The sequence below is a fragment of the Coregonus clupeaformis genome, unplaced genomic scaffold (assembly GCF_020615455.1).
Source record: "Coregonus clupeaformis isolate EN_2021a unplaced genomic scaffold, ASM2061545v1 scaf2581, whole genome shotgun sequence".
Classification (NCBI taxonomy): domain Eukaryota; kingdom Metazoa; phylum Chordata; class Actinopteri; order Salmoniformes; family Salmonidae; genus Coregonus; species Coregonus clupeaformis.
The window spans coordinates 1-71,213 of record NW_025536035.1 but is presented as its reverse complement, the minus strand read 5'-3'; the positions used below and the strand labels follow the sequence as shown (position 1 = coordinate 71,213).

Genomic DNA, 71,213 nt, shown 5'->3' with positions numbered 1-71,213 from the left:
GATAGATGGGAGGGGCCGAGGAAGCACAAGGGGACTAAAAACAAACAAAAAGATAACTAATGTAAATGTAGTGTCTGTGAAATGTATGTAGTATGTACATATAAGTTGGAAGTGGTGCTTTCATATTGTTGTCTAATAGTTTAGGAGGTGGTAGTTAGGGAATAATAAAGAGAAAATATATTTAAAATAATGTTTACAAAACATATATATGGGAAGACAAATGATGCAGACAAAATTAGCAGCGATTGAAGTCACAATATATCTGATACATTTCTTCACATGCTTCAATGTGATAATGATGCTGGGTGGTGGCCTCAGATCCAGAGAATTACAATAGAGAGATTGGAAATCATGATATTGAGAAAGACAAAGGTTATATTGATTTCAAGTATACTCTTAATGGGAGAGGTCTAGAGATAGTCATTGAACAGTGTTATAGTGTGGACACTATATAAACAATCTACCGAATAGAATAAATTAACTTGCATAGTATTATTACCTTACATTGAGCATTATATATAATACGAGGACTGTGACCTTTACCCTCCTGTGATGTCATCATCCCAGAGTTAGTAATGGGCATTAACGGGGACACTACCTCATGTTGAATTGAAGAAGCGGTAGATGAATCCTTGTAAAGTTACTACAATCAACATCAATGATCGTTGCACAGCCCACCCTCTTGCCAAATGTTTCTACATTTATTTGTTTAGAGGCAATTCTAGATATGGGAATTATGAATGTATTTTAAGGTTCTATTTTCATTTTGAGCATGTTTGAAAGGCCCAAGGCATCGGCCCTGGATACACTGCTGATAGGTACAGCAGAAAACCTCCAGCAGTTTGTTTGTCATGATGAGAATATCTTCTCCCAGTTAAGTGCAGTGGCTTTGACCAGCTGGTGTTTGAACCAAGGAAATTCACAGTGAGGCTGGAGGTAGAGCCTCAGGCAGAGGTCAGAGACACACCAGACAGGACATGAGGGCTTTCTGCTTTCTGTTAGTGCAGAAATCACACGCCACATCTCCAGGTCCAGCATAGCACAGAGCAGGAGGGGGAGCAGCCTGAGTCCTGTCTTCTTCAGTTTCTCCACCATCTCTTAGCAACATGTTATTTTCTCCCTCAGATTAGGCCTTGGAGTGAAGGTCCGTCTGCACTGAGGATGTCAGCACCCTACAACTAAAGGTCCAGTGGTCACAGTGACAGAAAGAGGTTAGCTTAAGTCCTGTCTTCTTCAGTTTCTCCACCACTTCAGGCGAGCACAGCACTCCTGTTCGAAATAGGTCTTGGGGGTGGTGTAGGCAATTGCACTGCACTTAGAATTCAGGCTTCTTCTATTTAGCACTAGCGCAGGAAACAGCAGTGTGAAAGAATATGTTAGTTATTTTGACCCAGACAGATTGGTTTATAACAACTCCAATATGTTGGGCTGTTAGTATTAATGGAACACGGTTAATTTAACCACTGAAGCTTGGTATTTTTTACTCTCATGCTTGGCTGACCTAGCAACTGGCCCGTTTTAATGTCATGCTTGGCGAATCAAGAACAAATTCGTCGAATGTCATGCTTGGCTGACTTAGTAACTGGGGTCTGTTCTAATGGTAATGCTTGGTTGACCTAGCAACTGGCTCGTTTAATGCGTTACACTTGGTTGACCTAGCAACGAATTTTGTTTCTAATGTCATGCCTAGTTGACTCCAGCACATCTGGCTCCGTTTTAATGTCAGCGCTTGGTTGACCTATAACCGGGTCTGAATGGTAATGTCATGCTTAAGCGACTTGTGCAACCGGGTCTGTTTTAGTCATGCTTAGTTGCCCAGCAACTGGGTCTGTTCTAATGTCAGCGCTTAAGCGACTTCCAGCAACTGTCTGTTTAATGTCATGCTTGGTTGACTCAGCAAATCAATTGTTTTACCATGTCATGCTTGGGCTGACTCAGCAAACTGGGTCTGTTTTAATGTCAAAGTGCTGGCTGACTAGCAACTGGGTCTGTTTTAATGTCATGCTTGGCTGACCTTAGCAACTGGGTCTGCTTTAATGTCAAGGCCGGTTGACCTAGCAAATTCGGGCCTTTTATCGTTATGTCAGGTTTACTCATAACCGGGTCTGTTTAATGTTTATACTTGCTGACCTAGCAACTGGGTCTGTTTAATGTCATGCTTATTGACTTAGCAACTGGGTCTGGTTTTAATGTCATGTCATTGACCTAGCAACTGGCCTGTTTTAATGTCATCCTTACTGTAATAGAAGTTTGAAGGAGGAGTGGATTTAGAAGCAGGAAGGGATTACATGACTTATTGGCCACCCATGAGAGTAAATGTCATTCCAGTTTATCATCAAATGTAAGACACTTGTAAACTCAATTTTTCCTTATTAAATTATTCTATAATATGTAGAGTATTTATTACATATTATAATAAGGTATATACCATCGTATTATATCGTAACAATGAGAGAGATACGTGACTTTAGGAACTCATAGCATAATTGAAGCTACAAAAATGTAAATGTTCAACTCCAATATGTGCTAACTACGCAGCAGACTAGAGATGAACAGGGAATTATATTTATTCGTGGGTGGCTAAAATAACTATCTGAAAGTCACACCTACTAAACTATATGCCTACAGTCTTCTGACCTGACCTGCTGGGTCATAAATCTCAATAACCAATCAACAATAACTCAGCACTGAAAGTATCTGATAACCCAGCAGTTAGAAAGATAAAGAACCCAACTATGACCCAACGCCTGTAACCCAAGAGATTTGGGTCAACCAAACAACCAGCATTTTATAGAGTGTGGGGACAGCTGTAGACACCTTTCAGATCATCCTGAATCCTGAGCTTTTAATACAGCTCATATGGTAGCTGTGTCCATGGCAGAAGTCACCTGATCCTTCAGGATCCAGACAGACGGAGCAATAGAACAGTCTGGATTGTCAATATTTTAGTGTTGCCTGAAGGTTGGCAACAGGGTAAAGTCAAAGATGACTCTCTGCTCATGGAACTCTACACCAGAGGACAGGGAGTGGCTTCCTCTGACTGTGTACTCATGTACAGGCTTGTGATGCAAATGCCTGGAGAAGATGAGAGTGTTGCATACAGCTGTCTACAGGGAATCGACCTCTGATCTTAGCAGATCCAGACAGATCAGACAGTGCATTGATCTTAGTGGCCTCTTGCCATGTCCATACAATAAATATACTGGTAATTTAGAGATAACTTTAATTTCTTTGAAAGCAATGAAAGGGAAGTGGGGAGGTTTTTAGATCTTGTTTGAGACTTAGTCCTGATGGACACTGAGGTATATAGGGATGAGGTTTACAGTGATGTGTAACCAAATATAGTTTGTGTAAATATTACAACATTTTAAAGGTTCCATTGAAGTTGTAAAGTGACCTATTCAGAAGCCACACAGTGGTGAATGATGAATATGCCGCAAATCAAAAGTTTTATTTCATTTTCAGTCATGTAAAATTATCATAAATTGTAAAGAAACATGTGGATGCAGGGTGCAAATACCTGTAGAATTAATTAAGCGAAATGGCAGGGAAACGCTTAATGCAAAATATTGATATAATAACCATCATATTATAGTGCAACTTGGAGTCACACGATGATATGTGGTGGTCCTCCTCATACGACTGGGAAACCATGCAATATTAAGCTACAGATGAAATAATAGTTAAAGCAGTCTCAGGGTGGTGGAAAGTTCATGTGCGATGAGCTTGATGCTCCTTTTCCAAATAAATATCGAGGGTCTTTTTTGTCCATAATAATAACATGTAGGTGAGTTTGTATCCTTGAGGTAATGTCATATAATGCCCCCAAAACATTTAGACAAAACCATCGGTAGAAATGAAAATGCATAGTCCATTTAACATAACTTTTAACCGGCATGGGAATTCAGAACTGCAAAAATATATTAGTATTTTCTAAATATATATTTGTATGCATTAATACGACAGCTATTTCATCTTCAACACGTCAATTTGATGGAAATATCTCGCTGGTAAATGTACATGTTTTTATGAAGATTTACAATATTCACATGAAAACGACGAGTCAAATAAACAGATTTTCTGCGCGAATATCAAAATCTGCATAAAAATAATATCTTCACCTACAATAATATCCCAGAATTGAATAGTAATTGATATTGAGCTGTCTGTGCAGAACATTATAAGAAGCTTGCTGACTCCAAAATGACACAATACATTATTTATTATTCAATTTCACATTGGGTACAACATCATCTGAAACACAATCAAACACACTGCAAATGCATCCAACAAGAGTCCAAGCTTGATGTAGTCATAGCTCACATAGGAATATAATTAAACATAGTCACTTGAGCAAATACACTACAAGTGAATTATCCAAATACTTGTTGACACTCACATAGAGGGCCCAGATAAATACAGTATATTTATTTCTAAACAGTAAAACAGACAATGAAAATAGCCTCAAATAAAAGGTGACATTCTGCATTGTCGTTACAAAAATATTTAATGTCAAATCTAAATGCCAAGGAGCATAGAGCTGAAAATCAGTAGTTGAATAAACAGAAACAAGGGTGGTCAAAATTATTCAAAGAATAAAACAAATTTGCCATGGAAGAAAGTTTCAGTAGATTAGGAACTATTCTCTATAAAGCTATGTGGAGTATAATAGTTGACACAAAGTCTGCTTATAAAGCTTTATGTGGTGTATAATGAAGGACATTATAAAGTCTGCTTCCCTATAAAGCTATGAGTAATGTAGCTGACATTGTAAAGTCTGGTCGGTAGCTATGTGGAGTATAATGGCTGGACATTGTAAAGTCTATCTTATGCTATGGGAGGGCAACAGCTGGACATTGTAAAGTCTATTTCCTATAAAGTTACATAGGGAATGTATCTGGCTGTCTTTGCTCTGTATAAAGCTATGGAGTATAATGTTGGACATTGTAAAGTCATACACACAATTATATTATTTTATTGAGAGATTATCCAAACCTGGAATGAAAATTTAAGAAATTAATATACAAACATGTCTAAAATAAATCCTGCAACAAAGGACCAGGTGTAGTGAATGTTCTGGGGGTCTAAGTCTACCCCTAACCAGTTTGAATACAATGTTTGATATCACCTCAGACTTAAACACACCCCATTCAAAACAGTTTCAACAGCCCCCACCCGATGCAACTCAATATTAAGAAAGAACAGGTGTGTAATGTTTCAATGCACTCACCCTCAGACTAAATAAGCTCTCGATGACAACACACAATGTGAATGAAATATATATTATATTTTCTATGTATTACAAATCACAAGAAAGGGTGTTATATTTTAGTTTTATGTATGTAAGTAACATTTTTGAGTTACGTCTCACAAAATAAGTATTGTTTAATATCTTGTTTGAATTACCCACCCTCTGAAGAAATACAAATAACCATGATTGGCAGAATGTTTCCAAATTCCACTTTGTATCTCTGGTGATTGTGGATTTCAACAAACCTGAAAAATAGGGAACCCAATGTTCCCAACACACCCACCTCACAGTTCCTACACAGACTCCGAGGGGCACCATGCAGGTCTGACACCAGAGAGCTGGTAGGGAGGAGCTATGGAGACCAGCTCATTGTAATTTCGAAATTGGAATCAATAAGGTGTCAAACGCAAACATCTAACGACTCCACATGTTTTGATTGAGTTCATTTCATTTCATTCCAGACATCATGACCTCTGTCCTCTAAGCTCCTCCCACTTGAGCTCCACTGCCTGACAAACCATTCCTATTGTCTTGAGGACTTTACAACCATTTGGTCTGATCCAAGTGCATGACTCCTTTCAAATAGATACATCTCAGCCTTAATGACTGAAACTAGAACTCAAAGACCTTACACACACACTCACAGTGACTGCGAGATCATGGTGACTCCCGTTGTAATAAACATTTATAACTCCTGAGAAGTCACCAGGTGTGGACTTTACCTTTTGACAGAATGAAACCTACATCAACTACTGAATTCTCTCTTAGGACAGAAGTGAGCATTTCACATCTTAGATTTAATACAAAGGATACTTCCCTTTATGTGTTGTATGAATCAATTGAAAAAGTGGCAAAGTTTTAAAAAAACAGCCTTTTGATGATCCTGTTTTGAGTTTTTATTAAGAGTTGTGAAATTCTACAACATACTTTGTGAAAATAGTGCAAAAAAGTGATTATAAAATCTATAATACATGGATACTTCCTTAAATGCTTAGCCACTGTGTTATGACTATTTATTGAAACAGAATAAGTCCAATGCCCAGAGAATAAATAATTCAAGTCCACCATTACCTCTACTCCCTCTTTCCACATCCCTCATCTTTTCACCCCATGGTGAATCTCCAATAATCTCTCTCCTTCCCTCCTCCACAAGTGCTTGTCATTCCTTCCTATCCTCTCAAATGTAAAAGAACAGATATTGGTGTTGGCATGGGGTGAGGTTAGCATATACCCAGTCATTTCTTTTAAATCCATGAAGGTGGACACAGTTTTCAAAACTGAAAGGAAGTGACCCCTAGTTCCACACCCAGTTGAAATACAATACTTTACGAATAAACCATGAGTTGTCCTTTTTTCTATAAGTTTGATGGGGGAGAGAGAGAGAGAGAGAGAGAGAGAGAGAGAGAGAGAGAGAGACGAGAGAGAGAGAGAGAGAGAGAGAGAGAGACATGAGGAGAGGAGAGTAGAGATCGAGAGATGAGAGAGAGAGAGAGAGAGATATGAGAGCGAGAGAGAGAGAGAGACACTCAAAGTTCGAGATTAGAATACAGTAAGAAGAAACCCAGTAACTGAGGGCCTAGCATCAATCAAAAGTGACCATGAAAGAATGTGACCCAGTTCAATACGGTCCTCACAGAACTGGGGATGTCAGCCCATGAAGTTGTCTAACTTCTAACTGGAATATAAATTGTTTGCTTTGATTCATTGTTACTGGATTTTCAATTAGCAAACACAGGGGGGAAAAGCCTATACAACAAACACACATAACACAGAACCAATAAAACAAAAGGGGGAGGAAACCACAAAGTCATTACCATGTTATATTTTCTGGCTGGCAGGGGAGAAAAAAACATGTAAAATCTAGAAGCATTACTTTAGATCCCAGTCAGGAAGAAGCCTCTAGTGCCTCGAAATACCCAGGGAACAGGGTATCAGGTTTGAAGCCGAGTCAGTAACTCCCCTGGTATGAATTATCTCTCTATCTTATCTGTCTTCTATCTATGTTCCCTTCCTCTCCTCTCCTCTCTTTACTCTCTCTATTCACTCTATTCTATCATCCACCACCACAGGCCAGCTTCAACACAATCCATTTGAATAAAAACACACCTTGGAATAAACCATCTAAAGAAAACTTTACTACTAGATGTATTTTTTTCCCTCACCAGCTAATCAGTTTATCGAACTGAACAGCACCTTAGAACACTACTTCACATCTGTTTCCTGACTCTGGGGGCGTAGTGGATTAAAAGACACCAACAATCTCCAATGATATTAAAGTACTTAATTCTCTTTTGCTGATATACTGATTTACTGTCAAGATAGCTGATCGTTTTTATTGTTTGGTTAATAATTCCCCCGACTGGACAGGTTTAATGTTGCTTACTGAGAAAGTGCTAATAAATCAGTATGCAAATTTTAGGGCCGTTTTTCTGAACTTCTCCGTCATGAACATCGTTTTTAGTCTAAGACTAGGCTCGTCTGTGTCCGGAACGCAAGCCAAATTAGCAAGTAAGTAAGATACTTACCCTGTTTTTATGATACGAGGAAAATTACATTTGAGGACAGAGAACCAATTGAGAAAAACATTTCAATTCAGTTTCTGAATGACAACCAACATACAGGTTTAACTTAATACATCGTGATTAATGTAAATGTATGAGATTAAAACATTACTTAGCAATAATATGAAATGCATTGAGATTGTAATTCGCAACATCTTCTAAAGACAAATCAAATCAATCATTGTACATAAAAACAGAGCAGAATGAATCATCACATCTGGACCATCACCACACGCATGACTAGTATCTATGTGGACCGCTACCGTTTGACATTAGCTCAGCTATAGACTTCTACCAGCATGACTAGTATCTAGCCCATGGACCCTACTACAGTTTATACTTAGCTCAGCTAGAGACTACACCAGCATGACTAGGTATCTACTTGGACCACTACTACAGTTTAACTCCTAGCTCAGCAGTACCAGAGAGATGAAACCCAGGATAGAGGGGCTGAGTGAATGTGGTCTGACTCTGGGGAGGAAGGTCATTGTGTCAGAGACATTGCAGAAGGACAGAGTACCGCCTTGTGATCCAGGTACACTCCTACTCTGGAGGACTGAGGGCCTGATACTTTAGTCTGAACATTATTGTGTGCAAACCAATAAATTACCACTATCTAGTAGTGTAAACTCCAGGACTTGTCAATTCTCTCCAAATCCACATCTTCTTGTTCCTGCTCTATTGATGTTTTATATAGAGACTGCTGCATAACACACCCCCTCCACTCCACCTCCCAGTAACAGCGTCAAGACAGGCCCTTTCACACAGAACCAACCCTGTGGTTGTAAATCTCTGGATGAACAGGATATGGTTGGACTTGAGTCTTATAGGTCACCTTTCTGTTCTTCAGACAGAGACACAGGTGTGTGTTTGCTGTGTTTGGGTCCCGAAAGTGGTGAGCTGACAGGAATCTGGGAGAAGAGCAGAGCGAGAGATCAATGAGGGGAGGTTAGAACAATAAGTGAAGTCAGATACTGTATCTACCCTGTCTTTGATTAGAGCACAGCAGAGATCAAATCGAGAAATATGAGGGAGTCGAATTAGATACCCAGTCTTTGCATTAGATCTACTATTGCTATATATTTCTAGAGGGATTGTTAGAGTGTCAGTAAAAAGGAGATTTCTTAGCTACTTCAGAATAAAGAGACTCACATTGTAAGAACTGTTCTCTGGTCTTGGGCTCTGGAGGCAGTTTTTAACCCCACTTTATATTCCACTACAGACACACAAACACATTTCACAGAGAGAGTGGGAATGTTATCACATCACTCACTTATTCCACTGTATATGACTAGTAGGAAACTTCAATGGTCTAAAGTTGATGTTCTTATTATCTTCAACTCACACCTGTAGTGGAGATCTTGGTCCATTCTCCTTTAAGGACGTCTTCAGTTTCTCTCTCAGTTCAGACACAGTCTTACTCACATCTCCAAAGTACTGAAGAGACGGACAACGATGCTGGTAAGTCTGGAAGATACACTGGTACTGGAGAGAGACGGATAACTCTGGAGAGAGAGGGAGAGAGAGAGAGAGAGGGAGAGAGGAGCAGAACAATAATGATTGAGAGTTTTAATTTCATATCACACCTTTATCAAGGCAGTTGAGTTACCTGGAGGAAATGGATGCAATCCTCTGTTGTGGGAGAGCTGCTCAGCTCAGTGCTTCTCTTCCTCAGCTCAGCTATCTCCTGCTCCAGTTGCTCCAGGAGTCCTTCAGCTTCGACTCACTTGAGCCTTCTCTTGGGCTCTGATCAGCTCCTTCACCTCAGAGCGCCTTTCTCTCAATGGAGCGGATCAGCTCGGTAAAGATCTTATCACTGTCCTCCACTGCTGCCTCCTGTGCAGAGCTCTGTTAAGAGAGAGAGAGAGAGAGACTTGTATTACTTCAATGAGCCATCCTCATTACACTAATAACACCCCAACCCCCTAAACACATTAACGACACCACAACCTCCACACAATCACATTATCCAGTACCCAACACCAGTACAATACACCCATCCAGCACCACATTCCAAACCGTCCATCCAACCCTCCTCTCCACCGCATACAGACCAGCCCCTCTGAGCCCACATACCTCCTGAAACATCCTCCACACTGTTGATCATTTTGTACAACTCAAACTCCAACCCTAAGGCGTCAACAGTAACGCAGCATTACCCTGGCAACACAGAAAAAACACATGATGAACAGTCTGTCATTGCAGAAAAACGGACACCCTTCCCCAACTCCCAGGTCAACCCGAGCCAACCAGCTATTGGTGTCCAGGGGCTCAAGCTTGTAATACCCTCCACTGGAGGACCCTGACCTTTCCAGCACTGGGAGCTTATAGAGCACCCTCCACCTATACCCTGCCATGCTCTCAGCCCCACAACCCCCTGCCACTGATGCCCCTTCACTCCCGCTAGCTCCTGAATGCAACCTTGACACTGAGGGTGTGTACAGCACCTGCCACCACACCTCCTCAAACTCCCCCAGGCTCAGAGTGTTAAAAAGTCAGTAAGTCCTCCCGGACTCTCCTGCCAGTCCCCAGTCTGCTGTCACTTGCAGTGGTAGGAAACGGTGGTGGCCCTCCTCAGGCTGCTCCAGCCCCCTCCCTCACTCGGTCAGGCAGAGCCTCCTGACCCCTCCCCCCATGACTCTCTCAGCAGCCTAAGGACGTTAGTCCCGTCTGCTGTGCTGACTCTTGGGGGTTTTCCACCCCCGGCGGCCGCAGGTCTGCCAGTCTCATGATGCCTGCTGCCATTAAAGGTCCCTGCAGGATGGCTGAATGAGTGGACAGCCTCAACACGGATCAGTGGGTCCAGCCGCATGGTCTCCTATCACTGTCACGAGACCAGACAAAATTAATTTCTCCCCTTTCCACTGATAACGAGTGTAGAATCACACCTCTGCATGTCTGGCAGACACATCAAGTGTGGATGTCGGATCCCCACCTCAAGCCCGAACCTCGGCAAAGACGTGAGCGACTCTTACCTCCCGAGGAAGGACTGCCTGCTCCATGATCTCGCCATCATGGTTGACAACTCCATTGTGTCCCCTCCTCCCAGAGTGCAAAGTACCTGGCGTGACCCTGGACAAGGCACCCTGTCATTCTCTACTAACATCAATGCGGTGACCGATCCTGCAGGTTCATGCTCTACAACATCGTGAGTACGACCCTACCTTACACAGAAAGCGGCACAGGTCCTAATCCAGGCACTTGTCATCTCCCGTCTGGATTACTGCAGCTCGCTGTTGGCTCGAAGCTCCCTGCCTGTGCCATTAAAACCCTCACAACTTATCCAGAACGCTGCAGCCCGTCTGGTGTTTCAACCTTCCCAAGTTCTCTCCTTGTCACCCCGCTCCTCCGCACACTCTAAGGCTTCCAGTTGAAGCTTGCATCTACTACAAGACCATGGTGCTTGCCAACGGAGCTGTGAGGATCGGCACCTTTCCTTACCTTCAGGCGTCTGATCAGACCCTACACCCAAACGAGGGCACTACGTTCATCCACCCTCTGGCCTGCCAGCCCCCTAGCTCTCACGGAAGCACAGTTCCCTCTCCAGCTCCAGTCAAAGTTATTTGGGTTGCTCTGGCACTCCCAATGGTGGACAAGCGTTTCCCCACGACGTCAGGACAGAGGAGTCACTGACCACCTTCCGGAGACACTTGAAACCCCACCTCTTTAAGGAATACTGCAATAGTATAAAGTTATCCTCTACCCCCCCTTACCCTTTACCACTGTCTTTTGTCTAAACTAACACCCGACTTATTTCACCTCCTAGCACTGACTTGTTTAAAGAAATGTACTTATTGTGTGATCGAGATGTGTTGTCCCACTGGCTATCCTAAGTTGAATGCACCAATTTGTAAGTCGCTCTGGATAAGAGCGTCTACTAAAACCAAATGTTAAATGTTAATGAAGAGCTGCTGATCCAGCCCCAAACCCACCAGCCCTCCTCAACAGAGCACATGCTGATTCCCTCCAGCCACCTCGTACGGTACAGTAGCCTCTGCAACCGGGCTTTGAGTCAGAACGATGGAACTGTCCCTGGTGAATGCCCCTCCCCAACCAGACTGGCCTACTGGAGCCCTCCCCACACCTTGACCAGACATGAAGCTCGCAGCATACAGCATTTGAACACAGGCCACAAAATTCTCCCCCGACAACCGAAACACAACACACATTGTAACAGATATTCATGGTCCACCCTATCAAAGGCTTTCTCCTGATTATGAACAGATTGTCTGTGATTAGGTGTCCTGATACACTTTTTTGGGCAGGAGAGTCAAAGCCTCCGTCTGCAGCTTGAAGCGACAGCTCCCCCACCCCGACGCACTCACACACAACACACGTCCTGTCAATAATTTGTCCCAGGCCTTTTTAAAAAAAAAAAATCAGAGGCAGACACCGTCTGGAGGACGGCAGCGAGAGTTTGTGAAAGGCCAAGGGAAATGTCGAACTCTCTGTGACAGAGAGAGTTTGAAAAGGTCTGTGAGCAGAACCTGAGAACAAGCCGAGTCACAAAGTTCTGCCTCTATAAATCAGAGTACAACTCCACAGCCGCGGCTCATCTCCCACAACAGAAGTTACCCACCCATCAGGCTTCCTCATCTCCCCCCATACAGAAGTTACCCACGCCATCAGGCTCCGCTCATTTCTCCCATAACAGAAGTCACCCACCCCATCAGGCTCCTCATCTCCCTACAACAGAAGTTACCCACCGATCAGGTTCCCTCATCCCCCCACAACAGAAAGTTACTCCCCGCTTCTGCTGTCCCCATCTCCCCAAAGCCTTGGAAGCTCGAGCAAAAGTGGCACCTTGGAAGAGCTTTACATTGAATTTCAATGGACACCTGCCTGGGCCCTGGGTGAAACAGAGAACTGGAGCACTGTACTAGGTGGCAGACACATTTTGGAAAGCAAAAAGACAAGGTCACTGATTTTGGCTCTAACCTACTTTAACAACCTACCCTTACACATCACTGTGTCTGCTCTTGCAAAAAAAATCACGTTGAAATGTTTTTTTGGTTTACATATATCCCCCAGTCTCTGTCGGAAATCACCACAATCAGAAACCAGTAGAGAAGCCCATATCTTAGCCATCATGCCAGAAAAAAACATCAATTTAAGCAGATTCTGAAGCTACATGCCCTTAAGAACCCATGACCCACATTTTCTCAACCCTATAACTTCCTGGGTGAGAGGACACTAAACCCCTCATTCTTCATCACGTGTTGTACTGACCTTGTAAACCTTCCAGGATCAATCAAATAAGACTCCAGCAGGAACCTTCTTTTTCCCCTTTAGTCTCCATCAGGAACCTAGAAAGTTCTCTCACCGTATATACTGGGCCCTCAGCCTGACCAGCTCAGCTCTGGATCCAAATGAGCCGCTAAACGAGACGCCTTGCTTTCCTCCGGCTCCCAGCAGACTCACCTCCCCTCTTCCCTCCTCCTCCATTATACAGTCCCCGTCCTACTCCTCCCCAGTCTCTGCCCCCTGCACTTCCCCCCGATCAGTGCCTCTTCCCCAATGACAGGCAATATTTCCCTGGGATGAGCCCACCAAGCCTTACGCCACCGGAGTCTCTGTTACTACAGAAACCTGCCTCAGCTCATGTAGCCCAGCTGCAACCCTCCCCACCACCCGCTTTCTCCACAGCCTGCGCACCACCACTTGGCCATGCGCACTACTACCGTGTAGCTTTCAGTTGGTAGAGCATGGCGCTCTGCTACGCCAGGGTTGTGCTTGGTTCTGATTTCCATGAGGGGACAGTATGAAAATGTATGCACTCACTAACTGTAAGTGGCTCTGGATAAGAGCATCTGCTAAATGACTAAAATGTAAAACTATGTACTCTCCTCCCTCCTGGTACCTGCCATTTATTTTGCATTTCTGAGTAATCACTATTTTAGTACGGATTAGTAAGGAAAACACTTTATTCAGTACTACTGCAGTTGCTTAATAATTCCAATAGATGGCAGCGACTTAAAGACCATGAATGACATTTCAGAAGATTAGTTTAGTTCTCTCCCTGGATACACCACTCACTCCACCTCGAGGAAAACTCCTGCTTGAGCTTTTTACTGTCCTTTCCACACTGCTAACATGGAAGAGGAAGGACTGAAAAACACATTACTGTGAAGTAATATAATGATGATTCATGTTTATTATTACCTGTTGTTTTATGGTCATGTTTTGAATATACTTCACATTACTGCTAATGATTATCAATACGCCTGAACATTAATTCAGTCACTCCCTGGTCAACAAAAAAATCGTACTTTTCCTAGTACATTAATTGTCAAAATTCATCAACCAGCATCGAACGACTCTTTGCCTTCTCCACGGAAGCCGAGGCATGTTGAGGTAAATATATACACCGCTTGTGGTTTTCATTATATAATTTATTGGTGGGCTAACAGAGGAAGATGCAGTGTTTTTTCTTTTCTATTCAGAGGTTATTTATTCTCCCAATATGAGATAATTTATATAGAAGGTTTTTATAATGCATGTTTACTAGGGTTGAGGTTATGTGCGCATCTAAGGAAGGGATTATTTGCGGTTCAATACCTGTCCCACCTATCAATCATATTGCTGCTTGTAGCCTATAACTGTATGATCCCCACACTAGAAACACCGAAGAAACTAGTCTGTGCTAGCAAACCCTGTGATTCCACCCCCTCCCCCTGTGTAACCTTGAAGTTTGTTAAGAAACAAACACTTGTCTACGAAAAGAGACATGTTTAACGGATTCCGCTTGCACTGGCCGAGAGACACGAAAACCACTTGCAACTTTACCAAAACTAACCAACTACTTTGCACGGTCCTGTTCAGAACAAAAACGGAGGCAGATTAGCCACACGACTCTTATCAAAGAGGCGAAATCTGCACCAACACACCCCTCACAAATCCACTTTCGCAACAAGATCAAACCTTTTTCATTAACACAACCACCTCCTTGTTCATTCTGGATGCAGAGTGCAGATGTTCTCCTCAACCTGTTCGCGACCATGAGCAAAACTTTCCACACCTTTCTCCGAACGCATCCAGAGGCGACCTGCGTTTCTTCTCCATTCGGTTGAGGGCCATCACGCCGCCCTAACAAACTACCCCCTCAACTCTAAACGAATAAACAGTGAAGCCATAAACAAACCCTCACCATCAGAAAATAAATTCAGAAAATACGCAAGAACCAAAAGAAAAAGAATAAAGTAGCCCTCCTCACGAACCACAAAAACTCTCACACAACCAAATTTCTTCTTCTATGATATAATGCGCGGTCCACAAACCAACGTTAAAGGTGCATGCCAGCCACCTACTGTGCTGGAGTGTGTGGTCAATCACGGTTCCCAACATTTCCAAATCCTCCTACCTAACTCAGTATTCAGAGAAATAAAGAAGAGCCCTACTAACTTCTAATAGACCCCCCCTCCCCCATCCCCAAAATCCTTTACCAACCCCCCAACCCCGTCCAACCTTTCAATGACCCTACACTTCAATCTTACCCTCTCTCTTTCAAACATACCACAGACAATATAACAACACATGCTCCACCGTTTCATCGACCGTACCCCCAGACACAAACCATTCACATTGCACCAACCAGATGCAATGATCGAGTTCAATGTACAATGTCCCTAAGCGCAATCTCACCCACTGGAGGGCAACTATTATCACCAACAGTTCAACTGAGTATACTGACAGTTCATCTGTTAGTCTTCTACATATCTGCACATCAAATTCAGGAACGAAATGCCTGCTCCTGTGAGCCCACTATCTGGGTCCTTGGATCCATCTGTGAAAAGCAGTAAAAAAGTATAAAAACTACCAATGCAATTGTCAACCAGTTTCACTATATCACACTGACTTCTGACCAATCTTTCCTTTACTCTACCAAGGTTAGATCCCAACAACAGGGTCTGGGAGTAACCATGGAGGAACATCCCCTATCACCACAGAAGGGCCAACCTCCAACTCCCTCAAACCACTTTCATCAGCAAGCTTTCCAACTGTCCAACCAAAACACTGCCTTGTCTACTAGTATAACTAATAGTCATCTAGAACAGTAGCAGTGGGATGCTCAACCTCACAGCCTTCAACCCAATAAGATAATGACATTTTTTACGCTGTATATCCAAAGGCATCTCTCCTGCCTCCACCAGTAAGCAAAGCACATACAGATGTTGATTTAAATGCACCAATACATATCCTTAAAAATATATACTGATTCTGTCCAGCTTCTGAAAGCCAAGTCTTTACCTCTGTTCCACAAACTGTACACCAGTAATCAATTGTCGTCCTGATCAGAGCTCTATAAATATCCATCAACGATTGTCTGTCAGCACCCCATTCATAACCAGAGACCCACACAACCAACTACCGCGAAAAGTTAATGAATGAGAGAGACAGAGACTATCGTTACAACACTTACATAGTCATAATAAAATGGTTCTTCTCCTTTGGGAGATTAACGGCGGTTGGCATCTAATATGTTGCATTACACTTCCCCCAAACTGAACTATAATATAAATCCATTATACTTTGTTATACAAAATGGGAAAAGGGGAAATTATAAATAATACAAAACAACCCTTCCAACCAACCCTACACTCATTAAATACCCACTACCCCATTCCACTACTTTGACCCTATCTGTTCCTGCACATACTTGGCAACGGCCCTGGGAGGACGGGGACACCCACCACTCAACAAACCCTGTAACTCTTTCTGAAGTCTAATCTTGTATGCACCCGGATCACTTCCTCTGCAGCTGCCACCATAACATCTATTTTCTGTGATTTACGTTCCCATTTCTGCGGTACAGTTGATAACCATTGCTATGAACAGCTAAGAAGCTAACATTACTGAAGCATATATCACCGTTGGCTATCCTTGCTGCTTTGGCACAGATCTACTACTCACAGGGATCCTCTCAGGATCTCTCACCCTTGACCCATCCTCCTCTACTTTCTTCACTGCCTCAGCATACGACACCGCATGCACTACTCTGACTCAGCCACCTCAACCTGCCTCTCTCGCACTGTGGGACACTTCCGATCCCCCAGCTTCAACATGGGCATCCCAACAGTTGACACACACAACTTTATCCACCGAAACTTCTACAAACCTCTATCCCATGCCCTCATGCACACTTCCCACATCTTGAATCTCCCTCCTACAAACTGCTGCAACATGACCATAAACGTTGCACCTGAATCAGCACAGTCGATTCGCCACAAAGGGCTCTAACAGGATAACTGATATATCCTAACATGACTTTATCGGGTAAGAGACTCAAAACTCAAAGGACTGACTCCTCCCCTGTTTTTCACCACGCTCAACACGGGTTCTGCGTCCCACCAAACGGCGGAATCACAAACACCAGGAATCTTCATCTTCAATTGCTCCACTTCTACACTTAATGCTATCCCAGAAATCACTCCTTTCAATGGTGCCCTGTTCCTAAGAGCAAAGCAAGAACAGATCAAGACCAAAGTTGCGTGACACGAAGTGCCTACTCTCTGGTCAGAAGAAACACAAACAAATATCACAAGTCCACTACAGGTTACCTTCACTGATTCAACTGCACCCAACTCCTTTCCCACCCACCCTGAAACCACAAATGGATCTGCCAAAAGGTATGGATCCACTTTCTCCAAAAATGTAACTCCTACTGCACCAGATTCTTCTTCTATCATGTCCATTGATGCCAGGCTCTGGTTCTGAGCTCTTCACCACACCTTCTACCTCACTTAACTCTCCCCCTCATTCATTTCCATTTCTACCTCCAGAACTCTGTCTGGCGCTACGGCTCACTCTGTTTGCACTTGAATTATAACATTTGAAATGTCTCTATTACTTTGAAACGTTTGTGAGTGTAACGTTTACTGTTAATTTCTGATCATTGATTTCACTTTCATTTTATTATTTATTTAACCTGCTTTGGTAATGTAACATGTTTCCCATGTCAATAAAGCCCATTTAATTTAATTGAGAGAGAGTGAGAGAGAGAGAAAGCTCTGTTAAGTATATAGCGGACATGAGTCACTCCTTGGTTACTCATGGTCATGTGATGAGGTAGCCCACTTGTGACTTTAAAATCAGTGTCGCCCAGTAGGAATCTCCTCTTGGTGTAACATAATAATATATAATATGCCATTTAGCAGACGCTTTTATCCAAAGCGACTTACAGTCATGTGTGCACACATTTTACGTATGGGTGGTCCCGGGGGATCGAACCCCCAAGATGTTGGTTTTCCCGCAGTAGACCCGGGTTCATATCCCGTCAGTTACATTAAGCCGTGTGTTCTCTGAAAGGGGTCCTGTTTCCAACAGTGGGGTCAGTGGGATTAGATAGAGGCCTGTCTCTCTCCCTCTCTCTGACTGGAGGAGAGAGTGAAATGGCGTGTCTCCTCTGGTCAACAATACTCACCTTGAGAGAGACTCCACAGCCTGTTGGAGCTCCTTCAGCTCCTTCTCTCTCTCTGAATCTCTGCTGGACCTTCTGCTGACTCATCCCCAGCTGCCTCTGTGGAGAATCACTCTTCAATGATCTATCAAGCTTTATTTGTCCACTAGATCAATAGTATAGTAAATGTGACATAGGGCCATAGAGAGGAAGGTATATAATCTTGAGGAAGTCACTTTCCAATATTATATTTGTTTATCTTGCTATGTGAAAGATTATAGTTTTTATGGTAGGCGTACACGTATCAAAGGGTTAAGGCTGAACTTTGGACTTATAAAAGGGCATTCAGAATGATAATAGTGTTTGACTTTAGAAAATGGTGATACATTTGGATCAAACTCAATATACTCAAGGTTTGTGTTCATATTTATTCTGCAGAGGATTGATTTCATTTGAATGATCTCATTTCAAACAGCCTTAGTTCCTACTGTATCTTTAATTCTTTGTTTATCAGACAGTCACCAACAAGTAGTTCTGGTCTTACCTGTTTCTCAGTCCTCTCTGCTGCAGCTGACACTGTATCATGGCCTTTATGTTCATCCATCACACACTGATAACAGATACACTGCTGATCGGTACGACAGTAAACCTCCAGCAGTTTGTCACAGTGAGAGCAGATCTTCTCCTGTAGTTGTGCGGTGGCTTTGACCAGCTTGTGCTTCTTCAAAGCAGGAGATTCATAGTGAGATTGAGGTGAATCTCACAGTAAGAGGCCAGACACACCAGACAGGACATGAGGGCTTTCCGCTTTCTGGTCCTCAGTGCAGACATCACACGCCACATCTCCAGGTCCAGCATAGCACAGAGCAGGAGGGCAGCAGCCTGAGTCCTGTCTTCTTCAGTTTCTCCACCACTTCAGCCAACATGTTATTTTCCTCAGATTAGGCCTTGGGTAGGAAGGTCTCTCTGCACTGAGGACAGCTACAGACCCCTTCAGAACATCCTGATCCCAGCAGCCTCAATACAGCTCCTACAGTAACTGTGTCCACAGGGAATAACCACCGGCTCCTTCAGTAGATCCAGACAGACAGAACAACAGAAATGGTCCTGGTCCAGCAGAACTCCCTGCTGAGCCATTTGGACGGTTGTTCACTCTCACACAGACAGACGACACAGAGACTCAGATCAGTTTAGTTTCCTCAGAAGAAAGTTTGTGGGACTTCCTGGTTCTGCCAGAAGGGTGGGGTTAGAGGGAGGGAGGGGTTAGAGGGAGAGAGAGAGAGAGAGAGAGAGAGAGAGAGAGAGAGAGAGAGAGAGAGAGAGAGAGAGAGAGAGAGAGAGAGAGAGAGAGAGAGAGAGAGAGAGAGAACTGTCCACAATGTTAATAGAGACAAAGGTTTGTGTTCCTAGGTTTGGCCCTTAATATGGAATAAATTAAATAGAGTGGTTAGAATATATAAAGGGTAACAGTTTATATGAAGTACATATATATAATGCTTTTAATGAATTGTGTAATGCCTTAAACTTATGTGCTATGACACTAACTATAACCATCCATAATAACTAATATGTTGTTGTAAAAACTCTACAATGTGTTATAGATAGTTAGCTACAATGGGGAGGGGGGGACTTGAAATGGATACAATGTACTGTAGCTGAAATGAATACCGTATGTATTGACTGATCATTGAGAATGATGTAACACTTTACATTACAGTGTGTTTATTGGTGTGTAATTATTCCTGTTAGTACAGTGGTGTAAAAGTACTGTGATGCCTCATTCTTACACTGTACTAGCAGCAGTAACCCTAGCCAGTAATAAGGCTACTGTAATGGAAAGTGTTACAGGAAATATAAAGGAAGGATTTATACATGTCATCTATGATATACTCTATGTAATGATATGTCTATGTCTTCTAGATGGTGTTCTATACTGTATGTAATGATATGTCTATGTCTTCTAGATGGTGTTCTATACTGTATGTGTATGATATGTCTATGTCTTCTATATGGTGTTCTATACTGTATGTAATGATATGTCTATGTCTTCTATATGGTGTTCTATACTGTATGTAATGATATGTCTATGTCTTCTATATGGTGTTCTATACTGTATGTAATGATATGTCTATGTCTTCTATATGGTGTTCTATACTGTATGTAATGATATGTCTATGTCTTCTAGATGGTGTTCTATACTGTATGTAATGATATGTCTATGTCTTCTAGATGGTGTTCTATACTGTATGAATTCTGAGGATTTGAAATATGAATCTATAATCATGCTTCCCCTTTCAATGTCAATGTGTATTTGTAACATTCTAACCCTGTTTACAATAGTGCTTTGACGAAGAAGCTTTCTCCAAAACGTGTCAGCAAGTAATATCACTGAAGGGAATGAATCTGCCGTCCTGCACCTTATTTTACAAACAGTGAGCACGAGAGGGTGGTGACCTGGGGATCTGAGGTACTGGCATGCATAAAAAAAGTATATATCCTTTATAATAAAGCATTGCATTCATATCATCACATTTGCGTAGTGGCATAGAGCAGTAGAGTAGAGGCACTTCCAGAAGTTGGACACATGGGGGACATTTTTAGTAGCATAATGGCCGTAGAAAATGTTGGCCTTTTATAAACGCATTTCATGCAATTCTATGTCATTTTACATGACGAGACTTTGGTAGAGTATTTGTTAATACCACACAAATGATGGAAATGGCAGGCTACACTGACAACCTGAGAATCAGAGATCAATAAAAACGACCTTGTCTTGAATCCATCAATAGCCTAGGCCTAGGTGTGTGGAGACACATATTGTAGGCTACAATATGAGGAGGAAATTATAGTCCTAAAAATGCTTTCCAGTTTCACTGACTCACCCAATGATGCACAGCTCCCTCACTGGTGATGGCAGATGCACTCGTGCCAAAGGCCTACCTCTCTCTCTCTCTTTTGTAAAACAATATTTGGAAGTTGATCAAATATTTTGTTGGCCTCCAGCATAGAGTCTAAATAAATGATGAAGTGCAACGCTTGAGAGATGAGAGTTCAGGCTCCTGTCTATCAGAGCAGAGAGGGAGAGAGATCATAGAAAGTGAATCTCATTCTAGTTATGTGAGAGATACAGGCGTGCTTCTCACACAGCCACCGTCACCAACATATACTATACCCACATACTCTAGTGTAGCTGTGGGGCTTACAAGTCTGAATTTCTTACAGCCTAATTTTCAAGACATCAATGTACAGCAAAATGTTTAGGTGTCACTGCAGAACACCCTCCATATGCATATGAACACATACTCAGAGGTGGGGCTTACAAGACTCACATTTCATATACTCAGAGGTGGGGCTTACAATACTCACATTTCATATACTCAGAGGTGGGGCTTACAATACTCACATTTCATATACTTTTCAAGACATCACTGTAGGACAAACATTTGATTTGATATCAGAATATACTTCAAATAAAATAAATCAATGTATGCTACAGCAGAACACATATTATAGTATATAGGCCTCCTGCCTATCTGATAATATGAAGCGCATATTCAGATTAACTTCACAGTACAGAACAAGTTTGTAAAGTTTTCCAGAACCTCCCACAACACGGCCATTTCCTGGTGCGTCTTCTCCTCCCTATCTCTTGTTTTGCTCCTGGTGTCTGTGACACATCTGTGTCCTTTAGCAATCCATGACCTCACATAGGGGACTGGGTTGAATTTGGTCGGGTGGGCCAACAAGGTTCAGATAGAGTAGCCCTGATATGGTGGAGGTATGCAGAGAGGCGCGGGTTGAGGTGCAAATCAGATTCATTTGAGAAAATCCCCTGCTGGCCTTCTGCACTGGAGATGAGGATGGTGCTGACCGCCATCAACATCTCTTTAAGTCCATCTGGGGATGGTGCTGACCACCATCAACATCTCTTTAAGTCCATCTGGAGATGAGGATGGTGCTGACCTCCATCAACATCTCTTTAAGTCCATCTGGAGATGGGGATGGTGCTGACCACCATCAACATCTCTTTAAGTCCATCTGGAGATGAGGATGGTGCTGACCACCATCAACATCTCTTTAAGTCCATCTGGAGATGGGGATGGTGCTGACCTCCATCAACATCTCTTTAAGTCCATCTGGAAAGTCTCCTTTATCATTACCATCAGTGTCACTGTACTGCCTGTAGGCCCGTATGACCGTACGTGGACTGTCAATGCCAAACCTCTGGCAGAGAGATTCTATCACAGTTTCTCCATACAGTGCTCCTGCATCCTCTGGCCAGTATTGAGCATAAAGCACCTTCAGCTCCTCTATGAACTGGCTGTATCCTTTATTATCCACTGGTGACTGCCCTGTGTGCAGTAATTACACCCTCACTTCCCTGGTGACTGCCCTGTGTGCAGTAATAACACCCTCACTTCCCTGGTGACTGCCCTGTGTGCAGTAATTACACCCTCACTTCCCTGGTGACTGCCTTGTGTGCAGTAATAACACCCTCACTTCCCTGGTGACTGCCCTGTGTGCAGTAATTACACCCTCACTTCCCTGGTGACTGCCCTGTGTGCAGTAATTACACCCTCACTTCCCTGGTGACTGCCCTGTGTGCAGTAATAACACCATCACTTCCCTGGTGACTGCCCTGTGTGCAGTAATAACACCCTCACTTCCCTGGTGACTGCCCTGTGTGCAGTAATAACACCCTCACTTCCCTGGTGACTGCCCTGTGTGCAGTAAACACCCTCACTTCCCCTGGTGACTGCCCTGTGTGCAGTAATTACACCCTCACTTCCCTGGTGACTGCCCTTTGTGCAGTAATAACACCATCACTTCCCTGGTGACTGCCCTGTGTGCAGTAATAACACCCTCACTTCCCTGGTGACTGCCCTGTGTGCAGTAATAACACCCTCACTTCCCTGGTGACTGCCCTGTGTGCAGTAATAACACCCTCACTTCCCTGGTGACTGCCCTTTTGTGCAGTAATAACACCATCACTTCCCTGGTGACTGCCCTGTGTGCAGTAATAACACCCTCACTTCCCTGGTGACTGCCCTGTGTGCAGTAATAACACCCTCACTTCCCTGGTGACTGCCCTGTGTGTCTCTCATTTGGAGCTCGAGTGACAATTCAGATAGTTCTTTAAATGCATCACACATAAGACCTAGATTGTTAACAAACGCATGCGAGGATACCCGCATGGCAAGGCCACTATAACTCTGACGGGTCACGCCGTCGCGGGGAGGCATCCTCAGCTGCTGTGGTGAAATGCTGGTGAAGAGCCGGGTAATTTCTCCACACAGAATCTATAGTTCTAAGGAGACCAATAGTTTACATTTTTACATTTTACATGTTAGTCATTTAGCGGACGCTCTTATCCAGAGCCACTTACAGTTAGTGAGTGCATACATTATTTTTTTATTTTTCATACTGGGCCCCGTGGGAAATGAACCCACAACCCTGGCGTTGCATACCAACTGAGCTACATCCCTGTGTCTCACCTGTAAGGAGACCAATAGTTTAAATGTGTCTCACCTATAAGGAGACAAAAGACCAGTTTAAATGTGTCTAACCTGTAAGGAGACCTAGACCAGTTTAAATGTGTCCAACGTATAAGGAGACAAGACCAGTTTAAATGTGTCTAACCTGTAAGGAGACCTAGACCAGTTTAAGTGTCTAACCTATAAGAGACCTAGACCAGTTTAAATGTGTCTTACCTGTAATCAAATCAAATCAAATCAAATCAAAATGTATTGGTCACATGCGCGAATACAACAGGTGCAGACATTACAGTGAAATGCTTACTTACAGCCCTTAACCAACAGTGCATTTATTTTAAACAAAAAAAGTAAGAATAAAACAACAACAAAAAAGTGTTGAGAAAAAAAGAGCAGAAGTAAAATAAAGTGACAGTAGGGAGGCTATATATACAGTAAAATAAAGTGACAGTAGGGAGGCTATATATACAGGGGGCACGTTGCAGAGTCAATGTGCGGTGGCACCGGCTAGTTGAGGTAGTTGAGGTAATATGTACATGTGGGTAGAGTTAAAGTGACTATGCATAAATACTTAACAGAGTAGCAGCAGCGTAAAAAGGATGGGGTGGGGGGGCAGTGCAAATAGTCCGGGTAGCCATGATTAGCTGTTCAGGAGTCTTATGGCTTGGGGTAGAAGCTGTTGAGAAGTCTTTTGGACCTAGACTTGGCACTCCGGTACCGCTTGCCGTGCGGTAGCAGAGAGAACAGTCTATGACTAGGGTGGCTGGAGTCTTTGACAATTTTGAGGGCCTTCCTCTGACACCGCCTGGTATAGAGGTCCTGGATGGCAGGGGAGCTTTGCCCCAGTGATGTACTGGGCCGTACGCACTACCCTCTGTAGTGCCTTGCGGTCAGAGGCCAAGCAGTTGCCATACCAGGCGGTGATGCAACCAGTCAGGATGCTCTCGATGGTGCAGCTGTATATTTTTTGAGGATCTGAGGACCCATGCCAAATCTTTTTAGTCTCCTGAGGGGGAATAGGCTTTGTCGTGCCCTCTTCACGACTGTCTTGGTGTGTTTGGACCATGATAGTTCGTTGGTGATGTGGACACCAAGGAACTTGAAGCTCTCAACCTGTTCCACTACAGCCCCGTCGATGAGAATGGGGGCGTGCTCAGTCCTCTTTTTTTTCCTGTAGTCCACAATCATCTCCTTTGTCTTGGTCACGTTGAGGGAGAGGTTGTTGTCCCTGGCACCACACGGCCAGATCTCTGACCTCCTCCCTATAGGCTGTCTCATCGTTGTCGGTGATCAGGCCTACCACTGTTGTGTCGTCGGCAAACTTAATGATGGTGTTGGAGTCGTGCCTGGCCATGCAGTCATGGGTGAACAGAGAGTACAGGATGGGACTGAGCACGCACCCCTGAGGGGCCCCCGTGTTGAGGATCAGTGTGGCAGATGTGTTGTTACCTACCCTTACCACCTGGGGCGGCCCGTCAGGAAGTCCAGGATCCAGTTGCAGAGGGAGGTGTTTAGTCCCAGGATCCTTAGCTTAGTGATGAGCTTAGAGGGCACTATGGTGTAAGGAGTGCCCTCTCCTTACTAAGCTGTAAGGAGACCTAGACCAGTTTAAATGTGTCCAACCTGTAAGGAGACCTAGACCAGTTTAAATGTGTCTAACCTGTAAGGAGACCAAGACCAGTTTAAATGTGTCTAACCTATAAGGAGACCAAGACCAGTTTAAATGTGGACAAATGAGACCCAGAGTGTGAACATTAATGCTAGTGTGATGATGATGCTGTCAGTACAGCATAGTGTGGTGAGTTTCAGAGTTGGTCATTAGTCCTCATAGGGGATGGTTTCATTATATGGAGTAGCAGTGATCTTCATGACATTGTGCATGTTTGAGATCAAATCCATTGCAGTCAACTGCACAGACTCACTAATCTACAAATCCACTTGCATCTCAAATATTGACTCACTAAGTGGTCCAGATCAGTGATTCTGTGCCTCTCCTTGATCAGACTGATCCCCTCCAACACACTGATGCCTGTTTCTCACTATAGAGCCGAGTCAAGCCAAGCAGGGCCAAACTGGGCTGGCTAACACTACAGAGCTGAGTCAAGCCAAGCAGGGGCCAAACTGGGCTGGCTAACACTACAGAGCTGAGTCAAGCCAAGCAGGGCCAAACTGGGCTGGTTACTCATCCACCATAGTTCTGGAATCATCCTTGAAAGGATTATGTGTAATGAAATATCACAGCCAGTCCAGTTGTGGTCAGCTCTGTTGTGTGAATCTTGTTTCTCCATACCTCTAAATGCCATCTTATTAGATGGTGCCACTTTCAAATAAAATAAAATAAAATGTCATTACATTTGTCACACGCGCCGAATACAACAGGTGTAGACCTTACCGTGAAATGCTTACTTACAAGCCCTTAACCAACAATGCAGTTCAAGAAATAGAGTTAAGAAAATATTTACTAAATAAACTAAATGTAAAAAATCTAATCAAACACAATAAAATGACATAACAATAACGAGGCTATATACAGGGGGTCATTCTAGAGGTGGAGTAGCTCTGCCAGTGTATAGATAATAAACAGCAAGTAGCAGCAGTGTGGGTGGTCAATGTAAATAGTCTGGGTCACCATTTGATTAATTGTTCCCCCATTCGTTTGTGATTGAGACCTGCAGTCATCTTGATTTAAGACCACTTTTGAGAAGTGTTCCACAGGCAGTAAATCTATTACAGGATAAATGGAAACTGGATCCATTTCATTCTATTAACATGGCTTATGTGTGTTATAGCAGTAATGGGGTTAAACCAATATTAAAATGACAACTCCATAGGTGGGTACCAGGTCAGGGGAGTTAATCTCTGCTCCCAGCATCCCTGGAACAGTACTGATCAACATAGCTGACCTGATTCAGAGGTGGACCAGTGATGTTTTCCTCTCAGTGGTGAGACTTGCCGTTCCATTTGACACACCTTTACCTGATAAGATCATACAAGATGTTACAGGCTTATTGCATGTGGAAACAGACCTGTGTTCAAACACTATTTAAAATAATTTAGAATACTTAATAAGCAATGCTTGATTGAGTTTGCCTGATGTAATGGACCAATAGAAAAGTCCTAAAAGTACAAACAAACCTCGCCCACCTGAAAGACTAAAGCAAATGCTAAAAGTATTTGTAAGATTTCAAATAGTATTTACTTATTGGACAAGTCCAGTTAGTCCCTCCCTGTTTCAGTTAATTTTCTTCAGTTTGGTGCCTAGTGAATACAACCAAGGTCTCTGTGGAAACATCAATGTAAATTCACCTTTGATTTTTACTCCTCACTTTCCCTTTCAGGTCCATAGGGTTTTGCTGCCCACCGCTGGAGACTGGAGCACACGGCAGTCCCTGGCTTTCTTTGTGCAGCCGGACGACGAGGTCCTCATCACCTGTTGTGACGGGTCCAACAAATATCCCCCGGTGAAGGCAGGGTCCTATCTCATCCAACACTTCAATTACTCTTATGGAGGGAAGGAGCATTTCACATGTTAAACTATGGTATTAACTGTACATTTTATGGAGACTTCAAATACAGGTTTTCTTTATTGCAAGAATAATTCTGAAAATGTGATTATTTTGTGTACTGCAATTATGCTAGTGAGACAGAATAAGTCAGTAATGAGAGAATAAATAAGTCAACCATTACCTCTCTTCTCTTTCACATCCCTCTACCATCACTCCATGGGGGATGTCCCAATAATCTCTCCTTCCTCTTGAAGTGTGCACTCATTCACTACTCCTCACAAATTTAAAAGCATCAGATTGGTGTTGGCATAGGGAGAGGAGTTCACATATACCAGTCATGCAAAATATTGATGTTTGATGGCCCGAATGTATGGCGAATATCGAAACTCAAGCCAATTTTAAACAAGCTTTTCGCTTCTGACGTTTTTATCTGCTCTACCATCACCTGTCGGGTAAGGTTGAACGCCTTCTCTCCTACTCAGCCTCCTGAAAAATATTCTCCCAAGCGGGTGTGACACCTACTGCTGTTGCACTGCTGCTTGGATCCCACCTGGCGATCTGTTCACCGTCTGCCCTTGCCTGTCTCCCCCTGTCTGGTACAGGTACCCCTGCCACACTCCCCCCTCTCTCCTGAGCTTTCGCTCACCTCCAGCACACACGCACTTAACACACACACCGCAGACTTTGGACTGATAGGAATTTTATGTAGGCTAATTAACTTGTGAAGCTTACTATGTGAGATTACTCAGAAACACTTCAATTAATTAGTATTGGCCTACTATTTATTTATTTGATCTCATACTTTTATAGCCTACTGGACTCATAGAGAGCTACTTTCTCATGTTATTTTGTTGGGGCGAGTGACTCTTTGAACTTACAATGGCTAGCCCCAAGTCGTTATATTTTTTTATTGTGCTTTATGCTATTTGCCTCATGACTCCTGCGTGCTTTGTTGACTATGTACTTGCTTGTTTACCCAACCATGGGACAGACTATGTTTGTTTCCATACTCGGGACTCTGACTCTCTATTGGTAACACAGACTCTTGAAGCTCCAATCCACTAGAAGCTTATTACCTAAAATGGATCAATTGAAAGTGTGGGTTCACAGCTCCAATCCAGATGTGTTGGTCATTACTGAGACGTGGTTAAGAAAGAGTGTTCTCAACACTGATGTTAACCTTTCTGGTTATAACCTTTTCGGCAAGACAGATCTTCCAAAGGTGGTGGAGTGGCAATCTTTACCAAGGAACACCTTCAGTGCATGTACCCTACGTGCCCTAAGCTCTCTCCTGGTCCCTTACACAGCACCGGCCTGTACCCTACGTGCCCTAAGCTCTCTCCTGGCCCCTTACACAGCACCGGCCTGTACCCTACCTGCCCTAAGCTCTCTCCTGGCCCCTTACACTAAGTCTGAATTCATTTGTCCTGCTAGGTGACCTAAACTGGGACATATTTAAACCATCAGACCAAGTCCTAAAGCAATGGTACTCCTTAAATCTTTCTCAGATTATTACCAATCCCACAAGGTATGACTCCAAACACCAAGAAAAGGCTACTCTCCTTGATGTTATCATCAGAAATAATCCTGATCGGTATCAGTCTGGTGTTTTCTGTAATGACCTTAGTGATCACTGTTTTACAGCCTGTGTTCGTAATGGCTGCTCAGTGAAACAACCTGTCCTGTCCTGACACTTGCTAAAATAATTTAATGAGCAAGCCTTCCTTCATGACCTGGCCTCTGTAAATGGGTATAGAATCAGCTTGATCCCCTCTGTCGAAGACACTAGGACCTTCTTTTTTGATATTTTCAGTGGTATTGTTAACAAACACGCCCCATAAAGAAAAAAAGAATTAAAAACAGGTTCAGCCCCTGATCTGGTAGAGTTACTCCACCTCAAAAATTCCATTTGTCGAAAGGCTCGGCACACGCATACTCAGGCTGACTGGGTCTCGTTTAGGCAAATGAGAAATAAGTGCACTCAGGCTATCCGGAAGGCCAAAGTTAATTACTTTAAGGAGCAGTTCTCTCGCTGTGGGTCTAACCTCAAGAAGTTCTGGAAAACGGTTAAAGACCTGGAGAATAAACCCTCCTCCTCACAGCTGTCCATGTCCCTTAATGTTGATGATGTGGTTGTTACTGACAAGGAGCACACGGCTGAGCTCTTTAATCACCACTTCATTAAGTCAGGATTCCTATTTGACTCAGCCATGCCTCATTGCCCGTCCAACATTTCCTCATCTCCCACCCCTTCCAATGCGACTAGCCCCGATGCTCCTCCCTCTTTTTCCCCTGCCCCACTACAAAGTTTCTCCCTGCAGGCAGTCACTGAGTCTGAGGTGCTAAAGGAGCTCCTTAAACTTGATCCCAAAAAAACATCTGGGTCAGACGATTTAGATCATTTCTTCTTTAAGGTTGCAGCCCCTATCATCCCCAAGCCAATCTTTGACCTTTTTAACCTCTTAAGGATCTGACACTTTTTTTCAATTGTCGCCTAAAATGTCATACCTAAATCTAACTGCCTGTAGCTCAGGACCTGAAGCAAGGATATGCATATTCATGATACCATTTGAAAGGAAACACTTTGAAGTTTGTGGAAATGTGAAATTAATGTAGGAGAATATAACACATTAGATCTGGTAAAAGATAATACAAACAAAAAAACATGTGTTTCTGTTATTTGTAATTTATTTTGATCATCTTTGAAATGCAAGAGAAAGGCCACAATATAATATTGCAGTTTAGGTGCAATTTAGATTTTGGCCAATAGATGGCAGCAGTGTGTATGCAAAGTTTCAGATTGATCCACTGGACTATTTTGTATCAAGTCTGCCCAAATGTGCCGAATTGGTCAATTGATACATTGTCAAGTACATAACTACAGAGAACATACAAAAATGATATGGTAATACAAAATGTAAGTTTTCACACTCCCAGGAATGTCATACATGATGGATCATTAGCTTATACACTAACTTTCACACATCTAGATGGCCGGGCGGGGTGGGTGTAGAGCCAGAGACAGCAGGGGTTCAAACTGTAGAACCCAGTTCCTACATTTGAATATAAAAATTGATTTTATCAAACAAAACTATGCTACATTTTATCTCTGCGACCCTTATGATGACAAATCAGAGCAAGATTACTGAATGTAAGTACATTATTTACCTTCAGAGGTGAATGTATCAAACCAGTTGCCGTGATAAGATTGTTGTTGCTGTGCACTCAAACAATATCATGGTATTTTTTCACTATAATAGCTACTGTAAATTGGACAGTGCAGTTAGATTAACAAGAATTTAAGCTTTCTGCCCATATAAGACATGTCTATGTCCTGGAAAGTTTGCTGTTACTTACAACAGTCATGCTAATCACATTAGCGCACGTCCCCGCAGGAGGCCTTTTGCCTTTTGGTAGGCCGTCATTGTAAATAAGAATTTGTTCTTAACTGACTTGCCTAGTTAAATAAAGGTAAAAAGCAGTACTATTACGGAGATAAAACCCAGGATAGAATGTTGATGTACAAGATTAAAACATTACATTTGAAGAAATATCAGAAAATATCATTTATATTCATTAAGTGGGCCCCTACTACAGTTTAACCAGCTCAGCAGTACCAGAGACAAGACAATCAATAGAAACCCCAGGATAGAGGGGCTGAGTGAATGTGGTCTGGACTCTGTGGAGGAGGGTCATTGTGTCAGAGACGCTGTAGAAGGACAGAGTACCTGCCTTGTGATCCAGGTACACTCCTACTCTGGAGGACTGAGGGCCTGATACTTTAGTCCTAACACTATTGTGTCTGAACCAATAACCACCACTATAGTAGTGTAAACTCCAGGACTTGTCATTGAGTCCAAATGTATTAACTCTCTCTGTTCTGCTGATGTCTTTATATGAGACTGCTGTAACAACACACTCCCCACTCGACTCCACCTCCCAGTAACAGCGTCCAGACAGACCCTCTCTACACAGAACCATCAAGTCGTTTGTGAATCTGTCTGGATGATCAGGATATGGTTGGACTTGGCCTGTATAGGTCACCTTTCTGTTCCCTTCAGACAGAGAGAGGCGTGTGTGTGCTGTGTTTGGGTCCAGTGTGAGCTGACAGGAATCTGGGAGAAGAGCAGAGCAGAGACCAATGAGGGGAGTTAGAACAATAAGTTAAGTCAGATACTGTATCTACCCTGTCTTTGATTAGAGCACAGCAGAGATCAAATCAGAGAAATATGAGGAGTCAGATAGATCCCCAGTCGTTGATTAGATCTACTATTGCTATATATTTCTAGAGGGATTGTTAGGAGTGTCAGTAAAAAGAGACAGTTACAGTAAAAAGAGACTGTAGCGGCTTTCGGATCGACGTGGGAAAACCCAGTTAAAGTTTGAGACACATCCAGTAAATCCAACGAATCCAAAATGAAAATGATGGCTTGATGAACAAAACTGAAAACATTTATTTGTAGAATCCAAAAGGAAAAGTGCAAGGTTAACAAATATTCCAATATTCCAGGTAAAAAGGTGTGGTTCAAAACATGTATGCCATCCCAGTCTCCCAAACATTTGCAATAGCTGGAGGCCTTACTTCCTGTCTCTATATACCCAATATGAGCCTATCTGGGTGGAGGCGGATGGAGGCGTGCCCACCTGTACTTCACCACTATCAGTTACCAGACACAGTCTAAGAGGTGGTTACTACTTAAAGTCCCCAGGACCGTTACCCAGTTACACTGCATTCTCCTATTGTGCACCATATGCATGGAATTGTCTGCAAAGTATGTAACTAGATATACTAGTGCCCCTCAGTTAGTTTAAAACTGGTTTTTTTAAAAGTGTTCAGGAGGAGTGGAAATGTTTGCTGTAGGCCAGATAGTATTGTTGTGCTGATTGTATTGAATGTTGTAATGTTGTATTGAATGCTGCTGCCTTCTTGGTCAGGTCTCCCTTGAAAAAGAGACTTTGAGTCTCAGCGGGCTTTTCCTGGTTAAATAAAGGTTGAATAAATAAAATAAATGAACAACGAGCCACATGATCTAATAAACAAATATTTGCATAACCAAGGAAAAACAAAACTGTCTCCAATAGAGACTGAAGGATAATCCAGAATAAAGAGACTGAAGGTTAATTCAGAATAAAGAGACTGTAGGATAACTCAGAATAAAGAGACTGTAGGTTAATTCAGAATAAAGAGACTGTAGGTTAATACAGAATAAAGAGACTCACATTGTAAGAACTGTTCTCTGGTCTTGGGCTCTGGAGGCAGTACAACATCCACTATATTCACTACAGACACACAAACACATTCACAGAGAGAGGGAATGTTATCATCATACCATATTCCACATGTTTATGACTAGTAGGGAACTTTCAATGGTCTAAAGTTGATGTTCTTATTATTTTCAACACACCTGTAGTGGAGATCTTGGTCCATTCTCCTTTAAGGACGTCTTCTAGTTTCTCTCTCAGTTCAGACACAGTCTTACTCACATCTCCAAAGTACTGAAGAGGACGGACAACGATGCTGGGTAAGTCTGAAGATACACTGGTACTGGAGAGAGACTGATAACTCTGGAGAGAGAGAGAGAGAGAGAGAGAGAGACAGAGACAGAGACAGAGACAGAGACAGAGACAGAGACAGAGACAGAGACAGAGACAGAGACAGAGAGAGAGAGAGAGAGAGAGAGAGAGAGAGAGAGAGAGAGAGAGAGAGAGAGAGAGAGAGAGAGAGAGAGAGAGAGAGAGAGAGAGAACAGAACAGAACAGAACCAAATTATTGAGAGTTTCACATAGAGTTTTAATTTCATATCACATGTAACAAGGCAGTTTAAATACCTGGAGGAAATGGATGTGATCCTCTGTGTGTGAGAGCTTCTCCAGCTCAGTGCTTCTCTTCCTCAGCTCAGCTATATTCTGCTTCAGTTGCTCCAGGAGTCCTTCAGCTTGACTCACTTGAGCATTCTCTTGGGCTCTGATCAGCTCCTTCACCTCAGAGCACCTTCTCTCAATGGAGCAGATCAGCTCAGTAAAAATCTTATCACTGTACTCCACTGCTGCCTGTGCAGAGCGCTGGAGAGAGAGAGAGAGAGAGAGAGAGAGAGAGAGAGTCTGTCATTGCAGAAAGAGGACACCCCTCCCCAACTCCCAGGTCAACCCGAGCCAACCAGCTATTGGTGTCCAGGGCTCCATGTAATACCCTCCACTGGAGGACCCCTGACCTTTCCAGCACTGGGAGCTTATAGAGCACCCTCCACCTATACCCTAACTCCTACTGCACCAGATTCTTCATCATCATGTGCATTGATGCCAGGCTCTGGTTCTGAGCTCTTCACCACACCTTCCACCTCACTTAACTTTCCCTCATTCATTTCCATTGGTTAAATTAAGCACTCTCCCGAGTGGCACAGTGGTCTAAGGCACTGCATTGCAGTGCTAGCTGTGCCACTAGATCCTGGTTCGAATCCAGGCTCTGTCGTAGCCGGCCGTGACCGGGAGACCCATAGGGCGGCGCACAATTGGCCCAGCGTCGTCCAGGGTAGGGGAGGGAATGGCCGGCAGGGATGTAGCTCAGTTGGTAGAGCATGGCGTTTGCAACGCCAGGGTTGTGGGTTCGATTCCCACAGGGGCCAGTATGCAAAATAAAAAAATATTAAAATAATGTATGCACTCACTAACTGTAAGTCGCTCTGGATAAGAGCGTCTGCTAAATGACTAAAAATGTAAATGTAAAAATGCAGTATATTCTCTGAAAGGGGTCCAGACAGCCTGTTCCCAACAGTGGGTTCAGTGGGATTGGATAAGGGCCCCTCTCCCTCTCTCTGACTGGAGGAGAGAAGTGAAATTATGCATCTCCTCTGGTCAACAATACTCACCTTGAGAGACTTTACAGCCTGTTGGAGCTCCTTCTCTCTTTCCTGGAATCTCTGCTGGACCTTCTGCTGACTCATTCCCAGCTGCCTCTGTGGAGAATCACTCTTCAATGAGCTATCAAGCTTTATTTGTCCAGTAGATCAATAGTATAGTAATGGGACATAGGGCCCATAGAAGATAGGGATTAATATGTTGAGGAAGTGTTTGTGTGAAATTATATTATTATATTGTTATGTGAATGATTATAGTTTTAACAGTGCACAAAACAATGAGCTCATTGGGTGTTTGATAACGAATGATAATGGTGTTTGATAACGAATGATAATGGTGTTTGACTTGTTGATACTTATTCATGTTACCATACTATAACTTATTGATTACATTACATGTATAAGGAATGTATATGTTGAGGTCAATGAAGGGTGAATAGGAACTTGGTGTATGGAAAGTTACTGAGTGAGACAAGAGGAAGTGCAGAAATATTCTGTTCAAACATGTTAGTGTTGAATATCAATGTTCCTAAAGAGGGAGCCAAAGTGCAACAGTCTAGTTTCAGTTTCTGATAAGGCAGGCCAGCTGCAGAAGGTCAAGTCAACAGATGAAGTGAGAAGAAACCTCTGGGAGGGGGGCCAGAGGGGCCCACCCCAACGACCCTTCTACTACAGTTCTATCTCACACACTTCCACTTCCACGCCCACGAAGGTTCTAGCATCAGGCAGGGCCATGACTACACCAGTGAGAGGAACCAATTAATTTCCTGCCTAGCAACAGAGATGCATGGCTGTCTAGACGTGTAAGGAGTTGACCCAGCCTAGTAGGAGGTTATAAATACAGTGGGGAAAAAAAGTATTTAGTCAGCCACCAATTGTGCAAGTTCTCCCACTTAAAAAGATGAGAGAGGCCTGTAATTTTCATCATAGGTACACGTCAACTATGACAGACAAAATGAGAAAAAAATCCAGAAAATCACATTGTAGGATTTTTTAATGAATTTATTGGCATATGATGGTGGAAAATAAGTATTTGGTCAATAACAAAAAGTTTCTCAATACTTTGTTATATACCCTTTGTTGGCAATGACACAGGTCAAACGTTTTCTGTAAGTCTTCACAAGGTTTTCACACACTGTTGCTGGTATTTTGGCCCATTCCTCCATGCAGATCTCCTCTAGAGCAGTGATGTTTTGGGGCTGTCGCTGGGCAACACAGACTTTCAACTCCCTCCAAAGATTTTCTATGGGGTTGAGATCTGGAGACTGGCTAGAGCCACTCCAGGACCTTGAAATGCTTCTTACGAAGCCACTCCTTCATTGCTCGGGCGGTGTGTTTGGGATCATTGTCATGCTGAAAGACCCAGCCACGTTTCATCTTCAATGCCCTTGCTGATGGAAGGAGGGTTTCACTCAAAATCTCACGATACATGGCCCCATTCATTCTTTCCCTTTACCGGATCAGTCGTCCTGGTCCCTTTGCAGAAAAACAGCCCCAAAGCATGATGTTTCCAACCCCATGCTTCACAGTAGGTATGGTGTTCTTTGGATGCAACTCAGCATTCTTTGTCCTCCAAACATGACGAGTTGAGTTTTTACCAAAAAGTTATATTTTGGTTTCATCTGACCATATGACATTCTCCCAATCCTATTCTGGATCATCCAAATGCACTTCAGACGGGCCTGGACATATACTGGCTTAAGCAGGGGGACACGTCTTGCACTGCAGGATTTGAGTCCCTGGCGGCGTAGTGTGTTACTGATGGTTGGCTTTGTTACTTTGGTCCCAGCTCTCTGCAGGTCATTCACTAGGTCCCCCCCGTGTGGTTCTGGGATTTTTTGCTCACCGTTCTTGTGATCATTTTGACTCCCACGGGGTGAGATCTTGCGTGGAGCCCCAGATCGAGGGAGATTATCAGTGGTCTTGTATGTCTTCCATTTCCTAATAATTGCTCCCACAGTTGATTTCTTCAAGCCAAGCTGCTTACCTATTGCAGATTCAGCCTTCCCAGCCTGGTGCAGGTCTACAATTTTGTTTTTGGTGTCCTTTGACAGCTCTTTGGTCTTGGCCATTGTGAAGTTTGGAGTGTGACTGTTTGAGGTTGTGGACAGGTGTCTTTTATACTGATAACAAGTTCAAACAGGTGCCATTAATACAGGTAACTAGTGGAGGACAGAGGAGCCTCTTAAAGAAGAAGTTACAGGTCTGTGAGAGCCAGAAATCTTGCTTGTTTGTAGGTGACCAGATACTTATTTTCCACCATAATTTGTAAATAAATTCATTAAAAATCCTACAATGGGATTTTCTGGATTTTTTTTTCTCAATTTGTCTGTCATAGTTGACGTGTACCTATGATGAAAATTACAGGCCTCTCTCATCTTTTTAAGTGGGAGAACTTGCACAATTGGTGGCTGACTAAATACATTTTTTCCCCACTGTATATGTGCTTGTGTAATCATACATTGTCTTTGCAGCTGTATGACCCAGTGGGTGAATAAACTTGGTTTGAGATTTTTCTAGTCTTCCGTTTGAGTTTTTACTCTGTTTGTTCAGAACAGACTTTAGAAAATGGTGACGCATTTGAAGAATCTGGGTTAACATATCTATATACTCAAGGTTTGTGTTCATATTTGGTCTGCCTTGGATCGACCTTTAATTATTTGTTAATCAGACAGTCACCAACAAGTTGTTCTGGTCTTACCTGTTTCTCAGTCCTCTCTGCTGCAGCTGACACTGTATCATGGCCTTTATGTTCATCCGTCACACTCAGCAGACAGATACACTGCTGATCGGTACGACAGTAAACCTCCAGCAGTTTGTCATGATGAGAGCAGATCTTCTCCTGTAGTTGTGCGGTGGCTTTGACCAGCTTGTGCTTCTTGAAAGCAGGAGATTCATAGTGAGGTTGGAGGTGAGTCTCACAGTAAAAGGCCAGACACACCAGACAGGACATGAGGGCTTTCTGCTTTTTGGTCCCAGTGCAGACATCACACGTCACATCTCCAGGTCCAGCATAGCACAGAGCAGGAGGGGAAGCAGCCTGAGTCCTGTCTTCTTCAGTTTCTCCACCACTTCAGCCAGCACGATGTTTCTCTTCAGAACAGGCCTTGGTCTGAAGGTCTGTCTGCACTGCGGACAGCTGTAGACACCTTTCAGATAATCCTGATCCCAGCATTCTTTAATACAGCCCATACAGTAGCTGTGTCCACAGGCAGTAGTCACCGGATCCTTCAGTAGATCCAGACAGATGGAGCAACAGAACAGTTCCTGATTCTCTGCCATTTTGGTGCTCTCTCCCGTAGGTTAAGCAATATCAGTGTCAAAGATGACTTTCTGTTCAGTGTCAAAGATTACTTTCTGTTTCATGGAACTCTACACCAGAGGACAGGAAGTGGCTTCCTACTTGACTGTGAACTCTGTATGTAGAGTGGATGTGGTTTATTTGATGAGGAAGCGTGACAGAGTGTTGGGTAGTAGGCAGAGATGGTTAGTATTTATGTTACATGTATTTGAAATACGTATTTTAATTACTTCTGAATAATTTGTCATTAGAATTACACTGGGCTGAACTACACTCCAATGCATTTTGTGTTTTTTATTTTCCAAATAAATACTAAATACTTTTCTACACCATTTATCATAGCGGTTCACATGTTGTGGCCCCCCTTTCACCCTGCATTGGTATCAGAAGTCTGATAGCACTATGGTGTGATAAGAACGTCTGTTACATTTTACATTTACATTTTAGTCATTTAGCAGACGCTCTTATCCAGAGCGACTTACAGGAGCACTTAGGGTTAAGTGCCTTGCTCAAGGGCACATTTACGTCATTTAGCAGACGCTCTTATCCAGAGCGACTCACCAATTGGTGCGTTCACCCTATAGCCAGTGGGATAACCACTTTACAATTTTTTTGGGGGTGTAGAAGGATTACTTTATCCTATCCCAGGTATTCCTTAAAGAGGTGGGGTTTCAAATGTCTCCGGAAGGTGGTGAGTGACTCCGCTGTCCTGGCGTCGTGAGGGAGCTTGTTCCACCATTGGGGTGCCAGAGCAGCGAACAGTTTTGACTGGGCTGAGCGGGGAACTATGCTTCCGCAGAGGAAGGGAGCCAGCAGGCCAGAGGTGGATGAACGCAATGCCCTCGTTTGGGTGTAGGGACTGATCAGAGCCCGAAGGTACAGAGGTGCCGTTCCCCTCACTGCTCCATAGGCAAGCACCATGGTCTTGTAGCGGATGCGAGCTTCAACTGGAAGCCAGTGGAGTGTGCGGAGGAGGGGGGTGACGTGAGAGAACTTGGGAAGGTTGAACACCAGGACGGGCTGCGGCATTCTGGATGAGTTGTAGGGGTTTAATGGCACAGGCAGGAGGCCAGCCAACAGCGAGTTGCAGTAGTCCAGACGGGAGATGACAAGTGCCTGGATTAGGACCTGTGCCGCTTCCTGTGTAAGGCAGGGTCGTACTCTCCGAATGTTGTAGAGCATGAACCTGCAGGAGCGGGTCACCGCCTTGATGTTGGCGGAGAACGACAGGGTGTTGTCCAGGGTCACGCCTAGGCTCTTCGCACTCTGGGAGGAGGACACAGCGGAGTTGTCAACCATGATGGCGAGATCATGGAACGGGCAGTCCTTCCCCGGGAGGAAGAGCAGCTCCGTCTTGCCAGGGTTCAGCTTGAGGTGGTGATCCGTCATCCATACTGATATGTCTGCCAGACATGCAGAGATGCGATTCGCCACCTGGTTATCAGAAGGGGGAAAGGAGAAGATTAGTTGTGTTAAATGAACTAAATATAAATGTATATGTAAAAATGTTGATAAATACTTTGTTGAGGGAAAAATGTACTTGATATGATTGTAATATTTTGTTGTCTCTACCTAGCTGTCTTAAGATGAAGGCACTAATTAAAAGTCACCCTGGATAAGTGTGTCTGCTAAATGACTAAAATGTAAATGTCGATGTAAAAATGAATAATTGCAAAGCATGCTGAGTATTATTCTAAAGAGCTCCACCCCCTAAACATGGCCAATAATAATACCCAGTGTGCTTTACAGTTAATTTGGTATGTTCATTTTCACATATACATTTACATTTTAGTCATTTAGCTTATCCAGACTGGCTTGCTTAACTAAGGTAGATAGCAAAATACAGTATCACTGTCATAGCAAGAAAAAGGTTTTGTCACCGTTACTGAGAATGTTGTTGCTGTTCGGACCGGTTACTTGCAAATGTATTTTTGTATTTAAAATGAATACATTACATTTAATTAAATACATTACAAAATACAAGTATTTAGTAGTGTATTTTGATACATTGATCTTGATGGTATTTTGTATCTGTATTTTGTAATTGTATATAGTAATTTCTACCCATCCGTGGTAGTAGAATACTCTGTCTGCAGGGGGTTTTTAGGACCAGGACACTGGAGGCAAAGGACCGGTTTAAACAGGAAAATGTCCTGGAGGTTTATTAAAAATAAATGTTTCACAAATCACTTTGAAAAGGCATTGAAAAGGCAAAATAAAATACCTAGCCCTCCTCAGAGCATAATGACTGGGTAATCACTTACAAACTCAAGAGATCAGGGTGTTGTTTCAGTTCTCGGAACAGGGTTCTGAGAACTGACACATCTCAGTTTTCAACCCTAATGCTGAGCTGTTGTGACTTCTATCTCAACAACAGGATGCTGCCCCTCGTCAAGAAGCTCTTTTGACACTCCTCCTAGAACAGTTGGTTTAGACAGAGGATCAACAACAGGATGCTGCCCCTCACCCAGAAGCTCTTTTGACACTCCTCCTAGAACAGTTGGTTTAGACAGAGGACCAGAAAGAGGAACTTGTTGCGACAAACTGTTCTAATAAAGTTTTACTGGCAGAATGTTTTCTTCATTATATCTTCTTCACACAATAACTACGTTAAACAAATGTTATCCACAAGTTCATCTGACTGGGGAAGTAAATATAGGGCTTCATTGACAACATTCTGAAGTATCCCTTTAAGTCAAAACTATAACTGAAATGTCTTTGGCCACCATACCAATCAAAACTACATCAAAAGAGTTCATCAAGAGGTCCATAGTCTTTGAGATAGTGGCTGGGTTGGAGACCCACCAGCCGCATGGTGGCTCACCAAACGGGCATAGAGTGTTGACTGCAGCAAGGTGTACTGCTTAACTAGGATGTGGCCCTAATTGGAGAGTGGCTTTAGGGTGGAGTACACTTCCAACAGCAGGCATTCCCTTCAACATGTTACAGAAGATAATGTGGAGACAGAGATGGGCAGTATCTCTGTTATACGTATTTGAAATACATATTTCAATGACTTTTTACTATTTTGTCATTTGTATTGCACTGGCCTGAACTACAATCCTATGTATTTGGAACAAGATACTTTTGAGACCTGTAATTTGTAAAAACATTTTGTTGTTGTAAAATACAACATATTTTTCTATACCATTCTTTATAGGGGTTGGACATTTTGTGTTCCCCTTTCATCCTGCATTGGTATCAGAAGTCTGATGGCACTATGGTTTGATAAAGTGACTAGTAAATGACAAAAATGTGTACTCTGTATGTAGAGGGGGGTGTGGTTTCTTTGATAAGGAAGTGTGACATATTTTTTGGTAGTCGGCAGAGATAGTTTGTATTTATGTTACATGCATTTGAAATACATATATTAATTACTTCTGAGTATTTAGTCATTTGAATTATGCTGGGATGAACTACACTCCAATGTATTTTGAAAATACAAAATACTTTTCTATACCATTTTTATAGCGGTTCACATCTTGTGGCCCCTCTTTCACCCTGCATTGGTATCAGAAGTCTGATAGCACTATGGAGTGATAAGAGCGTCTGCTAAATGAACTAAATAAACACGTAAAAAGAACAGTTGAAAAGCATGCTGGATATTATAATAATGAGCTCTGCACCCAAAAGAAGGCCAATAATAATACCCAGTGTGCTTTGCAATTGTTCATTTTTACATTGTCATTTTAGTCATTTAGCAGAGACTCCTATCCAGAGAGACTTACCATCAGTACATTCAACTAAGGTAGATAAACAACCTCATATCACAGTATATCCAGAGACTTACCATCAGTACATTCAACTAAGGTAGATGAACAATCTCATATCACAGTCATAGAAAGTTAAAAGCTGTTTTCTTCCGTCACTGAGAATGTTGTTGAAGTGAAGGTGTGTACTAGCAAATGTATTTACCTGTATGTATTTGTATTTTATCTACATACAACTACAAAAGTATTTTTATATTTTAGTTTGATACATTACTCTTTAGAGTATCTGGTATTTTTAACAAGATCCATTTTTGATGTACAGTATATTTTGCCCATCTCTGTGTTGATATATCGTCTCTCAGTGACTAACTGATTTGGTTACCTAGATTAATGTGGAGATCACAACACCCTTCTCCCCTGACAGAGTCATCAGTAAGCACACACACGGCACACACACACAGACACACACAGACACACACACGGACAGACAGACAGACAAACAGACAAACAGACACACACACACACACACACAGACTCACAGACAGAGACACACACACGCACAGACACACACAGACACAGACACATACATGACACACACACACAGACACACACACACACACAGACACACACACATGCACAAATACCATCCTCATCAATGAGCCAGTCAATGTTAATGTCTCTCTCTCCCTCTCTCTCTGTCTGTTTCTCTCCCCTCCTCTCCTCTCTCAGTGCTGGGTCATGCATGTGCGGCCCAGTCTGTCCTGGTAGCGGGCCTGTCTGAGGTCCACAGGAAGGGCTATCCTCTGACGGAGCAGGCCCTGTCAGGGAAGGTGCTCCAGGTGTCCGCCATGGCCTGCTTCCAGCTGGCTCCCCAGTACATCCTACTGGGGCTGGCTGAGTACGTATTTCTGACACACCTATTGCTGCTATATTGTTCGTACACAGAGACAAACTGGGTTTGAGATTTCGAATGTCAATGGACACCATATGTAGTTAGGATGAAGTTAGAATGTGGAGTTTTGGAACCAACTGCCAACACGGAGGATAGTATTCTGAACTCTGGAAGCTAGGGTTAGGATGCCCCCTACTGGTGTATTAGAGACAGACAATAGACGTTTGAACCAAATGAATGCTTCTTTCTCTTCCCAGCCTTCCTCTCTTCTCTGTTCCAGGCTCTGTGATCTCCTTCCACCTGACACCCAGTCATATCAGAGGCATCTCCCTGCACTTCCTCCCCCTGTCCTACAGAGGGGGCTGTTTCCTGAGAGCCCTCATCATCCAGCTGGTCTACCTACTCTCTGGAGGTAAAGGCTTCACTAACAGATGCATCATCGTAACCATAGAAACTGAAGAGGAACATACATTCATGTTGGAATGGTTGATGGGGGTCTGTCTGCATTATGGTGATTCAGTCCTATGGCCACTGATAGCACTGTTCTCCTGTCCAACTACAGGTAACTTGTACCCAAACACACTGCATGAAGGGAATCTGGAGCATTTCTTCTTCTTCTTAGCCATGTTGATGACCATAAACACTCTGGTGTTCTGGTGGATATCTTCCAGGTACAGTATGAGAACCTCTCATGTATCAATATAGTCACTGTAGATGAGACAGAGGACATGAGGAGGAGAGGAAGCTGTCGTATCGGGTGAATGGTGGCATATTATTGCTGTCAACAAAGAGTCCGTTTATGCTGCATCGTGTTAGAGGCTTTTATTAAAATCACGAGGTTACAGCATAAGTGACAGGTGACATGACACCCGGAGAGCGACGCCTCAGAATGGCTGCTCGTTCTCACTTTCTTCTTCGTTTTCCCCCCTATTTATAAACAATGAAGCTCCCTCTTCTGGCCAATCCCCAGTCTCCCCTGTCTACCACACACTTCCGGTCTGTTGTATGTGACGTCACACCCAAAACGTTCCCTCTTGATACTAACACAAACAACATTCCATTTCTTCATGAAAAACATTTAACAAAGGCATAATCTTCAGATACGATAAAGCCATTAGAGTTCTTTCAGTCTTGGACTTCAACATTTTCAGTCAAACAAACTGGAGAATTTCCTTGACCCCTTGAGGTGACCTCAACAAAGTAGCAATATAGTCTGTGCAGTTGAGACAGACGACAGTATTGAGACAGACGACAGTATTGAGACAGACGACAGTATTGAGACAGACGACAGTATTGAGACAGATCCAACCTAGCAGTCTCTCCTCCCCTGTGTCCCACGTACCTAGACCTGAGTGTGGTGCAGTGTAGAGGAGTAGGAAGCAGCCTTCTGGCAGAGAAACTCCTGCAGTACAAGACCTGCCTGTGATTCTACGACACCATGGAATGCTCCTCCACAACAGTCTCCATAGAAACAGTGTTGTGACCTCTACACTACCTTTGTCCCCTGTAGCGCTGGACTTCCACTTGGTTTATTTATGTATGGACTGTGTATTCTTTTCATTGACAGTCAGTTTTAGACAGTTTAGATGGTTATAGACTTCAACCTTTGTGTTCCTTCCTACTCCAATATAATGTGTGGGTGTATTATGTGTCGTCTATTTGTCTAAATATATATTGGTACATAGATTACTGGAAATAGCTGATTCATTGTGTCAATCAATTCAATAGTAGAGCAATTCCAATGTCATGATGATGACTTATATTTTGAAAAATCACTTTGCTTCAGTAATTGATTCAGACAACTGAATTGTTTGTATTCATACATGTACATGGGTGATTTAAAGATATTCTCATCTGAACATAAATGGATCAACAATGATCCCAGTTTCTGATTTGACTGGTTTGCCAGTACTACAGTTGACATCAAGAGAAATAGTGACACAATTACAGAGGATTGCAACAGCCAAGAGGTGATCAGGTAGACAGTAAAAGTCTGAAGCCTGAGTGTCAGTCTGTATGTGCTATCATGCCATCTGTTTAGCAAGACCACTAACAGATCTGGGACCAGGCTACAAAGAATGTGCTATGTCTAATGATTTTTTTTTTCTCCCACTCTACCTCCCAGTCGCAGACTCCAGACAGGCCCTCTCTACACAGCACCTGTCTCCAGTAGTCAGGATAGGGCTGAGCTTTATCAGTGGCTGTCACCTTCCAGTTTACCTCAGGCAGGCTGAGTTCTGGATAAGCTGTATTCAGATCCAATGTCAGCTGGAGGACGTCTGACAGATGAACAACAAAACCCAATAAGGAAAAGAAAGAACATGTATGTTGTCTTTGAGAGGGTGTTTGAATATCACTGACGGAGGGACAACTCTTCTTTGGTCTTCAGCTCAGGAGACATTTCGAATTCTGTCACTATTAAAAATGCAACTTCATATCACATGTAACAAGGCAGTTTAGTTACCTGGAGGAAATGGATGTGATCCTCTGTGTGTGAGAGCTGCTCCAGCTCAGTGCTTCTCTTCCTCAGCTCAGCTATCTCCTGCTCCAGTTGCTCCAGGAGTCCTTTAACCCGTCTCACTGCAGTCTTCTCCTGGCCTCTAATCAACCTTTTCACCTCAGTGAGTATTCTCTCAATGGACCCGATCAGTATAGTAAAGATTGTCTCATACTTACTAACTTCTGCCTGTACAGAGCACTGATAACTCACAAAGAGAGAGGAGGGGGTCAATTTCCACTGTTACTGGATTCCAGACAACCTGTTCCCCAGTGTTGTCTTGATACTATTTCACAAGTGTGTGGTAAAGTTTCACAACTCTTAGTAAATTCACAAAACATGTTCCAGTATTCTTACAGTATGATCTATTGACAGTATACTCTGTTCTACCCTCAGAATTGACAGAAGACCCCATGGTGGTGGTCGTGTGCTGACCGACCAGCAGGAGTGGGCAGTGGTGGAAATGGTGAGGGCCAGGAATGACATACGTCTGTCTGAAATAAAGCAGGCCATTGAGGAGAATGATGACACCTTTGCCAATGCCAACAATCACCTGCCCTTTGAAGAGGCACCAGGTATCTATGAAACACATTTACCTGGTGCCTTCTGAGAGAAACAACTGTGGGCCGAGTATGTTCAGGTACAGCACTATATACTGTATTACTGTTGCTGTTAATGCACATGCTACTTCACAATATCATATTGGAACTACAGGTAAAAGTCAGTAAATTAGAATATTTTGAAAAACTTGATTTATTTCAGTAATTGCATTCAAAAGGTGTAACTTGTACATTATATTTATTCATTGCACACAGACTGATGCATTCAAATGTTTATTTCATTTAATTTTGATGATTTGAAGTGGCAACAAATGAAAATCCAAAATTCCGTGTGTCACAAAATTAGAATATTACTTAAGGCTAATACAAAAAGGGATTTTTTAGAAATGTTGGCCAACTGAAAAGTATGAAAATGAAAAATATGAGCATGTACAATACTCAATACTTGGTTGGAGCTCCTTTTGCCTCAATTACTGCATTAATGCGGCGTGGCATGGAGTCGATGAGTTTCTGGCACTGCTCAGGTGTTATGAGAGCCCAGGTTGCTCTGATAGTGGCCTTCAACTCTTCTGCGTTGTTGGGTCTGGCATTCTGCATCTTCCTTTTTCACAATACCCCACAGATTTTCTATGGGGCTAAGGTCAGGGAGTTGGCTGGCCAATTTAGAACAGAAATACCATGGTCCGTAAACCAGGCACGGGTAGATTTTGCGCTGTGTGCAGGCGCCAAGTCCTGTTGGAACCTGAAATCTCCATCTCCATAGAGCAGGTCAGCAGCAGGAAGCATGAAGTGCTCTAAAACTTGCTGGTAGACGGCTGCGTTGACCCTGGATCTCAGGAAACAGAGTGGACCGACACCAGCAGATGACATGGCACCCCAAACCATCACTGATGGTGGAAACTTTACACTAGACTTCAGGCAACGTGGATCCTGTGCCTCTCCTGTCTTCCTCCAGACTCTGGGACCTCGATTTCCAAAGGAAATGCAAAATTTGCTTTCGTCAGAAAACATGACTTTAGACCACTCAGCAGCAGTCCAGCTCTTTTTTTTCCTTAGCCCAGGTGAGACGCTTTTCGCGCTGTTTCTTGGTCAACAGTGGCTTGACACGAGGTATGCGGCAGTTGAAACCCATGTCTTTCAAGCGTCTCTTGGTGGTGGATCTTGAAGCCCTGACTCCAGCAGCTGTCCACTCCTTGTGAATCTCCCCACATTTTTGAATGGGTTTTTTTCACAATCTTGACTAGGCGCGGTGATCCCTATCGCTTGTACACTTTTTCTGACCACAGTTTTTCCTTCCCTTTGCCTCTCTATTAATGTGTTTGGACACAGAGCTCTGAGAACAGCCAGCCTCTTCTGCAATAACCTTTGTGTCTTTCCCTCCTTGTGCAATGTGTCGATGGTCGCCTTTTGGACAGCTGTCAAATCTGAAGTCTTCCCCATGTTTGTGTAGGCTTCAGAACTGGACTGAGAGACCATTTAAAGCCCTTTGCAGGTGTTTTGAGTTAATCAGCTGATTAGTTTGTGGCACCAGGTGTCTTCAAAATGTAACCCTTACACAATATTCTAATTTTGTGACACACGGAATTTTGGATTTTCATTTGTTGCCACTTCAAATCATCAAAATTAAATGAAATAAACATTTGAATGCATCAGTCTGTGTGCAATGAATAAATATAATGTACAAGTTACACCTTTTGAATGCAATTACTGAAATAAATCAAGTTTTTCAAAATATTCTAATTTACTGACTTTTACCTGTATACTGTAAAAATAACTAACCAAAATATATTTTTAGAGGGTGATGGTGCTTGATGCTGCTGTGAACCATCACTAGTATATCTTTGTTGATGAAGCGGGCTTCAACCTGGCCAAAACTTGGGTGCCGTGGGCGGAACCTCATCTGCCAACGGGCGTCCGTCCAAGTGCCTGGACAACGTGGGGGAAACATTTCCAAGAGCAGCAGCTATCTCTGAAGATGGTGTGGTAGGACGTAGACCATTACTTGGATCCTACCACGCTGCACACCTCATTGTGTTTCTCAATGAAATGGAGCAGGCCTGTCAAGGTGAAGGGGTCACCTACAGTGGGGAGAACAAGTATTTGATAGACTGCCGATTTTGCAGGTTTTCCTACTTACAAAGCATGTAGAGGTCTGTCATTTTTATCATAGGTACACTTCAACTGTGAGAGACGGAATCTAAAACAAAAATCCAGAAAAGCAGATGATTTTTAAGTAATGAATTTGCATTTTATTGCATGACATAAGTATTTGATACACCAGAAAAGCAGAACTTAATATTTGGTACAGAAACCTTTGTTTGCATTTACAGAGATCATACGTTTCCTGTAGGTCTTGACCAGGTTTGCACACACTGCAGCAGGGATTTTGGCACACTCCTCCATACAGACCTTCTCCAGATCCTTCAGGTTTCGGGGCTGTCGCTGGGCAATACGGACTTTCAGCTACCTCCAAAGATTTTCTATTGGGTTCAGGTCTGGAGACTGGCTAGGCCACTCCAGGACCTTGAGATGCTTCTTACGGAGCCACTCCTTAGTTGCCCTGGCTGTGTGTTTCGGGTCGTTGTCATGCTGGAAGACCCAGCCACAACCCATCTTCAATGCTCTTACTGAGGGAAGGAGGTTGTTGGCCAAGATCTCGCGATACATGGCCCCATCCATCCTCCCCGCAGTCGCCTGTCCCCTTTGCAGAAAAGCATCCCCAAAGAATGATGTTTCCACCTCCATGCTTCACGGTTGGGATTGTCTTGTACTCATCCTTCTTCTTCCTCCAAACACGGCGAGTGGAGTTTAGACCAAAAAGCTCTTTTTTTGTCTCTTCAGACCACATGACCTTCTCCCATTCCTCCTCTGGATCATCCAGATGGTCATTGGCAAACTTCAGACGGGCCTGGACATGCGCTGGCTTGAGCAGGGGGACCTTGCGTGCGCTGCAGGATTTTAATCCATGACGGCGTAGTGTGTTACTAATGGTTTTCTTTGCGACTGTGGTCCCAGCTCTCTTCAGGTCATTGACCAGGTCCTGCCGTGTAGTTCTGGGCTGATCCCTCAACTTCCTCATGATCATTGATGCCCCACGAGGTGAGATCTTGCAAGGAGCCCCAGACCGAGGTTGATTGACCGTCATCTTGAACTTCTTCCATTTTCTAATAATTGCGCCAACAGTTGTTGCCTTCTCACCAGGCTGCTTGCCTATTGTCCTGTAGCCCATCCCAGCCTTGTGCAGGTCTACAATTTTATCCCTGATGTCCTTACACAGCTCTCTGATCTTGGCCATTGTGGAGAGGTTGGAGTCTGTTTGATTGAGTGTGTGGACAGGTGTCTTTTATACAGGTAACGAGTTCAAACAGGTGCAGTTAATACAGGTAATGAGTGGAGAACAGGAGGGCTTGTTAAAGAAAAACTAACAGGTCTGTGAGAGCCGGAATTGTTACTGGTTGGTAGGTGATCAAATACTTACAGTGGGGGAAAAAAAGTATTTAGTCAGCCACCAATTGTGCAAGTTCTCCCACTTAAAAAAGATGAGAGAGGCCTGTAATTTTCATCATAGGTACACGTCAACTATGACAGACAAAATGAGAAAAAGAAATCCAGAAAATCATATTGTAGGATTTTTAATGAATTTATTTGCAAATTATGGTGGAAAATAAGTATTTGGTCACCTACAAACAAGCAAGATTTCTGGCTCTCACAGACCTGTAACTTCTTCTTTAAGAGGCTCCTCTGTCCTCCACTCGTTACCTGTATTAATGGCACCTGTTTGAACTTGTTATCAGTATAAAAGACACCTGTCCACAACCTCAAACAGTCACACTCCAAACTCCACTATGGCCAAGACCAAAGAGCTGTCAAAGGACACCAGAAACAAAATTGTAGACCTGCACCAGGCTGGGAAGACTGAATCTGCAATAGGTAAGCAGCTTGGTTTGAAGAAATCAACTGTGGGAGCAATTATTAGGAAATGGAAGACATACAAGACCACTGATAATCTCCCTCGATCTGGGGCTCCACGCAAGATCTCACCCGTGGGGTCAAAATGATCACAAGAACGGTGAGCAAAAATCCCAGAACCACACGGGGGACCTAGTGAATGACCTGCAGAGAGCTGGGACCAAAGTAACAAAGCCTACCATCAGGAACACACTACGCCGCCAGGGACTCAAATCCTGCAGTGCCAGACGTGTCCCCCTGCTTAAGCAGGTACATATCCAGGCCCTTCTGAAGTTTGCTAGAGTGCATTTGGATGATCCAGAAGAGGATTGGGAGAATGTCATATGGTCAGATGAAACCAAAATATAACTTTTTGGTAAAAACTCAACTCGTCGTGTTTGGAGGACAAAGAATGCTGAGTTGCATCCAAAGAACACCATACCTACTGTGAAGCATGGGGGTGGAAACATCATGCTTTGGGGCTGAATGGGGCCATGTATCGTGAGATTTTGAGTGAAAACCTCCTTCCATCAGCAAGGGCATTGAAGATGAAACGTGGCAGGGTCTTTCAGCATGACAATAATCCCAAACACACCGCCCGGGCAACGAAGGAGTGGCTTCGTAAGAAGCATTTCAAGGTCCTGGAGTGGCCTAGCCAGTCTCCAGATCTCAACCCCATAGAAAATCTTTGGAGGGAGTTGAAAGTCTGTGTTGCCCAGCAACAGCCCCAAAACATCACTGCTCTAGAGGAGATCTGCATGGAGGAATGGGCCAAAATACCAGCAACAGTGTTTGAAAACCTTGTGAAGACTTACAGAAAATGTTTGACCTGTGTCATTGCCAACAAAGGGTATATAACAAAGTATTGACAAACTTTTGTTATTGACCAAATACTTATTTTCCACCATAATTTGCAAATAAATTCATTAAAAATCCTACAATGTGATTTTCTGGATTTTTTTTTCTCATTTTGTCTGTCATAGTTGACGTGTACCTATGATGAACATTACAGGCCTCTCTCATCTTTTTAAGTGGGAGAACTTGCACAATTGGTGGCTGACTAAATACTTTTTTCCCCCACTGTATGTCATGCAATAAAATGCAAATTAATTACTTAAAAATCATACAATGTGATTTTCTGGATTTATGTTTTAGATTCCGTCTCTCACAGTTGAAGTGCACCTATGATAAAAATTACAGACCTCTACATGCTTTCTAAGTAGGAAAACCTGCAAAATCGGCAGTGTATCAAATACTTGTTCTCCCCACTGTATGTCATTGTGTGGGACAATGTCAGGTTCCACCATTCAGAGGTGGTCCAGGCATGGTTTCAGGTCGCTCCCTGATTCGTGACCCTATACCAGCCCCGGTACTCTCCTTCCTCAACCTTATTAAATTATTTTTTTCATCATGGAGGTGGAAGGTGTACGATCGCCATCCCCATGAGCGTGCCACCCTCCTTCTGGCCATGGATGAGGCATGTGATGACATCAATGCAGACCAATGTCAAGCTTTGATTCAACATGCCGAAAGGTTTCTACAGCGGTGCATGAACAATGAGGACATTTACTGATGTGGATGATAATTTATGGCCAAATGCTCAAGATAGGCTTGATGCTAATTAATGCGTGCTAAACATTATTTTATTTTCATTCATTTAATGTTTCATTTAATGTCTCACATCTAATTACAGACAGCACTGTATGTTGCAATTACATCAGAAAAATAAAAATAAATCCCCATGAATGATTGTAGAGGATGTCATCATTGATCACACCTTTGATTACACATTGGACAGATATCATGGAAATGATAGATTCTGTCAATTTTGTTGGGTAATGTAAGTGTATTGCCTAATGTGAAGTGTATTTTACAGTACTGTAGCATATTACTTTCAGCACTTCTAAGGGTTATTTGAAACACTTATCTTGCAGTGATTTCTATTGGTAGTTAATGATATATTTTCAATTGAGTAGTTTTAAGTTGTTTTGGTGATTAAACCAATGCTCTCATTACATTTATTTATATTTTGAATCAATGGTTGTGGGTGAGAGATGTTTCCAATCCAAATGAATGCACAATGACAGGTTTTGAATGAAAGACTGGCTGCATTACAAGCATGACCAGCTTGGAGTTTTATACTAAGAGTTGTGAAAATGTACCACCTGCTTGTGAAAATAGTACCAAAGTGATTAAATCAAAACCGTGATAGGATTTTTTTGGGGGATGAATTGTTAATTGATATTCAATAAGGAACACAGAGGGAAAACACAACAGAAGAAAAAGGGGGGACGCAACCACTACAGTGAGGGAAAAAAGTATTTGATCCCCTCTCAAATCAGAGGGATTTCTGGCTCCCAGGTGTCTTTTATACAGGTAACGAGCTGAGATTAGGAGCACACCCTTAAAAGGAGTGCTCCTAATCTCAGCTTTTACCTGTATAAAAGACACCTGTCCACAGAAGCAAACAATCAATCAGATTCCAAACTCTCCACCATGGCCAAGACCAAAGAGCTCTCCAAGGATGTCAGGGACAAGATTGTAGACCTACACAAGGCTGGAATGGGCTACAAGACCATCGCCAAGCAGCTTGGTGAGAAGGTGACAACAGTTGGTGCGAATATTCGCAAATGGAAGAAACACAAAAGAACTGTCAATCTCCCTCGGCCTGGGGCTCCATGCAAGATCTCACCTCGTGGAGTTGCAATGATAATGAGAACGGTGAGGAATCAGCCCAGAACTACACGGGAGTATCTTGTCAATGATCTCAAGGCAGCTGGGACCATAGTCACCAAGAAAACTATTGGTAACACACTACGCCGTGAAGGTTTGAAATCCTGCAGCGCCTGCAAGGTCCCCCTGCTCAAGAAAGCACATATACATGCCCGTCTGAAGTTTGCCAATGAACATCTGAATGATTCAGAGGAGAACTGGGTGAAAGTGTTGTGGTCATATGAGACCAAAATGGAGCTCTTTGGCATCAACTCAACTCGCGGTATTTGGAGGAGGAATGTTGCCTATGACCCCAAGAACACCATCCCCACCGTCAAACATGGAGGTGGAAACATTATGCTTTGGGGGTGTTTTTCTGCTAAGGGGACAGGACAACTTCACCGCATCAAAGGGACGATGGACGGGGCCATGTACCGTCAAATCTTGGGTGAGAACCTCCTTCCCTCAACCAGGGCATTGAAAATGGGTCGTGGATGGGTATTCCAGCATGACAATGACCCAAAACACACGGCCAAGGCAACAAAGGAGTGGCTCAAGAAGAACCACATTAAGGTCCTGGAGTGGCCTAGCCAGTCTCCAGACCTTAATCCCATAGAAAATCTGTGGAGGGAGCTGAAGGTTCGAGTTGCCAAACGTCAGCCTCGAAACCTTAATGACTTGGAGAAGATCTGTAAAGAGGAGTGGGACAAAATCCCTCCTGAGATGTGTGCAAACCTGGAGGCCAACTACAAGAAACGTCTGACCTCTGTGATTGCCAACAAGGGTTTTGCCACCAAGTACTAAGTCATGTTTTGCAGAGGGGTCAAATAATTATTTCCCTCATTAAAACGCAAATCAATGTATAAAATTTTTGAAATGCGGTTTTCTGGATTTTTTTTGGTTATTCTGTCTCTCACTGTTCAAATAAACCTACCATTAAAATTATAGACTGATTATTTCTTTGTCAGTTTGCAAACGTACAAAATCAGCAGGGGTTCAAATACTTTTTTCCCTCACTGTAACATTACAGTATGATATTCTAATGAGGCAACCACTAACATTACAGTATGATATTCTAATGAGGCAACCACTAACATTACAGTATGATATTCTAATGAGGCAACCACTAACATTACAGTATGATATTCTAATGCGGCAACCACTAACATTACAGTATGATTTTCTAATATTCTAACGAGGCAACCACTAACATTACATTATGATATTTTAATGAGGCAACCATTAACATTACAGTATGATATTCTAATATTCTAATGAGGCAACCACTAACAATACAGTATGATATTCTAATGCGGCAACCACTAACATTACATTATGATATTCTAATGAGGCAACCACTAACATTACAGTATGATATTCTAATGAGGCAACCAATAACATTACAGTAATCATACTCAAATCCCCTTTATTGGGCAGGAGAGTCAAAGCCTCCCGTCTACAGCTTAGCGACAGCTCCCCCACCCCGACGCACTCACACAACACACGTCCTGTAAAATAATTCCCCAGAACTTTTTATAAAAATCCACAGGCAGACCGTCTGAGAGACAGCAGCTGAGAGTTTGTGAAAGGCCAGGGAAATGTCTATTTGATTTATCTGTGACAGAGAGAGTTTGGAAAGGTCTGTGAGCAGAACCTGAGAAAACCCAGGATAATATGCCATTTAGCAGACGCTTTTATCCAAAGCGACTTACAGTCATGTGCATACATTTTTACATATGGGTGGTCCCGGGGATCGAACCCACTACCCTGGCATTACAAGCGCCATGCTCTACCAATTGAGCTACAGAGGACCACAGAGTTCTGCCTTCTATAAATCAGAGTACAACTCCACAGCCTCATCTCCTCACAACAGAAGTTACCCACCCAGGATCAGGCTCCCTCATCTCCCCACAACAGAAGTTACCCACCCATCAGGCTCCCTCATCTCCCCACAACAGAAGTTACCCGCCCATCAGACAAACGTAAAACAAGGGATTTTCTTGGTTTCCCCACTCTGTTTTTCCAACCCCTCTGGTGAAACAGAGAACTGAGCCCTGTACTATAATATAATATAATGTGCCATTTTGCAGACGCTTTTATCCAAAGCGACTTACAGTCATGCGTGCATATATATATATATATTTTTTTTGTGTATGGGTGGTCCCGGGGATCGAACCCACTACCCTGGCGTTACAAGCGCCGTGCTCTACCAGCTGAGCTACAGAGGACCAGGTGCAGACACATTTATGAAAGCAAAGACAAGGTCATTATTTGGGCTCTAAACACTAACAACCTACCCTTACACACCTCTTTTGCTACCCCTGCACTAAGATTTCTGCCATGGCATTTAAATGTTTTTGGTTTACATATTCCCCCAGTCTTTGCCGCCGTTCATGTTAAGGAAGTCTAACCGTGAAATCTCCATAAGAGGTGGGAGGGAAATCACCACAATCAGAAACCAGTAGAGAAGCTCATAAAGCCGCCATGCCAGAAAAAAAACATCAATTTAAGCAGATTCTGAAGACATGCCCTTAAGAACCCATGACCCATTTTCTCAGCCTATACCGCTTCCTGGGTGAGAGGACACTAAACCCTCATTCTTCATCACGTGTTGTACTGACCTTACAAACCTTCCAGGATCAATCAAATAAGACTCCAGCAGAACCTTCTTTTTCCCCTTTAGTCTCCATCAGGAACCTAGAAAGTTATCTCACCGTATATACTGGGCCCTCAGCCTGACTGGCTGTCAGCACTGGATCCAATGAGCCGTCTGAAAACGAGACGCCTTGACATCCGCTCCCGCAGACTCACCTCCCCCCTCTTCCTCCTCCTCCATTGGCACGGTACCGTCCTCCTCCTCCCCAGTCTCTGCCCCCCTGCACTTCCCCCCTGATCAGAGCCTCTTCCCCAATGACAGGTAATATTTCCTGGGATGAGCCCACCAAGCCTTTTCCCACCGGAGTCTCTGTTACTACAGAAACCTGCCTCAGCTCATGTAGCCCAGCTGCAACCCTCCCCACCACCGCTTTTTCCACGGCCTGCGCACCACCACTTGGCCATGCACTACTACCGCGTAGCTCAGTTGGTAGAGCATGGCGCTAGCAAAACCAGGGTTGTGGGTTCGTTTCCCATGGGGGGACAGTATGAAAATGTATGCACTCACTAACTGTAAGTCGCTCTGGATAAAAGCATCTGCTAAATGACTAAAATGTAAAAAATGTACTCTCCTCCCTCCTGGTACCCCTGCCATTTTTTTGCAATTTTGAGTAATCACTATTTTAGTACGGATTAGTAAGGAAAAACACTATTCAGTACTACTGCAGTTGCTTAATAATTCCAATAGATGGCAGCATAAGACCATGAATGACATTTCAGAAGATTAGTTTAGTTCTCTCCCTGGATACACCACCACTCCACCTCACAGGAAAACTCCTCCTGCCTGAGCTTTTTACTGTCCCTTTCCACACTGCTAACGCAAGAGGAAGGACTGAAAAAGCATTTAACACATTACTGTGAAGTAATATAATGATGATTCATGTTTATTATTACCTGTTTTTATGGTCATGTTTTGAAATTATACTTCATTACTATAATGATTATCAATACGCCTGAACATTAATTCAGTCACCTCTGGTCGACAAAAACGTATTTTCCTAGTACATTAATTGTCAAATTCATCAACCAGCATCGAGCACTCTGCCTTCTCACGCAAGCGAGGGCATGTTGAGGTAAATATGCTAATCGCGACAGTTGCATTATGTAATTTATTGGTGGGCTGGAAGATGCAGTGTTTTTTCTTTTCTATTCAGAGGCTATTTACTCCCAATATGAGATAATTTTATATAGAAGGTTTTTATAATGCATGTTTACTAGGGTTGAGGTTAGCGCATCTGAGTAGGGATTATTTGGGTTCAATACCTGTCCTACCTATCAATCATATTGCTGCTTGTAGCCTATAACTGATGATCCCCACACTAGAAACACCGAAAACTATCTGTGCTAGCAAACCCTTTGTTCCACCCTCCCTGTGTAACCTTGAAGTTTGTTAAGAAACAAACACTTGTCTATGAAAACAGACATGTTTAACGGATTCCGCTTGGCACCCAGCCGAGAGCACACGAAAACCACTTGCAAATTTACCAAAACTAACCAACTACTTGCGGTCTGTTCGTAAGCAGTAAACGGAGGCAGATTAGCCACCACAACTCTTATCGAAAGAGGCGACATCTGCACCAACACACCCCTCACAAAAATCCCACTCACAACAAGACAAACCTTTTTCATTAACACAACCACCGCCTTGTTCATTCTGGATGCAGAGTGCAGATGTTCTGCTCCAACCTGTTCGCCGACCATGAGCAAAACTTCCTCCACACCTTTCTCCGGAACGCACCCGAAGCGACAGCGTTTCTTCTACACTCGGTTGAGGCCATCACGCCGCCCTAACAAACTACCCCTACTCCCCCCTCAACTCTAAACGATAAACAGTGGAAACCAATAAACAAACCCTCCACCATCAGAAAATAAATTCAGAAAATACACAAGAACCAAAAGAAAAAAGAATAGTAGCCCTCCTCACGAACCACAAAACTCTCACACAATGATATAATGGCGGTCCACAAACCAACGTTAAAGGTGCATGCCGCCACCTACTGTGCTGGAGTGTGTGGTCAATCACGGTTTCCAACATTTCTAAATCCTCCTACCTAACTCAGTACTTCTGAGAAAATAAAGAAGAGCCCTACTAACTTCTAATAGACCCTCCCCCATCCCCAAATCCCTTCCAAACCCCCCCAACCCCGTCCAACCTCAATGACCCTACACATCTTTCCCTCTCTTCAACATACTTACAACAATATAACAACACATGCTCCACCGTTTCATCGACCGTACCTTCCAGACACAAACCATTCCCATGCTTGCCAACCAGATGTAATGACGAGTTCAATGTACAATGTCCTAAGCGCAATCGAGTAAACACCACCTCTTCCTTCCTAATCTGACCTTTGAATCTTGGTCCATCGACCTTTCTGTAAAACTGTAAACTATTCATATAAATGCCGGCCCTTGTGCTCAGAGTACCATCTCTTCTGCCACACATCTTTCAAAATGGCTCTGATCTTACATTTGGCCTCACCTCTACCCAGTGGAACATTAATATAAATTATATCTCGTTTCAAAGCTCTTTTAGCTAACTGGTCTACAATTTCATTCCCTTCCACACCCGAATGTGCTGGGACCCAGCAGAATCACACTACTAAACCCATTCTCTCAATTCTCCATAATAACATTAATACCTCCAATAGCAGGTCACTCCTATTAGATTTACCAGATGATAAACTATTCAATACAGACAGAGAATCTGACCATACTATAATTCTAACAGGTTGTACGTCCTCCACCCACTGGAGGGCAACTATTATCACCAACAGTTCAACTGAGTATACTGACAGTTCATCTGTTAGTCTTCTACATATCTGCACATCAAATTCAGGAACGTAAACGCCTGCTCCTGTGAGCCCACTATCTGGGTCCTTGGATCCATCTGTGAAAAGTGGTAGAAAAGCATAAAAACTTCTACCAATGTAATTGTCAACCAGTTTCTCTATATCACTGACTTCTGACCAATCTTTCATTTTCTCTACCAAGGTTAGATCAACAACAGGGTCTGGGAGTAACCATGGAGGAACATCCCCTATCACCACAGAAGGGCCAACCTCCAACTCCCTCAAACCACTCTCATCAGCAAGCTTTCCAACTGTCCAACCAAAACCACTGCCTTGTCTACTAGTATATTCCCAACAGTCATCTAGAACAGTAGCAGTGGGATGCTCAACCTCACAGCCTTTCAACCTAACCCAATAAGATAATGACCATTTTTTACGCTGTATATCCAAAGGCATCTCTCCTGCCTCCACCAGTAAGGCACATACAGATGTTGATTTAAATGCACCAATACATATCCTTAAAGCTTTATACTGGATTCTGTCCAGCTTCTGAAGCCAAGTCTTTACCTCTGTTCCATAAACTGTACACCAGTAATCAATTGTCGTCCTGATCAGAGCTCTATAAATATCCATCAACAATTGTCTGTCAGCACCCTATTCATAACCAGAGACCCACACAACCAACTACCATGAAAGTTAATGAATGAGAGAGACATGAACATCGTTACAATACTGTACATAGACATAATGTAACGGTTCTTCTTCTTTGATGTTTAACGGCGGTTGGCATCCAATATGTTGCATTACCGCCCCCAACTGGACTATAATATAAATCCATTATACTTTGTGACACAAAATGGGAAAAGGGTAAATTATAATAATAATAAAAAAACACCCTTCCAACTAACCCTACACTCATTAAATACCCACTACCCAATTCCACTACTTTGACCCTATCTGCTCCTGCACCATGCCAACGGCCTGGGAGGACAGGAAACCACAACTCAACACACCCTGTAACTCTTCTGAAGTCTAATCTTGTATGCCCAAATAGTTCTCTGCAGCTGCCACCACAACATCTATTTTCTGTGATTTACATTCAATTTCATTCAATTTCTGCTGTACAGTTGATAACCATTGCTATGAACGGCAAGAAGCTAACTTTACTGAAGCATATATCACTCGTTGATCTATCCCTCTGTGCTGGCACAGATCTACTACTCACAGGGATCCTCTCAGGATCTCTCACCCTTGACCCATTCTCCTCTACTTTCTTCACTGCCTCAGCATACGACACCTTCTGCACTACTTTGACTCTAGCCACCTCAACCTGCCTCTCTCGCACCGGACACTTCAGATCCCCAGCAACATGGGCATCCCAACAGTTGACACACACAACTTTATCGACCGAAACTACACAATCCTCTATCCCATGCCCTCCTGCACACTTCCCACATCTTGGAATCTCCCTCCTACAAACTGCTGCAACATGACCATAAACGTTGCACCTGAATCAGCGAAGTGGATTCGGCACAAAAGCTCTAACAGGATAACTGATATATCCTACCAAGACTGTTGGGTAAAGACTCAAAACTCAAAAGGACTGACAGTGACTCCTCTGTTTCACCACGCTCACCACCAGGTCTGTGTTGCACCAAACGAAACACAAACAAATATCACTACAGGTTACCTTCACTGATTCAACTGCACCCAACTCCTTTCCCACCCACCCTGCAACTACAAATGGATCTGCCAAAAGGTATGGATCCACGTTCTCCTACAATGTATCTCCTACTGCACCAGATTCTTCTTTATCATGTCCATTGATGCCAGGCTCTGGTTCTGAGCTCATCACCACACCTTCTACCTCACTTATCTTTCCCTCATTCATTTCCATTTCACCTCCTGAACTCAGTCTGGCGAATGGCTCACTCTGTTTGCACTTGAGTTATAACATTTGAAATGTCTCTATTCCTTTGAAACTTTTGTGAGTGTAATGTTTACTGTTCATTTCTGATTGTTTATTTCACTTTTGTTTATTATCTATTTCACTTGCTTTGGCAATGTAAACATATGTTTCCCATGCCAATAAATCCCTTTGAATTGATTTGAATTGAGAGAGAGAGAGAGCTCCATGTTAATGTAAAGGGGACATGAGTCAGTCATGATTTCTCATGGTTATGTGATGAGGTAGCCCCGCCTTCGACTTCAAAATCAGTGTCGTCCCTCAGCCCAATAGGGAATGTTCTCTTGGTGAAACGGTCAAGATGTTGTTTTCTCCCTCAGTAGACCCGGGTTCATATCCCGCCGGTTACATTAAGCAGTATATTCTCTGAAAGGGGTCCAGACAGCCTGTTCCCAACAGTGGGGTCAGTGGGATTGGATAGGGGCCCCTCTCTCTCTCTCTGACTGGAGGAGAGATGTGAAATGGTGTGTCTCCTCTGGTCAACAATACTCACCTTGAGAGACTCCACAGCCTGTTGGAGCTCCTTCAGGTCCTTCTCTCTCTCCTGGAATCTCTGCTGGACCTTCTGATGACTCATCCCCAGCTGCCTCTGTGGAGAATCACTCGTCAATGAGCTATCAAGCTTTATTTGTCCAGTAGATCAATAGTATAGTAATGGGACATAGGGCCCATAGAAGATAGGGATTAATATGTTGAGGAAGTGTTTGTGTGAAATTATATTATTATGTGAATGATTATAGTTTTAACAGTGCACAAAACAGGGGAGCTGATTGGGTGTTTGATAACGAATGATAATGGTGTTTGACTTTAGAAAATTGTGATTCATTTGGAGAATCTGGGTTAACATATCTATATAATCAAAGTTTGTGTTCATATTTGTTCTGCCGTGGATCGATTTCATTTGAATGATCTCATATTCAAACAGCCTTAGTTCCTACTGTATCTTTAATTATTTGTTTATCAGACAGTCACCAACAAGTAGTTCTGGTCTTACCTGTTTCTCAGTCCTCTCTGCTGCAGCTGACACTGTATCATGGCCTTTATGTTCATCCATTGTACACAGCAGACAGATACACTGCTGATCGGTACAACAGTAAACCTCCAGCAGTTTGTCATGATGAGAGCAGATCTTCTCCTGTAGTTGTGCGGTGGCTTTGACCAGCTTGTGCTTCTTCAAAGCAGGAGATTCATAGTGAGATTGGAGGTGAGTCTCACAGTAAGAGGCCAGACACACCAGACAGGACATGAGGGCTTTCTGCTTTCTGGTCCCAGTGCAGAAATCACACGCCACATCTCCAGGTCCAGCATAGCACAGAGCAGGAGGGGGAGCAGCCTGGAGTCCTGTCTTCTTCAGTTTCTCCACCAACTCAGCCAACATGTTATTTTTCCTCAGATTAGGCCTTGGAGTGAAGGTCTCTCTGCACTGAGGACAGCTATAGACCCCTTTCAGAACATCCTGATCCCAGCAGTCCTCAATACAGCTCCTACAGTAACTGTGTCCACAGGCAGTAGTGACCGGCTCCTTCAGTAGATCCAGACAGACAGAACAACAGAACTGGTCCTGGTCCTGGTCCAGCAGAACTCCCTGCTGAGCCATTTGGATGGTTGTTCACTCTCACACAGACAGACGACACAGAGACTCAGATCAGTTTCGTTTCCACAGAAGTGAGTTTTTGGGAGGGCGAGGACTTTCTGGATCTGCCAGATAGGTGAGGTTAGAGGGAGGGAGGGAGGGAGGGATAGAGAGAGAACTGCGTTCAACATGGAGAGGGAGACAAATATTTTAGTTTCTAGGTTAGGGCCCTTCATTTGGTTTGATATTGATACAATATTCTGTAGTTTAGATGAATACTGTATGTATTGACTGATCATTGAGAATGAGGTAATACTTTACATTACAGTGTGGGTATTACTGTTAGGCCTAGGGTCAGGGTTAGAGTTACTACATTCAGCAGTAACCCTAACCCTAGCCATATCTAGGACTAAAAATAGAAGACGTTTTATAATCAGAGTTCTTTGTATCTCTTCTTAGTCAGACAGAAACCCCCCACATCTTATAGGTGGACGGGGTTATGAACATATCCAATGAATTATTTCTGCAACCAGATGAAATGAAACTGCCTTTCAGCAGGAAAAGCTTCTCTAATAATCCTAACCATTGCTGGGTGTCTTCAGAGACTGAGGTATAGAGACACACTGTCAAGTCAAATCATCTGGCTGTGCTTTCATGTCAAAACATTTATTATTTTCTATTCATAAAATTCTATTCTATTCTATTATAAGATAATATATTATATCCATAGGCCCCACTCTGTATAGTGTTAATGATGACTGTTTGTTCTGTACATTGATTGAATGGTTAGGACTATCTCACTGTATTCACAGATTAAATCCCAAGAGACCAGGAGACCTAAAGGAAGCCTTCAACACTGTATCCCTTCATCCAGTCATAGTAAACAACCTCTGTCTGTCTGTCTGTAAACACAGCCAACTTTTCTACGGTGAATGTTGTTGCTATCAGTGCTGCACAGCTATTTTCAGGTCTCTCCAGAGATGGTCGATCGGGTTCAACTCCAGGATCTGGCTGGACCACTCAAGGACATTCAGAGACTTGTCCCGAAGCCACTCCTGCGTCTTGGCTGTGTGCTTAGGGTTGTTGTCTTGTTGGAAGTTGAACCTTCGCCCCAGTCTGAGATCCTGAGCGCTCTGAAGCAGGTTTTCATCAATGATCTCTCTGTACTTTGCTCTGTTCATTTTTCCCTCGATCCTGGCTATTCTCCCAGTCCGTGCCTCTGAAAAACATCCCCACAGCCTGATGCTGCCACCACCATGCTTCACCATAGGGATGGTGCCATGTTTTCTACAGACGTGACGCTTGGCATTCAGGCCAAAGAGTTCAATCTTGGTTTCATCAGACCAGAGAATCTTCTTTCTCATGGTCTGAGAGTACTTTAGGATCCTTTTGGCAAACTCCAAGCGGGCTGTCATGTGTCTTTTACTGAGGAGTGGCTTCCGTCTGGCCACTCTACCATAAAGGCCTAATTTGTGGAGTGCTGCAGAGGTGGTTGTCCTTCTGGAAGTTTCTCCCATCTCCACAGAGGAACTCTGGAGCTCTGTCAGAGTTACCATCGGGTTCTTGGTCACTTCTCTGACCAAGGCCCTTCTCCCCCGATGCTCAGTTTGGCCAGGCGGCCAGCTCTAGGAAGAGTCTTGGTGGTTACAAACTTCTTCCATTTAAGAATGATGGAGGCCATTGTGATCTTGGGGACCTTCAATGTTGCAGAAATTTTTTGGGACCCTTCCCCAGATCTGTGCCTCAACACGATCCTGTCTCAGGGCTCTACGGACAATTCCTTCACCCTCATGGCTTGGTTTTTGCTCTGACATGCACTGTCAACTGTGGGACCTTATATAGACAGCTGTGTGCCTTTACAAATCATGTCGAATCAATTAAATTTACCACAGGTGGACTCCAATCAAGTTGTAGAAACATCTCAAGGATGATCAATGGAAACAGGATACACCTGAGCTCAATTTTGAGTCTCAATACTTATGTAAATAAGGTATTTCTGTCTTGTATTTTCAATAAGTGTGTAAAAATAAAAACCTGTTTTCGCTTTGTCATTATGTGGTATTGTGGGTAGAGTGATGAGGAAAATGTTTTATTTAATCAATTTTAGAATAAGGCTGTAACGTAATAAAATGTTGAAACAGTTAAAGGGTCTGAATACTTTCCGAATGCACTGTATGGCAGCTAGAAATCAAAACTGGATGGTCTTCAGAGATAGATGGGAGGGGCTTCGGGTAGCTGAAGGCGGGGACTAAAAACAAACAAAAGATAACTAATGTAAAATGTAGTGTCTGGGAAATGTATGTAGTATGTACATTTATAAGCTGGAAGTGGAAGGCTAAGTATTGTTTGTCCATTAGTTTAGGAGGGGTGGTAGGGTTAGGGGAAAATAATAAAGAAGGAAAATATATTTAAAATAATATTTACAAAACATATATATGGGGGATTGGAAATGATGCAGACAATTACACAGATAGAAGCCCCAATATATCTGCAATGTTAAAGCTGATCCTGTAGCTGTACGGTGGCTTTGACCAGCTGGTGCTTCTTCAAAGCAGGAGATTCATAGTGAGGTTGGAGGTGAGTCTCACAGTAAGAGGCCAGACACACCAGACAGGACATGAGGGCTTTCTGCTTTCTGGTCCCAATGCAGAAATCACACGCCACATCTCCAGGTCCAGCATAGCACAGAGCAGGAGGGGAAGCAGCCTGGAGTCCTGTCTTCTTCAGTTTCTCCACCACTTCAGCCAACACAGTGCTTCTGTTCAGAACAGGCCTTGGGGTAAAGGTCTGTCTGCACTGTGGACAGCTGTAGACACCTTTCAGATCATCCTGATCCCAGCTTTCTTTAATACAGCCCATACAGTAGCTGTGTCCACAGGCAGTAGTCACCGGATCCTTCAGTAGATCCAGACAGATGGAGCAACAGAACAGTTCCTGATTCTCTGCCATTTTGGTGCTCTCTCCCGTAGGTTAAGCAATGGCAGTGTCAAAGATTACTTACTATTCAGTGTCAAAGATTACTTTGTGTTTCATGGAACTCTACACCAGAGGACAGGGAGGGGCTTCCTACTTGACTGTGTACTCTGTATGTAGAGGGGTTGTGTGACAGAGTGTTGGGTAGTAGCCAGAGATGTTCAGTATTTCTCTTACATCTATTTGAAATACGTATTTTAATTACTTCTGAGTATTTTGTCATTTGAATCACACTGGGCTGAACTAAACATTTCAAAATACTAAATACTTTTCTATACCATTTTTTAAAATTGTGATTCACATTTTGCAATAATTGAAAGTCGCTCTGGATAACAGTGTCTGCTAAATGATTACAATGTAAATGTAAATGCAAAAATTAATAATTGCAATCACTGAAAAACTCAATTTAAAGGGATTCTTCAGGATTTAGGCAATGAAGCCCTTTATCGATTTCCCCAGAGTCAGATGAACTCATGGATACCATTTTAATGTCTCTGCATCCTGTATGAAGGAAGTTTGTTGTAGTTTTGGGAGCCAATGCCAACTAGCGTTAACGCAATGACTGGAAGTCTATGGCATGCTAGCCGTTACTATAGACTTCATAGCGCTAATGCTAGTTAGAAACTTCCTTCAAACTGTAGAGACAAATAAATGGTTCCATTCATTCATTGATTTTTAGAACATTTTCAGGTCATTGTTTGTTTTCAGTGGAAAGTCCAAATACATTATTTTTCAGATGTTGGGGGTAAACCAAATGAACCAAATGAATGCTTCTTTCTCTTCCCAGTCTTCCTCTCTTCTCTGTTCCAGGCTCTGTGATCTCCTTCCACCTGACACCCAGTCATATCAGAGGCATCTCACTGCACTTCCTCCCCCTGTGGATATACTGCTACATAGATGACTGGAAATAGCTGATTCATTGTGACAATCAATTCAATAACAGAGCAATTCCAATGTCATGATTTTGACTTTTATATTGAAAGATCACATTGATTCAGTAATTGATTCAGAATACTGAATTGTTTGGATTCATACATGTACATGGGTGACTTAAATATTCTCATCTGATCATAAATGGATCAACAATGATCCCAGTTTCTGATTTGACTGGTTTGCCAGTACTACAGTTTACATCAAGAGAAAAAGAGACACATTTACAGAGGATTGCAACAGCCAAGAGGTGATCAGGTAGACAGTAAAAGTCTGAAGCCTGAGTGTCAGTCTGTATGTGCTATCATGCCATCTGTTTAGCAAGACCACTAACAGATCTGGGACCAGGCTACAAAGAATGTGCTATGTCTAATTATTATTATTATTTTTTTTTACAATAACGTTAAAAAAGGGGAATTGAACCAGATCATAGGCCTACTGGAAGACTGTTAATAACCCAGAAGCTCTCCATCAATATGTCTGAAATGGTTGAAATCATCTGTACCTACTGGTAATTATCGAGATATGATTTTGTACCAATCCCAAACCCAGGATAAAGGGGCTGAGTGAATGTGGTCTGGACTCTGTGGAGGAGGGTCATTGTGTCAGAGACGCTGTAGAAGGACAGAGTTCCTGCCCTGTGGTCCTGGTTCACTCCTACTCTGGAGGACCAGGGGACTGATATTTATGTTTTATTACCATTGTGCCAAAACTGAAATCACAAATTGTTGGTCAGAACATCCTGATCCCAGCAGCCCTCAATACAGCTTCTACAGTAACTGTGTCCACAGGCAGTAGTGACCGGCTCCTTCAGTAGATCCAGACAGACAGAACAACAGAACTGGTCCTGGTCCAGCAGAACTCCCTGCTGAGCCATTTGGACGGTTGTTCACTGTCACACAGACAGACGACACAGAGACTCAGATCAGTTGCTTCCTCAGAAGAGAGTTTGTGGGTGGGGGAGGGGCTTCCTGGTTCTGCCAGAGGGGTGGGGTTAGAGGGAGAGAGAGAGAGAGAGCTGGAAACTGAGCTGCACTTCCTAACCTCCTGCCGAATGTATGACCATATTAGGGACACATATGTCCCTCAGATTACAGAGATCCACACATAATTTGAAATCAAACCCAATTTTGATAAACTCTCTTATCTACTGGGTGAAAAACCACAGTGTGCCATCATAGCAGGGAGATTTGTGACCTGTTGCCACAAGAAAAGGGCAACCAGTGAAGAACAAACACCATTGTAAATACAACCCATATTTATGTTTATTTATTTTCCAATTTGTACTTTAACTATTTGCACATTGTTACAACACTGCATGTATGCATAATATGACATTTGAAATGTCTTTATTCTTTTGGAACTTCTGAGTGTAATGTTTACTGTTAATATTTATTGTTTATTTAACTTTTGTTTACTATCTACTTCACTTGCTTTGACAATGTTAACATACGTTTCCCATGCCAATAAAGCCCTTAAATTGAATTGAATTGAATTGAGAGAGAGAGAGAGAGAGAACTGTCCACAATGTTAATAGAGACAAAGATTTGTGTTCCTAGGTTAGGGCCCTTAATATGGAATAAATTAAATAGAGTGGTTAGAATATATGAAGGGTAACAGTTTCTATGAAGTACATATGTATAATGCTTTTAATTAATTGTGTAATGCCTTAAACTTATGTGCTATGACACTAACTATAACCATCCATAATAACTAATACGTGGTTGTAAAACTCTACAATGTGTTATAGATCATTAGCTACAATGGGGGAGGGGGGGGACTTGAAATGGATACAATGTACTGTAGCTGAAATGAATACCGTATGTATTGACTGATCATTGGGAATGATGTAACACTTTACATTACAGTGTGTTTATTGGTGTGTAATTATTCCTGTTAGTACAGTGGTGTAAAAGTACTGTGATGCCTCATTCTTACACTGTACTAGCAGCAGTAACCCTAGCCAGTAATAAGGCTACTGTAATGGAAAGTGTTACAGGAAATATAAAGGAAGCATTTATACATGTCATCTATGATATACTGTATGTAATGATATGTCTATGTCTTCTATATGGTGTTCTATACTGTATGTAATGATATGTCTATGTCTTCTATATGGTGTTCTATACTGTATGTAATGATATGTCTATGTCTTCTATATGGTGTTCTATACTGTATGTAATGATATGTCTATGTCTTCTATATGGTGTTCTATACTGTATGTAATGATATGTCTATGTCTTCTAGATGGTGTTCTATACTGTATGTAATGATATGTCTATGTCTTCTAGATGGTGTTCTATACTGTATGTAATGATATGTCTATGTCTTCTAGATGGTGTTCTATACTGTATGTAATGATATGTCTATGTCTTCTAGATGGTGTTCTATACTGTATGAATTCTGAGGATTTAACATGCTTCCCTTTCAATGTCAATGTGTATTTGTAACATTCTAACCCTGTTTACAATAGTGCTTTGACGAAGAAGCTTTCTCCAAAACGTGTCAGCAAGTAATATCACTGAAGGGAATTAATCTGCCGTCCTGCACCTTATTTTACAAACAGTGAGCACGAGAGGGTGGTGACCTGGGGGATCTGAGGTACTGGAATGCATAAAAATATATATATCCTTTATGATAAAGCATTGCATTCATATCATCACATTTGCGTAGTGGCATAGAGCAGTAGAGTAGAGGCACTTACAGAAGTTGGACACATGGGGGACATTTTTAGTAGCATAATGGCCGAGAAAATGTTGGCCTTTTATAAACGCATTTGATGCAATTCTATGTCATTTTACATGACGAGACTTTGGTAGAGTATTTGTTAATACCACACAAATGATGGAAATGGCAGGCTACAATGACAAACTGAGAATCACAGATCAATAAAAACGACCTTGTCTTGAATCCATCAATAGCCGAGGCCTAGGTGTGTGGAGACACATATTGTAGGCTACAATATAAGGAGGAAATTATAGTCCTAAAAATGCTTTCCAGTTTCACTGACTCACCCAATGATGCACAGCTCCCTCACTGGTGATGGCCGATGCACTCGTGCCAAAAGCCTACCTCTCTCTCTATCTTTTGTAAAACAATATTTGGAAGTTGATCAAATATTTTGGTGGCCTACAGCATAGAGTCTAAATAAATGATGAAGTGCAACACTTGAGAGATGAGAGTTCAGGCTCCTGTCTATCAGAGCAGAGAGGGAGAGAGATCATAGAAAGTGAATCTCATTCTAGTTATGTGAGAGATACAGGCGTGCTTCTCACACAGCCACCGTCACCAACATATACTATACCCACATACTCTAGTGTAGCTGTGGGGCTTACAAGTCTGAATTTCTTACAGCCTAATTTTCAAGACATCAATGTACAGCAACATTTTTAGGTGTCACTGCAGAACACCCTCCATATGCATATGAACACATACTCAGAGGTGGGGCTTACAAGACTCACATTTCATATACTCAGAGGTGGGGCTTACAAGACTCACATTTCACATACTCAGAGGTGGGGCTTACAAGACTCACATTTCATATACTCTGCGGTGGGGCTTACAATACTCACATTTCATATACTCAGAGGTGGGGCTTACAATACTCACATTTCATATACTTTTCAAGAGATCACTGTAGGACAAACATTTGATTTGATATCAGAATATACTTCAAATAAAATAAATCAATGTATGCTACAGCAGAACACATATTATAGTATATAGGCCTCCTGCCTATCTGATAATATGAAGCGCATATTCAGATTAACTTCACAGTACAGAACAAGTTTGTAAAGTTTTCCAGAACCTCCCACAACACGGCCATTTCCTGGTGCGTCTTCTCCTCCCTATCTCTTGTTTTGCTCCTGGTGTCTGTGACACATCTGTGTCCTTTAGCAATCCATGACCTCACATAAGGGACTGGGTTGAATTTGGTCAGGGGTGGGCCAACAAGGTTCAGATAGAGTAGCCCTGATATGGTGGAGGTATGCAGAGAGGCGCGGGTTGAGGTGCAAATCAGATTCATTTGAGAAAATCCCTGCTGTCCTTCTGCACTGGAGATGGGGATGGTGCTGACCACCATCAACATCTCTTTAAGTCCATCTGGAGATGAGGATGGTGCTGACCTCCATCAACATCTCTTTAAGTCCATCTGGAGATGGGGATGGTGCTGAGCACCATCAACATCTCTTTAAGTCCATCTGGAGATGGGGATGGTGCTGACCTCCATCAACATCTCTTTAAGTCCATCTGGAGATGGGGATGGTGCTGACCACCATCAACATCTCTTTAAGTCCATCTGGAGATGGGGATGGTGCTGACCTCCATCAACATCTCTTTAAGTCCATCTGGAAAGTCTCCTTTATCATTACCATCAGTGTCCCTGTACTGCCTGTTGGACCGTACGTGGACTGTCAATGCCAAACCTCTGGCAGAGAGATTCTATCACTGCTTCTCCATACAGTGCTCCTGAATCCTCTGGCCAGTATTGAGCATAAAGCACCTTCAGCTCCTCTATGAACTGGCTGTATCCTGTATTGTCCACTGGTGACTGCCCTGTGTGCAGTAATAACACCCTCACTTCCCTGGTGACTGCCCTGTGTGCAGTAATTACACCCTCACTTCCCTGGTGACTGCCCTGTGGGCAGTAATAACACCCTCACTTCCCTGGTGACTGCCCTGTGTGCAGTAATTACACCCTCACTTCCCTGGTGACTGCCCTGTGTGACCTCTAGACCCATGTGTCCAACCTGTAAGGAGACCTAGACCAGTTTAAATGTGTCTCACCTGTAAGGAGACCAAGACCAGTTTAAATGTGGACAAATGAGCCCCAGAGTGTGAACATTAATGCTAGTGTGATGATGATGCTAATATAATATCAATCAATAATAGACTGATCCCCTCCAACACACTGATGCCTGTTTCTCACTACAGAGCTGAGTCAAGCCAAGCAGGGCCAAACTGGGCTGGCTAACACTACAGAGCTGAGTCAAGCCAAGCAGGGCCAAACTGGGCTGGCTAACACTACAGAGCTGAGTCAAGCAGGGCCAAACTGGGCTGGCTAACACTACAGAGCTGAGTCAAGCAGGGCCAAACTGGGCTGGCTAACACTACAGAGTTGAATCAAGCAGGGCCAAACTGGGCTGGCTAACACTACAGAGCTGAGTCAAGCAGGGCCAAACTGGGCTTGCTAACACTACAGAGCTGAGTCAAGCAGGGCCCAACTGGGCTGGCTAACACTACAGAGCTGAGTCAAGCACGGCTGGCTAACACTACAGAGCTGAGTCATGCCAAGTTCTGCAACCATCCTTGAAAGGACAATGTGTAAAGAAAATATCCCAGCCAGTACAGTCCAGTTGTGGTCAGCTCTGTTGTGTGAATCTTGTTTCTCCATACCTCTAAATGACATCTTTCTAGATTTTTCCATTTTCAAATAAAATAAAATAAAATGTAATTAAAATGTGTCACATGCGCCGAATACAACAGGTGTAGAAATGCTTACTTACAAACCCTTAACCAACAATGCTGTTCAAGAAATAGAGTTAAGAAAATATTTACGAAATAAACTACATTTAAAAAACAAATCAAATCAAAAAGTAACACAATAAAATGACATAACAATAATGAGGCTATATACAGGGGGTCATTCTTGAGGTGGAGTAGCACTGCCAGTCAATGTGTGGGGGTACAGGTTAGTTGAGGTCATTTGTAAAGTGACTATGCATAGATAAACAGCAAGTAGCAGCAGAGTAAAATCAAAAGGGGGGGTCAATGTAAATAGTGACCATTTGATTAATTGTTCCCCCATTCGTTTGGGATTGAGACCTGCAGTCATCTTGATTTAAGACCACTTTTGAGAAGTGTTCCACAGGCAGTAAATCTATTGTAGAATAAATGGAATCTGGATCCATTTCATTCTATTAACATGGCTTATGTGTGTTATAGCAGTAATGAGGTTAAACTGATATTAAAATGACAACTCCATAGGTGGGTACCAGGTCAGGGGAGTTCATCTCTGCTCCCAGCATCCCTGGGACAGTACTGATCAACATAGCTGACCTGATGCAGAGGTGGACCAGTGATGTTTTCCTCTCAGTGGTGAGACTTGCCCTTCCATTTGATACACTGTTAACTCATAAGATCATACAAGATGTTACAGGCTTATTGCATGTGGAAACAGACCTGCGTTCAAATACTATTTAAAATAATGTTGAATACTTAATAAGCAGTGCTTGATTGAGTTTGCCTGTTGTAATGGAACCAATAGAAAAGTCCTAAAAGTACAACCATCAAAAACTTTTCTCGTTCAGTTAGTCCCTCCCTGTTTCAGCTAATTATCTTCAGTTTGGTGCCTAGTGAATACGACTCAGGTCTCTATGGAAACATCAATGTAAATTCACCTTAGGTTTTTACTCACTTTCCCTTTCAGGTCTATAGGGTTTTTCTGCCCCCTGCTGGAGACTGGAGCACAAGGCAGTCCCTGGCTTTCTTTGGGCAGCTGGAGGATGAGGCCCTCCTCACCTGTTGTGACGGGTCCAACAAATATCCCCTGGTGAAGGCAGGGTCCTATCTCATCCAACGCTTCAATGACTCTTATGGGAGGCAGTGAGCATTTCCCATGTTAAGCTATGGAATTAATTGAA

The 71,213-nt window shown here is 43.0% G+C and overlaps 1 protein-coding gene across 1 annotated transcript; it reads right to left on the bottom strand.

Annotated features, from left to right (window-relative positions):
• Positions 1-30,622: 30,622 nt before the first annotated feature.
• LOC123488920 (tripartite motif-containing protein 16-like) lies at positions 30,623-60,690 on the bottom strand. Its single transcript, XM_045219655.1, has 6 exons — positions 60,088-60,690; positions 59,587-59,682; positions 33,036-33,269; positions 32,612-32,771; positions 32,427-32,486; positions 30,623-31,321 (listed from the first exon to the last, which is right to left on the bottom strand). The coding sequence occupies exons 1-6, from the start codon at positions 60,688-60,690 to the stop codon at positions 30,798-30,800; spliced, it is 1,677 nt and encodes a 558-aa protein (XP_045075590.1). The 3' UTR covers positions 30,623-30,797.
• Positions 60,691-71,213: the final 10,523 nt, after the last annotated feature.

Bases quoted from the DNA above. Each gene is read 5' to 3' on its own strand.
- LOC123488920 (XM_045219655.1), bottom strand. From the start codon at position 60,690: ATGGCTCAGCAGGGAGTTCTGCTGGACCAGGACCAGGACCAGTTCTGT. The intron at 33,270-59,586 runs GTGAGTATTGTT...CTCTCTCTCCAG, and splicing joins AGGCTGTGGAGTCTCTCAAG to CGCTCTGCACAGGCAGCAGT. The intron at 32,772-33,035 runs GTATTTAAACTG...CTCTCTCTCCAG, and splicing joins ATCACATCCATTTCCTCCAG to AGTTATCAGTCTCTCTCCAG.